This window comes from Phragmites australis, chromosome 9 (genome assembly GCF_958298935.1).
Source record: "Phragmites australis chromosome 9, lpPhrAust1.1, whole genome shotgun sequence".
Classification (NCBI taxonomy): Eukaryota; Viridiplantae; Streptophyta; class Magnoliopsida; order Poales; family Poaceae; genus Phragmites; species Phragmites australis.
The window spans coordinates 7,018,080-7,089,929 of NC_084929.1; the positions used below are offsets into that span (position 1 = coordinate 7,018,080).

At 41.9% G+C, this 71,850-nt stretch overlaps 3 protein-coding genes and 1 pseudogene across 10 annotated transcripts in view; 3 read left to right on the forward strand and 1 right to left on the reverse strand.

Annotated features, from left to right (window-relative positions):
- The first annotated feature begins 16,697 nt into the window (after positions 1–16,697).
- Positions 16,698–23,251, forward strand: LOC133928432 (uncharacterized; annotated as a pseudogene).
- Positions 23,252–24,285: 1,034 nt separating this feature from the next.
- Positions 24,286–41,814, forward strand: LOC133928568 (uncharacterized). 2 transcript variants are annotated; one of them, XM_062374969.1, is made up of 22 exons: positions 24,286–25,337; positions 26,429–26,544; positions 27,423–27,631; positions 33,027–33,146; positions 33,248–33,376; positions 33,460–33,585; positions 34,169–34,221; positions 34,327–34,429; positions 34,540–34,657; positions 35,607–35,813; positions 35,913–36,225; positions 36,936–37,029; positions 37,397–37,505; positions 37,944–38,215; positions 38,309–38,436; positions 38,623–38,861; positions 39,325–39,509; positions 39,589–39,872; positions 39,955–40,135; positions 40,241–40,483; positions 41,004–41,086; positions 41,191–41,814. In XM_062374969.1, exons 1-22 carry the CDS (start codon positions 24,481–24,483, stop codon positions 41,333–41,335), a joined length of 4,314 nt encoding a protein of 1,437 aa, XP_062230953.1. In that variant the 5' UTR covers positions 24,286–24,480; the 3' UTR covers positions 41,336–41,814. The 2 variants fall into 2 exon arrangements, with proteins under 2 accessions (XP_062230953.1, XP_062230954.1); XM_062374970.1 differs by having other exon boundaries at positions 34,330–34,429.
- A 5,887-nt stretch (positions 41,815–47,701) lies between these two features.
- Positions 47,702–51,420, forward strand: LOC133928569 (protein CHUP1, chloroplastic-like). 2 transcript variants are annotated; one of them, XM_062374972.1, is made up of 5 exons: positions 47,702–48,575; positions 48,750–48,899; positions 49,059–49,126; positions 49,442–50,218; positions 50,464–51,420. In XM_062374972.1, the coding sequence occupies exons 1-5, from the start codon at positions 48,512–48,514 to the stop codon at positions 51,295–51,297; spliced, it is 1,893 nt and encodes a 630-aa protein (XP_062230956.1). In that variant the 5' UTR covers positions 47,702–48,511; the 3' UTR covers positions 51,298–51,420. The 2 variants fall into 2 exon arrangements, with proteins under 2 accessions (XP_062230956.1, XP_062230955.1); XM_062374971.1 differs by having other exon boundaries at positions 47,710–48,575; positions 49,439–50,218.
- A 12,287-nt stretch (positions 51,421–63,707) lies between these two features.
- The window catches only part of LOC133928571 (pseudo histidine-containing phosphotransfer protein 2), an 8,614-nt gene continuing 471 nt past the window's right edge, over positions 63,708–71,850 (reverse strand). Inside the window, exons 2-9 of one of the 6 annotated variants that reach the window (XM_062374977.1) lie at positions 71,260–71,461; positions 66,448–71,109; positions 66,262–66,327; positions 64,764–64,894; positions 64,565–64,633; positions 64,312–64,383; positions 64,154–64,226; positions 63,711–64,050 (exon numbers count right to left, since the gene is read on the reverse strand). In XM_062374977.1, the coding sequence (XP_062230961.1) occupies positions 64,000–64,050; positions 64,154–64,226; positions 64,312–64,383; positions 64,565–64,633; positions 64,764–64,894; positions 66,262–66,321 (456 nt within the window). In that variant the 5' untranslated portion in view covers positions 66,322–66,327; positions 66,448–71,109; positions 71,260–71,461 and the 3' untranslated portion in view covers positions 63,711–63,999. Of the gene's footprint in view, positions 64,051–64,153; positions 64,227–64,311; positions 64,384–64,564; positions 64,634–64,763; positions 64,895–66,261; positions 71,110–71,259; positions 71,462–71,850 lie in introns of all 6 variants that reach the window. The other 5 variants (XM_062374975.1, XM_062374974.1, XM_062374979.1 and 2 more) reach the window with 5 other exon arrangements.

Consider the following 71,850-nt stretch of genomic DNA (forward strand, 5'->3'; position numbering starts at 1 on the left):
GATCGGCGTCAACCCGCTCGCTAGCTAGCTTCCGGGCACTAAAGATGACCTTTAGCACAACAAGCCTTTCGGTGGCGACCAGCGCTCGACCCGAGCTAGGGCTTGTGGCATCGTGGTTGTTAATCCTCGGGCACCTTCCCCTTGGCAGTGTGCGAGCGGTCAACTTTGGATCTCATCCCATCAATATGAGTGAGTGGGCTAAACAAACCTGGCTACAAGAAAACAAATCACATATCCTAATGTTCTAGCCCCCGACTGTATGGTCAGCGGATTAAACTGCCGACCAGGCGGTCAAGTTCTTGAAATGGAAATGCATACAATTTGGTGGGAGATCGCGTTTGTCCATGAAGTCCTGCAACACAGAAAGCTTGATTTCTTAGATTTGAAACACTTACAAGTCGATGTCCACGCTCATCCGAAAGGTCCTACATAATAGAAAAATAGGCTCGTCACGTAGCAGCCTTATACACAGAACAGGCATTTCATGGGTTGTGCAATTCGGGGCCGACCACCTTGGCTAACTTGACCCCGTTAGGCCAGGGAACTGTAGGTCACTTTGGAATACCCCTCTCTCCCCTGAAGGAGCCTATTATGACTTGTCTAGCCTTGGACTGAACCCAGGTCGAGGTCACCCATGACCAGTGCAATTCCCGCACCCAGTGGTCGCGGCAGCGTCTGAGGCCTTGTTGGGACCGGGCTGCTCGAGCCTCAGAGCATGTTCGCGGAACTCTTCGCTCAAGTTTTTATCGTCGTCCTCACTCGACCACTTGGTCAGGCCTGGATGGCAAGCCATTCGAGTCGACTAGCGTGCGATTCCCAACTGGCGAATCAAGTTCAGTTGTCCATATTTATGCGACTTAGACTGTCAAGCCGCACTACCAGTGCTCGTATGGATCGTTGTTGTGGTGGTGATCTCCCTAACTGGCTTGGTTTCAATCCATCTCGTGAATTTGTCGATTTCCACGAGTAGTAATTTAAAACCGCCTGGGGCTTTAGGGAACGGTCCCACAATGTCAAGCCCCCAGATAGCGAAAGGCCAAGGTAGTGGTACGGTTTGTAGTGCCTGGGCTAGTAGGTTGGTATTTTGGCCGTTGTACTGGCACAACTCGCATCATTTCACCTGGTCACAAGCATCCTATAGGGCAGTGAGGTTCGACCTCCACGTACGCCTCCGAGGATGTTAGGGAACGTTGTGCTCCCCCCATCCTGAGTGATGTATTTCAGTAAAGAGTTGTTGCTCCCTTCGTGGTAGAGGTGTTCCACTACCAAGGAGGATTCTCGCGGTCTGCCCGCGTGACCCTTTCTGCTGACACATCATCGTTAGGAGCTACTTGATTCTAAAGGTAGTCCAAGATCTGATCCATCTAGGTTGTACCCGAATCGAGAAGGGTGACCACATGATGGCCACCCGAGATCAACGGCACCGAGGTTGGCGTTTGTAGGGGATCGATGACATCCTAAAAGAGGGGTGAATTAGGACACTTAGAACTATTTTGGCTCCAAAAACAACACAAGATAAATCTATATCAATTTCTATCTAAATATGCTCTAGGTTTATCTAGTGTGTCTACTCTACCGATCAAAGCGCTTGCAACCTATCTAAGAAGGTAAATTGCAAGTAAGTAAAATGCAAAAATGTAAATAAGGTAGAGAGAGCAAACTCAGCACAAGGATTTTTTTCCGTGGTATCAATGGCATGAATGCCACCCCTAGTCCACGTTGGAGCTCCACAAAGGATATGCTCCCGGTTGACACACAGTCACGGCCTTTGAGCCACCAAGTTACAAAGACAAGGCCTCCACCCGGATGAGCCAGCAAGGCATGGTCTCACCACTAGCCTCTCTTCTGGTTCCTTGCCATCGTGACCACTTCGGAGCTTGAGCCACAAATGCAAGGGTCTCCACGTCCCCACACAATCGTCTTGCCACCTCTACACACCAAGTCAGAGGGTGAACAAGCTTGCCGGTGAATCACTAAGACTCCAAAGTGCCGGTGTACCAAGAGGTACACTGTTGGATCACTCCTTGATCCGCTCTCTAGGCAGCAATCACCTAACAACTCACTCTCTAGCCCTATAAGCACTAATCACTCACTAATCGTGTGCTTAATTGCCTTGGATGATCACTTTAAGTATTTTAGTGGCTTGGATATCTTCTCAGGTGTACATGAACTTCTCAGGACTCCAGCACCCTCAAATGACTGAGTAGAGGGGTATTTATAGCCTCAAACTCGTGCACTTGCCGTTAATCCAATGGCTCTGAAAAGTTGTTAACACTAGATGATCCAATGAGAACAATAGTACTAACACTGGATCATCTGGTGAGTACACTCTCACAAACTAGGTGTTGAAACCCCACTCAAGCCTCTATTAACATCGGATACTCCGGTGTATACTCCATCTTCATCACCGGACTTTTCAGTGAGTATACATTAGTCATCCGAGCCAACATCTTCTCTGTGTAAAGTTCTTTGGTATATTCTCCTGTGCACATCACTTCATCACTGGACCATCCAGTGCGTTATCCTCAGCCAGCCAAGCCAACGCAATCCTCTCTGGAAAATATGCTCCGGTGTACACATCTTCAGAGCACCGGACCTTCCGGTGAGGTCACTGCATTCTCCCCTTTGTCAACAATGCTCCAGTGCTTTCCTCCGGTGTGTCCAAATCAATCACCAGACTATACGGTGAGGCTTTCATGCCTTTGTCCCCCTTTGGCAGAGATGCTCTGTTGAGTGCAAATACCCAGAGCACCGGACCATCCGGTGTAGTCATTTCTCCTGGGACTTTTTACAATTCAACCAAACTTTATTCCGACTTCGGTGGATTCTTCATGTATTGTATCCATGATACCTAGTAACATATATTCTTGACAAACATGTTAGTCCCAATAACTATGTTGTCATTAATCACCAAAATCACAATTATGGCCTAATAGGGCCATTTTCGCTACAGCGTTGCCTCCAAAGGTGTTGCCTCTGGTGTTCAGTTTCCTGGCGAAGCATCCCTTCCATGTGGGCCCGAGACCATGGTGGGTGGTCGTATGAATCTTTTTTCAAAACAAATGCATAAATTAGCACTTAAACACCGCAACATCAAAAGTAAAAGGAGACATGGTCTTACGCCTGACAACACCGCATAGAAAGCGATAACAAAAATGACAGAGAATCACCTAGCGCTTGACTAGCGCAATGATGGGTGAGATCAAATTCGACACTAATTAGGCCTTAACTTCCAAATTAAACCGATGCATGTAACAGATCTACCAAAACTCTAATCTGACAACAGAATCGATCGATCCCAACTATCTACAAGTATCTAAGGACAACGAAGAAGTCACCTTTGGAGCAAGATCGCGAATCAATGGTGAAAACCGACTAACTCATGAAATCCCCTTCTCTTTTCTTCCTCCTCCTCCTCCTTCCCTTTCTTCTTCTTCTTCTTCTTTTTCCTCCTCTTCTTCTTCTTCTTCTTTCTTTTCCTCTTCTTTCTTTCCTTCTTTATTCTTCATGGCCAACCGACCCCTTCTCTCTACCTTAGGTCGCCCCTCCCCTAGCTCGACCCCTCGACCGACAGCCTTTATTGGTGACGCACAACCGACACTCGAGCGGCAGCAGCCAGGCTGACGCTGCAGTGGGCCGACGTGGTAGCTGGGCGCGGTGGTCGGATGGGCGGCTAGACGTGGCAGTGGGCTAGGGCTAGGGGCAAGCAGGCAAATGGGCGGTCGGGTGGGGATCAGGGTCGAAACCGATCACCCCACCTTATCCTCATTTTTATTTTTTATTTTTTATCCAACAATCTAGATTCATTGGGCTTTCCACGGACTCACTGAGTGACCAAATGTGACGTTAGGTAGCAAAATGGAATCGTCCCGACGAGATCTACACATCTGCAGTCTCTGATCGTCCATCCGAGCAACGGTTCAAAAGGTCAAATTTTGTACTCCTTGCGGACCCATGATCAACAATTGAATTTCGCATTTTTTTGGTACTACATTCTCCCCTCCTTAAAAGGATTCATCTCCGAATCTACCCGCTTTGAAACTATGATAAGAATGGACAACAAAGCATATATATGAGAAAAAACAATAACTAGCACTCACCAGCTTTGAAAAGCTCGGGGTACTTCTTTCGCATTTGATCCTCAAGTTCCCAGGTTGCCTCATGCTTAGACTAATTTGACCAAAGTTCCTTCACATACCTAATGGTCCTCATCATGACTTGCTCAGACAAGTCCAAGATACACACCGGACGACACTCCACAGTCAGATCTTGCTCCATAGTGATGAACTCTGGATCAATTTTAAACTTAGGGTCGTAGATATACTTTTGTAGCTTAGAGACATGTAACAAATTATGCACCCCCTTTCGATGAGTCTGGAAACTCCAGAAGAGAAGCCAAATTACCAACACGGGCCACAACAAGAGACGAGCTAATGTACCATGGGTTGAACTTCCTGACGGTACAAAAATGAACGATGCCCATGGTCGACGACACCCTGAGGAGAATGTGATCCCTAACAGCAAACTCCAGGTCACGACGCTTAACATCTACATAACTCTTCTATCGGATTTGCCAATAGATTCTTTCAAAACTTCTGCACCCTCTCTGTGGTCTGCTGAAGAAAGTCTGAACCAAGCAAAGGCCTTTCAACCACATCATCCCACCAAAGAGGAGAAACACACTTTCAGCCATACAAAGCCTTCAAGAAGCCATCTTGATACTCATCTGATAACTGTTGTTATAAGCAAATTCGGCCTAAGCTAGTTGGTCCTCCTAACTTCCCTTTTGGGACAGAATACATGCACGGAACATGTTCTCCAAGCTCTGAATAATCCACTCTAGCTGACCATCTGACGGAGGATGGAAAGTTGTGCTATGAGAGAGTTTTGTGCTCAAGGCATTAAGCTAACTCTGCTAAAACTGCACTCAAAGTCTCAATCCAAAACAATTGACTTCAGCACATTATGCAAACTCACCACTTCCCTAACAATGAGGAAACCACAACCTACACTGAACTGGTCATCTCCAGTGAAGAGAAAACATGGACTTCGCTAATCTGTCTATTGCAATAAAAAAGACATCTTCCCCTCGAGGCAAGCGAGACAAGACAACCATGTAGACTTATACGAAAAAGCTTTTAACTCCACTCCGAAACCTCCAACGGCTGCAATAGACAGGTAGGCCGTTTAAGCTCAACCTAAAGCTGCTTACTAAAACCACAAACTTCTACAAAGTTGGAAATAACTACATGTTATTTGCAAGCCAAATGTTTACATGTTTGGAGAGTCATCGTAGAGGGGATGAAGCAACGTGTCACAAACAAGGAGAGGCAATTCGATGCTTTAGCAAAGAGTATCCTTTTATCACCTCTAAGCATTGATGCATTTAATCAAGTTTATTCTATCACCAATGCTCATGATAGTTAGAATAGCCTCATTGAAATATATGAAGGCACAAAGGATGTGTGCAATGAGAAATATCATGTGCTAGTCTCTCAACTCAATAGCATTAAACAACTTTCCCATGAAAGTGTTAATGACATGTTCTCACATTTGAACATTCTTCTCAATGAGATTTATGCAACTCTCTCCGGTTTGCTCTAACATTTTTGCTTGAAGTCAACATGTGGTTGTAGCCTTTTTAAGATTGTTGATAAAGGGTGAAAAATTTAGTGATCAAAGCAAGATGGCATGCCTAGGAAAGGAACAAGTGAGGAAGAAAAATGGCTAGAGATGCCAAGATTGACAAAGGGGGCAAAATAAATGAGCTCTTGCATGGGTCAATCAAAAGAGATAGTGGTGATAGTGGGAGAATTGTCTCTATGGCGACCATAACAAAAGGGAAACAAAATGAAGCTGAGAACAAGGTATAATAAAGATGAAATCTTTCCCTTACAATTGCTATCATTGTTTGTTCTTACCAGCTATCCAAGCAGGTAGTTAAGGCCTTGTGCCATTTACATTTGATTTTTTGTTTTTAATTGATATATTTTAAGTATTTGCCTCTTCCATTGGTGTGTTGTCATCAATCACCAAAGATGGGGAGATTGTAGCAAACATGACCCTTTTACGGCATATATGTGATTTTAGTGATTAATGACAACATAGCTAATGGAACTAACATGTTTATCAAGTATATGCCTTAGTAGATCTCATGGATGTGATGTATGAAGAATTCACCACAGCTGGGATAAATATTGATTGAATTGAAGAAGTTCTAAGAAAAATGACCTCACCGAATGGTCTGGTGCTCTGGTTGTTATACATGTTGGAGTATTTTTCAGCTTAGAGAAGAAAAAGGAGAAGAGTACACCAGATGTTCTGGCACTTAGCAAGTGTGAGAAACCAAGTTGAAATATGCTTTAGTTTATGTGTAATGAGTGATTGATAAGGTTGTCGATTTGGTTTATCGTGTTTCGGATTGCTTGAGCTTGGTTCGCTTGAAATTCAGTTTTGTCCAGAATCTAGAAGTTCAATCCAAAATCTGGAACATCCAGTCCAATCAAAATCCGGAACTTCTAGTCCCAATCTAGAACTTCTGGATTAATGCAAACAGTTAAGACAGAGAAGGGTCATTCGGAGCTCAATCTGGAACTTCTGGATAAATAATGTTTTCAACTCTGATGCATAGTGTTTTCAGCTTTGAATTTCTTCTGTGCATTGTAACTTTTTGGAAAGTGCTTTGAATTGATATGAGGTTTCAATTGAGCATTTTGATTATGGTCTAACTAGAGTTAGAGTTAGAGACATGCGTTTGCTTGTCCCATGGTGGGCAGGTGACGGATGCAACTTGGTGGTCGACGACGGGTGATCGGGGCCAAGCGGGGTGCTTGGTGCTAGACGATTAAGGAGGTCAGACGAAGTTAAGGGTGATCCTAGCTGTACACATGGAGGTCAAGTGAAGCATGGAAGATGGATGGAGATGGCGTGTTGATAAAGTCAAGTGAAACGGATATCGATGCAAGTGACAAGGTGGTCCTAGGGATCAGGAGTGAAAGAGACTTGTCAGTGGTTAGGATTGTAAGACAGAGTACATGTGTCGATATTGAAGCGCTTGTTTAAGGTGTAAGTAAGCGGCGAGTCATGCTTTGAAAAGTGTGCTATGATTTCGTAGTTTAGCCTCAAAACCGTGGGAAGGATGGAAGTGCACGTGGCATCATCGTGAAGTTTGCATTGAGACAAAGCTAAGTCATGAAGGCGCCACGGTTTTCGATGGATGGAGGAGAAAATAGACCAAAATACCCTCGGTGGTAGGTAGGAGTGTACTACAAGAGAAGGGTAAGTTGAGAATAAGTTAGGACACTTAAGGGTCAAGAAACCTAGTCTATAAATAGAGGGGTAGGCCTATGTAGGAGAGGTGAACCAGTCACTTGAGCTTCTTGTGCCACACATATGAGAGCCTTCTGTTAGAGTTTTAGAGGAGATGGAGATGAGTGCTTAGCCTATATATTAGGTGTAAGCTTTTGCATGCAAAAACTTTGTAATATGCTTAAAATAGGATTGACCTCTATAAGAAATGAAATTAATATTTTTGCATGTGCTTTGAATTTCCCTCCTTCTAGTTTCCCTCTCTTGGTTCCCTTGTGTTTTTGCAAGTTTTTCATTTCCTATTGCAATTTTCATTTTCGTGCTTGAGCTGAAAGTTTTCATCTTGTTGGAGTTGATCTTCTCGCGTTAGAGGCATAAAATTCACTTACAAAACATACACAATTGAGTATTGAATTCTCTTGCCTCTAATCCATTGACTTGGAGACTGTCTTCACCCGATGTTCATCTTTTGATATTTGGGTGATTCTTCTCAAGTTCTAAGATTTATTTGGAGATGAGTCATGAATTGGTTTACTGTCGAACTTAGTGTTTGATTCCAACCATGAGACCCACCTTTTGTTGGATTTTACAAGTGTGGACTTTGAATTTTGAGCTGATGTTCTATCCAACCCAAAACTTCCGGATTGAAGTGCCACCTCGTGATAGAGAACCCCGACGCAAAAGTTCATCCGAAACTTCCAGAACCCAGATATTCCAGCTTTCACCTGGAAGTTCTGGTGAACAGTGTTTTGAGTACTAAATTCCCTTTTCTTGTTGGATCTTTCGGTGTCCTTTCAGTGTGCCTTTTTGTCAAGTTTCGCTGCGTTTTTGTTGCGCCTTGTTGTGGTTCTCTTATGAGGTGCGTTCGATGACAAAATAGGAAGAGACCATCTATTTTGAAAAGTAATTTATTAAGACACCTATTCACCCCCCCCCCCCTCTCTAATCGCCATTCTTGATCCTACAAAGTGTGCACATTAGAGCATTTTGTCTCAGAAGAGGTTCAGCAGTTCAACACACTGGATGGTCCGTGTTAAGGATAAGTGCACACTGGAGCATTTTCCAGGAGCAAGTTTTTCAATGCAAAATATTTATACACACCGGATGGTTCGGTGCTCAGAAGGAGTGTACACCAGAGGCTTCATCAGAGGATTTTCTAGAAGGTTTTCAGAGGTCTAAGAAGTTGTACATACCAGATGGTCCAGTGATCAGAGGGGTTATACACACTAGACAAATGAACATTGATAAGTGGCTCGGTCAGGCTCAAGTATACACACCGGATGGTCCGATGATGGAGTAGAAGGTTATACCGGAATATCCGGTGTTCACAAATGGATTTGAGTGTAGTTCCAACGTCTAGTTTGTACTTTTATACACACTGGATGGTCCAGTGTTGGTACTGTTGTTGACATCAGATCATCTGTTGTTCATAATTTGTTGGAGCCTTTGAAGCAAGGAATAGTTCATGGGGTTGAGGCTACAAATACCCCCCCCACTTGACCATTTGAGTGTGCTAGAGTCTAGGGAACCTTATAGACACTTGAGAAGACATCCAAGCTACCAAAGTGCTTAAGGTGATCATTCAAAGAAAATAATCACATGATTAGAAAATGATTACTACTAATAGGCCTAGAGAGAGTTGTTGTTAGATGTTGCTACCTAGAGAGAGAATGAATGAGTGATCCTAACTTGTACCAAATGGTACTCCGACAGCTTAGAGTCTTGGTGACTTGTTGGCACCTTGGGCCTTGGTAGCTCAAGCTTGTTGACCCTCCGACTTGGTGTGGAGCGGCGGCAAGACTTTTGTATGGGGACACGAAGACCCTTGTCTTGGTGGCTCACGCTCCAAAGTGAAGATGGTGGTAAGTGACCGGAAGAGAGACTTATGGTGAGATATTATCTTGGTGGCTTGGTGGCTCAACCTACTTGAGGCCTAGGTGGCTCAAGGGTGGTGATCGTGTGCCATCTGGGAGCTATAGCCTAGGTGACTACTCCAACATGAACTAGATGTGGCATTTATGTCATCGATACCATGGGATAAAAATTCCTTGTGCTAAGTTTGCTCTCTCTACCTTATTTACATTTCCTCATTTAGTTCTTGAAATCTATCCTTGCATGTTTACCTTCATAGAGTAGTTTGCTAGGATTAGCTATAGGTTGCAAACCTTTTGAATGATAGAGTAGACATACTAGATAAACCTAGAGCATATTTAGATAGAAATTGATATAGCTTTATCTTGTGAAGTTTTTGGAGCCATATAGTTTTAAGTTATACTAGTTCACCCCCTTTCTTTGGACATCACCGATCTTTTCACATGGCTTCTTCAAGCTAACATCGTATCCACAACACAACCTCCTCAAAAGTGGGAGGGAAATTGTTAATCGAACTGACAAGACAACCACTGCAAAAATCCCAAGCAGAGGTATGAAGGGATGCCTTCTGCAACCTCAAATCTGTAGTTCCAACTCAAGAATAAAAGCTTTACAAATCCAAAATAGAAAACACGCTCTGCAACCCTGACTCACAGTCAACAGTCTGAGCGCTGGTATACCACACTCCTCTTCGGGTCCTTAGAGAGCATACGGCCTACTGGACAACACCAAAACCACTGAGGCTTACCTCAACAGAGGCTATTCTCTTCCACAACACTCCCTTAAAGGGGGAGCACTCACTAGCTTCTGAACATAACTCTGAACTCACCGTGCGAACTCCAAGGTGAACTCCACCTTTTTAGCACTCTTCCTTCGAATCAGGGTTTGGATAAACCCAGCTATAAGCCATCCTTGTAGCACGCATTGACACCCAACATCCAAGCACCAAAAGAATCGCTTTACGCAATAGCAGGTACTTTATCTCGATAGGTACACACTTCTAGCACACAGCCTACCTTGACATCTCTTGGTTAAAACTCCATCTTAAAGAAAGGGTTGGAGCAGCCAACAGAGATCTGGTCCACTACTGAAAAAAAAAGACCTCAAGCTAGGAATTAGCCAAAAACTTTATCAACTCCATTCGCTCCATTAGAACCAACAAGGAAGAAAGCCTTAGCTCAGACCACGCACAAAAAACCACTCAAGGGAATGCCATAACAAGTTATTAGCTACACCTCCGGCTACTTGGCCAACAACTCTAGCTTGGCCTTGCCAGCACCAGCTTTCAGCATTTCAAAGGAATAACATTACAGAACATATATAGGACCACTGACGCCAACGTTAGATTCTTACTCCCAGAGACAATGAAACACTCTACTCAGGCTTTTCTGAGAACAACCGCTCAAACTACAACGTAGCCTTTATGACTACAAAAAGCAATCACACAAGAAATTGTATCGCTTCAAAACAAAAAAAGGACATGGAAGCACAAACCCTACGATTTAAATACTAGGTCTCAACAACGTCAGTGACTAGTATACAAACCTCAGCAAAACATCTCAAAGAACCTTTCGGAACCCCACTTGGGTCTAGACCACATTGCGTCGCCACAGTCGACAAAAGTCCAACTTAACTCCATAGGGAAAAACCCTACATAGTTCTAAGGTTTAGGTTGTAAACTCCATTACTCTGACTACTAGGATAAGGCACACATCGATTAATTTCTTTGACATCCTAATAATGATTAGTTAGGGTACACAGCATGGGGGCAAATCCATCCCGTACCCAAAATATTTGCTCGGTATGTGGATCGTTGGATCGCAAACCTAACACTTAGTCAACCTTACTTAGCAATATAGAAAATGCATCATGGGGGCCCTCCATTCAACCATCTACAGCGCCACACACCAGACATGCTATTGGTCCTCTGACGCTTATCGGGTCCTACAGGGCACACCAACAGCTTCAACCCCTCAACATCCTCACCACTCCAACAGAGACAACTATAACACCTTAACAACTTACCAACGACCTAACACCAAGATATACATATAAAGAAACAATTAAGTAACTTCAACACATAATTAAAGTAATAAACAAAGACAAGCAGTGATAAACAGGTCGCACACAATGAAATGCAACATATGTCCATCCTACATGTGCAAGTGTGTCAAGTTTAGCATTTAATTACCAAGAACGTAAAGCCTAGACTTTAATACTAATTGTAACACCCCGAGGACCACCACAAGTCTTGAGTGCTACTAAAACGAACCTACAAGAGCCACCAAACTTTAAAGAAAAATTTGGCACCCCCTATAAATTGAGGTGTAACTGACCAAATACCATAGATGGAGAAATAAACATATGTCACACTAACAGCATAAGCAACCTAGCAAATGAGGAATATGCCTCGATCAGGCATCCAAGACACCATGAGCCAAAATATACATAACAAGGTTAAGAGTTATCAACTGACAACATAACAAGTTTAATCAAATGATAAATGTGAACATGCAAACGACATACAACTACCCATCTCATAAGCTCGCCATCACCTCAAGGTACACCTGGAAAGATAGCAAGGGTGAGATTCAAAAATCTCAACAAGCAAATTGCTTTGACAAGCTATTAAGCTACAGTTGAGTAAAAATTTTACAGTTGATTAAAGATTCATCTTAACAAAGATAATAAGCTGTACATGTTAACAATATATGAAAAAAAACATAACTTAGCCTAACAATATCATAACAACCACATGCTATCATCCACTAGCTATGATTCACCATATTTGTACCATCCAAAATGGTATTACATATTTTCTCACAATATAAGAATGACATCGATACAATTGAATTAAAGACATCCACATGCATGCAAATGGATGCATATGACGTGCTCTTCCTCACAATATAAGAATGACATCAATGCACTTAAAGTAAAGACATCCACGTGCATGCAAATGGATGCATAGAGCATGCTCTTCCTCACCCTTACCCCTCCATGAGTAACGTACGACACTATACCAGTACGATCACGGCCATAAGACGACGATAAAATTTCCAATGCATGATATGCATATGCATGTCATACTTCATGCATCTTCAATAACATAAATTCCCAAGATATGTATAATACTTTAAGAATTTCATACTATGATAAAGAACAACTATAAAGTGATGTATCTCACTTTCTTCACTTCTTAATTCAAGATTCAAGCAAACTTCGGATAAATATTAAGGCAACAAACTCATGCATAATCAAAAGGCATAACTTTCAACACAAGTAGATACATCATGCTACGCATACGAGGAATACGAACAACTTCAAGAAAAAAGGCATATCTCACTTCCTTTACCTCATAATCTAGGGAAAATATCAAACCTTGAGAAGATGGAAAGTAAGTAACAAGCTTACATTTCATTTGATAAATTATTAGTGAGTGCAACAATTAAAAGATGAAGGTAACTAAATAACAAGTTAAAGCGTAGTCATCCGCTACATTCACTTGCATTCACCGGCAATGAAGGCGGAAACAAGTTGTGTCCCGAAGTGACACCACTTAAACAAGTGCATAAATTAGCAAAAAAATGATGCAACAATAAAAGCAAAAGTAGATACGCTCCTATACCCGAAAACCCCACATATAAGGCGATAACGAAAAAGACGGATAAGCATCTAGCGTTTGAGTAAAGCAACAATGGGTGAGATCCTCCTCTAGCTAGATCAAAGACCAAAGAACAAGACTGACAAACGAACTAATCCTTACCGGACAACAACACTGATTTAATGGAAACTCCTAAACCACTTAACCAAAAATACCAAGATCAACACCGATGGAAATATATCGACGAGGCCTACAACTTTCCTTTCAACCATATGATCGATTTCGACACTGATTAGGCCTCAACTTCAAAATTAAATCATTGCACGCAACTGATCAACCAAAACTCTAATCTGATGACGGAATCGACCAATCTCAACTATCTACAAGCAACTAAGGACTATAAAGAAATCACCTTTAGAGCGAGATCGCAAATCAACGGCAAAAACCGGCTAACTCGCAAAATCCCCTTCTCTTTTCTTCCTCACCCTCCTTCCCTTTCCTCTTCCTCCACCTCCCCCTCATTATTTCTTCTTTCTTCTTTCTTTTCCTCTTCTTTCTTTCTTTCCTTCTTTCCTCCTTTCCTCTTCATGGTCAGCCGACCCCTTCTCTCTGCCTTTGGTCGCCCCTCCCTAGCTCACCCCCAGCATGTGGCCTTCACCGGCAATCGCCAGTCTGTGCCCGAGCGGCAGCATCTGAGACGGCACGACGAGGCGAGCAGCCAGGGCAACACCACGTCACGCCACAGCGCCATCGGAGAAGAGGAGATGCCAGAGAGATCGAAGTCGAGATGGTGAAGTCTGAAGCTAAGGAGCATCGACGAGTCAGCAAGGCGATGCAAACCGATCTACCAAAAATGCATGGTAGCCTTGAAAAGACTATGCACTATATTATTCACCATCACTAAAATTACAACGATAGTTATTTCCTAGGCCTTTTGATGTTACTACTTACTACTCCAGGCGACCGAGCCTAGTCAGCAGCCAGGCAAGAACCACTTAATTGGACGCCTTTGCAAGAAGTGCCATCAGAATGTTAAGTTCTAGAGTACTCTGTGATCCATAAAAGATTTTTAATCGAGAACCGGACTCTCCTTTAGAACTAGAGACAAAATCGGGTTCGATGTCAAGGGCTGATTTTGAACAAAAGAATTGGTGAGGGATCTTACAGTATATAGGTAGTTCTAGGATTTTACGGAGGTGTTTCGATTGGAGGAATGGCACCATTATTCCTACATGAATTTTTAAAATTTTTCGATTGGATAAATTCTAACTTGGGCCCAAACCTCTTGTTATTTTTTCCTATGACAAGTTTGACTATCTCTTGTATGTTGCCTTCAAAATTTAATGTAATTTGCCTGTGAATAACCATCTGTACAACTTTTTTCCTCCTATTCCTATAATTTTGGCCAGTAATGTTGTTCACGTAGATGAAGAAGTGTTAACGTGGGCTACGATTTATGGCATAGAAAGGGCGTTTAGCTCGATAGCTTACGTTTCCACACCTCATTTTAGACACGAGACACAATTATGTCAGGTATTTGATTTCTTATCATAATTGTGCCTTACCAAAATTTCTTGTTTATTTGGTATATACATATACACACACATAAGAGATAGCCAAACTTATTTATTTGGTCATATATACATACATACATACATACATACATTCATATATACATACATACATACATACATACATATATATATATATATATATATATATTGTATCTATATTATGCAGGTATGCTTACTGTAGTTCATGTTTGCGCACACCTCACAAGTTGTAACTCATAGTGTTAGCTTCTCGTGTTGCAATTATATATTTATGGATATGAAGTTGTAACTGATCTACCTAACAAGTTGTAACTCACAGTGTTAGCTTCTCGTGTTGCAATTATGCACTTATAGACATGGAGTTGTAACTGATCTACCTAACAAGTTGTAACTTATAGTGTTTCAAGTTGTAACTGGGGGATATGCATAGTGCAAATAGCAATTGCGTATAGGCGCAGAATAGCCTCGCTGTATATATACACACACATATATACATATATACACACACGATGAGTCTAAAATACGTATATGCGCATAGCAGATTCACACTGTGCGCAAGCCGGGTGCACCACCTATGTTTCTCTTCCACCACTGCATGCACAAAACAAAGGTGACCACCAAATTAGCTTGTTCCACATCATCAACATCACATCCACCAGACAAGCTTACATGCAGAGAATCTTTTAGTGATCTTAATCTTTAAAATATCATATCTCCTGAATCATATGTCAGATTGCCGATCCGTTTGAAACATATTGTTGAAAAATGTGCTTAACAAAATGAGAGCAATAAGACTATTTTGATGAAGTTTTAGGATCGTAATGAAGTTACATCAATGTAAGTCACTCAGTTGCGCTTTTATGCTATACTGCAATTACAACTTATGTTGTAGTTCTGATTCAGAAACAGCTGAGTTATAACATGCTGAACAATATAGTTACAATATAGTAGACACCCTAGTTACGATAACATAGTTACAACATGGTAGACACTAGTTACGATAATATATTATCGAGTGAGTACTCATTATAATATGGTGAACCTTGTAGTTACAATATGGTAGATAATCTAATTACGATATGCATGATCGAGTGTGTACTAGTTATAATATAGTAGACACTCTAGTTGTAATATGTTGAACAATATAGTTATAACATTGTAGACAATCTAGTTATTATATGTATGATTAAGTGTGGACTAGTTATAATATAGTAGACACTCTAGTTACAATATGTTAAATAATATAATTACAATATTAATGATTGCAATATGGTTGTAATTAATTACAATTAGTCAGCCTGAACAGGTAAATTGCACTCTCGCTATGCATATAGTTGTAACCTATAATAGGCAGTTGCAATCTGTCTATGCTTATATGCTTATAGTTATAACCTCTCTATGCATATAGTTGTAACTGGTCGCAATCACTACCCACAAGGTGGGAACATGCTCGATCATCTAGTGGGCCCACAGGGTAAGTCGGTAGGAACAGGTGGGGCTGGCATGCGAGTTAGAGCCTAGTTGGTTGCTCAGTTAGGCGCACGTGGCCTGTGCGCATTCTGCAGGTATGCTGCCCGTATATATACACTTTTGGGTATATATACCCTTTCTAATGGGTGTTTAGAAAGTAATATATACATAGTAAAAAATAGCACATACGTATCAGAAAGTAACACATACATCTCAGAAAGTTTATACAGTAAAAAGTCTATATATATCTATCTCAGAAAGTAGTATATACTTTAAGTTGTAACATGATCGATTATAGATCTAGGTCGAAGTAGTTTTCCCCTCTCTCTCTATATATATTTGATTTTAAGCTATTGCTTAATTTCTAGCCTCACTTGTGATGTATCACACTTCTTTAGTGCTATACTTCACCAGTCATAAACACGAATTAGTTGCTATAAAATTTGACGAGTCATGCTTTAGCGAGTCATGGGGTCGTTACACTTTCGCCAAACTTTATCTAATTTATAATGTTTAGTTGCTATAAAATTTGATGAGTCATACTTTAGCCAGTCATGGCCTCATGGGGCCGTTACACTTTCGCCAAACTCTACCACACTTTTGCCTAACTTTACCTACCAGGCGGCACCTGCCCAAGGCTTTCCCCAAATTCCCCAATCGCAGCCTGCCTGCCTGCCTCACAGCCGCAGGCCACATCGCGCGCCCACCTCGCCGCCATTCCCACCGGCAGCCGCACTGCCTCCACCTTCCTCCTCTTCCCACTCCTCGCTGCCCCTCACGGACTCGAGCAGCCAGCCTCCTCCCTCCCACTTCAATCGCTGACTGCGCCATGGGGCTTTCCCGTTTCTTGGATCTCTGGGCGGCGGGCGCTAGACACGATGTCTGGAGGTCAAGATGGCTCCGAGGGCTCAGGTGATTGGAATTCGTGAAATCTTGCTCGTAGCATCGAAGGAATGTTGTTTTTTTAGAATCAGATGAGTGACCTGATTGCTTGGCTTAAGTTTGCACGGTTTGGTTGGTTCATGTGTTGTAGTTTCAGGAATCTTTGTAGTATGGTCTAGAGATTTTTGGTTAGCAACATCCTTCCTTAATACAAACTATGATTTTTGGTTATATGTTATTCGAACAATTTTCAAATTTGTATTCAGTCACTGGGATAATTAGGGGTGATTTTCTAATATCTTGTTGTTAGAGAGGCGTATGTATTGTTGTTGTTCCTTTTCTTTTTTGGGATTTCTTGTTAAGTGACAAGCTTTTCCAATCAGATGTAGTGAACTTTATGCATGTAAGGCTCTTTAATGTTGATTCTTTTGTTAGCTAATTTGGGAATAATTGGTTGTTGCATCGCATGTGTGAATTTTAAAATGTGAAATAATATAGGGTTGAACATTGGTTATGTTCATTGAATATTACTTACCTGTTCTTAGTTGTGCTCCTGTTTGTGTTCCGATAGTTATTGCTGTGTTCGCCATCGTAGGTGGTCTGCTTAACATAGTCAAGAACACATAATAAATAAGCAAGGTCTATGGCTTTGGATTTTAAATAAAATTGTATGTGGAGGCATTTTGCTTATAGGAGGAACAAAACATGCAAACCAAACTATGCTTGGGTGCAATAGTTCTTAACCTCTAAGGGCCATAGTAGACCAAAACGGATTACATATTCCTGAAGGTATGGAAAGCCAATCTTGTGAATGTAAGAGTGAGATAAGGAATAGCGTTCGCACTGCACCGACATCAAATTATTTTGACTTGTTGTAGGTTAGTACTAGTTAGCTTATGGAAGGTATGCAGTTAAGTACTTAAGTCTAGTATACTACCAAATATAGATGCTCCCGATACCATTTAAAGAAGTATGAAGGTGGGGGTTATCATGGTAGGCCATACAGGTGTACACCTCCAAGATTTGCCAATTTACCAAAGGTACTATCTTTCAGTGACAAGCGAGAGAGCATTTGAACTCTGCAAAATTGTTTCTCGATCCTTACTCACAGGCTTTTCCTTTCGCACAGGATCCCATGATGCAGAGTTGGATACCAATTAATTAGTCTAGATTTCATATTGTATGATGAAGATAATTGGTATAAGGATTTCCTAGGTTTTATTTGAGTAGTTACAGTCTTAGAGATCAGGTGAACAGTCAATTGATAGTGTAATGGATCAATAGGGATGACTCTGACTCATACAGGGGGTGGATCCAGAAAATCATGTAACTAGTGTCACCAAGCAGTAATCCTACTAAAATCATGGCATCATCTCATGTATAACAGCGATGTTACTTAGATATTTTCCCAAGACCATTAGTGTCACAGGACACCAATGCTTTTCACTGTGGATCCGCCCCTGAACTCATACATTTAGAGAGTTTCGTTGTTATGTATTACAATGCTGAGTGCAATTTTTATTATTGATCTAGCTATTAGCTGCAAGCACTTTGTGCATTACTTGTCATGACTTTGAATTATCGCTGCTACTTTCATCTATTCTAAACATAATCTTAAATATGATTGACCTCTGTTTATGACAAGATGACAACCTTGCTGGAAAATTACATCAGCATCTTTGTTGGACCCAGATATGGTGCTTCTAGAAGAAAGAGCCTCTAAGAAGTATTGACATCATCTAGAGAAATAGTTAAATTTGAATAGCATCGGTTGATGTGTAGCCTTAGTTCGATAGTGTAATCAGGTTTGGCAGTCAGGTCTTGTGGACCTTGTATATCCCTGTAGTTTTGGTCTTGTAGATGAGTAGATCTATTGTATAGGTACCACCAATTTACTGCATTAATATATACCTTCTTGAGAAGAAATCTTCTTACTTTCTGTCAACATACCTTCTTCGTGTAGATCACAACATGGACCTTGAAGAAGGCAATACCAATACTAGGGTCAAAAGGGCAAAAGCCACAAATTGGCCCAGAGTGATGTCAAAGTTTGTGCTTGATTGGTACCTCGAGAAGAAGAAGGGAATGCTGCCTAAGACCAAGTTCAAGAAGGTGCACCACATTTGATGCACATCTGCAGTAAATGCTAAATCCAAAACAACTTTCTCTGTTGACCAGGTCCATCGCCATTTTAGGCATTTCAAGGAGATTTGGATTATTGTGACCAAGTATGTCAATGAAAATGGGAGCAAGTTTAACAGAAACATAAAATGCTTATACTTCCTCCTTCCACTATGGCTAGTCTACCTGTAAGTATTATGTCATTAGAGTGGACAATTTTTTTGTTTGTATTGTTTTCCTACAGCGCAAATGAATATCTTTCTTGTAATAGTTAGCAGAGCGTGCTATTCTCGCTAAGCCCATTCTATTCTTTGACCATCTGGTAGATCTCTTCAATGATGACCAACTGGATGGTGCTGCCTGCATGAGAGACCCTGTGACGGTTGATGATTCTAATGAGGAGTTGGAAGCCCAGGAAGCATTAAACATTATGGCCACTTGTGCAGATACAGGGGACCAAGACGGGAAAGACTTCGACAAAATGGGGTTGGAGGGTGAAGATAACCATCATGAGGTGGCAGCAAGTAGCGACGGGGTGCCTTGTGAAGTGATGTCAGGTACTAGTGCACCATCTGAGCAGCCATGTGGATCCTTCGCCGAGAGCACAATGGCTGCTCTCAAGCCTAGCGCAAAGAAGTTGAAAATGATCAGCAAAACAAAATCAAATCCAAAGCTGCAGGCTCCAGTGCCACATGATGGCAGGAACAAGGATGTGTTGAACAATACCTTAGTCGGGATCCGTGATAGTGTTGCAAAACCAGTCCGTGCAGCAGCAACATCAGATCCGAATGCTCCTCTGTGGAACATGCTAAAAGAAATTCCATTGACACCTGCTGATAGGCTATCAGTTGGCAGGGGCGGATCCACCGCTAGGGCGAGCCTGGGCGGCCGCCCGAGCTCCCAGTGTGGTGTTGTCCTGGCCCGTGAGGCCCACTGGTCGAGTGGCTCAGGGCCACACAATTTGTAGCCCACAAATGCAAATGAATGCAACCCTAATCTCCCTGCTGTGGTGTTCCAGTTTGGCTGTTTGGGCGTGTGCGTGTTGCGGCGACGGGCAGGGCAGGCGGGGTGTCGGGCGGGCAGGCGGGGCGTGAGCGCGGCGACCGCGACGGGCGTCGGGCGTCAGGCGGGCAGGCGCGCCGCACGCGAAGGGCAAGTGTCGGGCGGCCGCGACTCGCGAGCGTGGCCGGCGGGTGGCGGCCGGGAGCGCGGCGGTCGGGAGCGCAGAGGTCGTGTGGGTGGCCGTGCGGACGGACCACCGCGGCAGGCATTGTGCAACAGTGCAGGGGCGGTCCGCGGATGGCAACACAGTGAGTTGAAATGGTGTACTGAAATTTTCATATTGAGCTATTTAGATTAATTGAGCCATGGAGGTGAATTCCATTTTGTATTTTTCTCCAATAACATCAGCATTTTTTTCGCAGAATATCAAGATATAAATAATGAAGAGATTTTTCAAACCAACATTTTTGAATACCCAAAGTACGAGGGAGAGTAGAGTTAGTGAAGACTGTGATGCAGAAAATAAAATAGTAGTTGTCACTCCTGCTCCTGCAACTTCTCGGATAGAATACAAAGGTATTAAAGAATTTAGGCAAGAGTTTATTATTGCCGATTCGGGACTTCGTATTCCAATAGATGAATCTGATCATGATATTAGAGATGAAGTTAGAAGAGCTTATGTGTTGAAGGGTCCGACTCAACCAATTGGACATACTTTCCCCAAAAAATAGTTTGGTAAAGATTTAAGGATTTTTTGTGCAGCATGGTTTACTAAATATGATTGGCTAGAATATAGTGTGGAGAAGGATGCAGCTTATTGTTTCTATTGCTATCTTTTTACATATGATCCCTCATAGTCTCATTTTGGGTATGATGTATTTTCAAAAGTAGGATTTAAAAATTAGAAGAATGCATATAAATCATTACCTGAACATGTTGGTGGCCCTAATAGTGCCCACAATAAAGCTAGAACAGCATGCGAAGATTTCAAAAAATAAAAGGCTAGTGTGTCCTATAAGGTGATGACTCATAGCAAGGAATCAGAAGCCAAATATGAAATCCGTTTGACTGCATCTTTAGATTGTGCAAGCTATCTCCTAATGCAAGGTCATGCATTCCGTGGACACGATGAATCTTCTTCTTCATCGAACAAGGGCAATTTTCTAGAGATGATTGATTGGTTAAAAAAAAATGAGGAAGTGAGAATTGCATTTGAGGAGTTGTGTCCTAAAAATATTCGTATGCTTGCACCATCAGTTCAAAAGGACCTTGCAAAGAGTTGTGCACAGGAGATAACCAAAGAGATAAAGAAAGAGATTGGTGATGGTTATTTCTCTATTCTTATCGATGAATCTCGTGATATATCAATCAAGGAGCAGATGGCCGTGATTGTGAGGTTAGTGATCTTATTTATTTGTTAAATTGTGATATTGTTGGGTGTGTGATATACTGATGTTGTATAATTGTTTGTGATGGTGCACAGGTTCGTGAATAAGGAAGGAAGGTTATGGAAAGATTTTTGGGTCTTAAGCATGTCACAGAAACAACATCAGATGTATTGAAAGGAGTTTTATTTGAGTTGCTTTCTACACACGGTTTGGACATTGCAAGAGTTCGAGGGTAGGGGTATGATGGAGCTTCGAATATGAGAGGTGAATTCAATGGTCTTCATAAACTCATTAGAGATGAGAACCCATATGTTTTCTATGTCCATTGTTTTGCACATCAATTGCAATTGGTAGTCGTTTCTGTCGTAGGTAGTTGCACATCTATTCATGAGTTCTTTGAATATGTTAATATGATTGTGACCACAACTAGTGCATCTTGCAAGAGGAAGGATTTATTATCTAGCAAGCACCGTGAAAACTTATTGGCCAAGTTAGATAGAGGTGATATTTTTTCTAGAAGAGGAAAACATCAAGAAACTAACTTGGCCAGACCCAGGGATACTAGATGGGGTTCTCATTACAAAACTTTAATCCGTATTGAATCCATGTGGGTTGCAGTGATAGAGGTGCTAGGGCTTATGCAGGAAGATGCCAGGAATCCAACATCAGCGGGTGGTTTGATGAGAATAATGGAGAGCTTTAACTTTGTGTTCATTATGAAGATGATGTTGAAATTTTTTCATATTACAAGTGAGTTATCTCTAATCTTGCAAAAAAAGGACCAAAATATTGTTGAGGCCATGTCAATACTGATTGATGTGAAAGCACGTTTGCTTAACTTGAGGAATCATGGTTGGGAGCCATTGTTTGCGGAAGTCAAAATATTTTGTAAACAGAATGAGATACCAATTCCAAATATGGATGAAATAGTACCAAGATGGGGTCAATCAAGACGAAGTAAGATCAGTGTCACTCAAGACCATTATTATCGTGTTGACACCTTTTATGTAGCTCTTGATGCTATAAACACAGAGATGACTCATCGCTTCAGTAAGCTATCTTCAGAGCTGCTTATATGTTTTTCTTGTCTTGATCCAAGAGATAGTTTCTCAAAGTTTGATGTGCACAAGATTGCTAGACTTACGGAGATATATGACATAGATTTCTTCATCAGCGATCGTGCAGTTATAAAAGATCAACTTGAAACATTCATTCTTCATGTTCAAAAAGCTGAAGATTTTATTGGTTGTCATGATCTTGCAAGTCTAGCAATGAAAATGGTAGAAACCCAAAGATATATTGTGTTTCCATTGGTGTACCATCTTATTGAGTTAGCATTGGTACTACCAGTTGCAACAACATCTGTTGAAAGAGTCTTCTCGGCCATGAACATCATCAAAACTGATTTGCGCAACAGGATATGCGATGATTGGCTCAATGACTTGATGTTGTGTTATATTGAGCGGGATTTATTCAGAAGACTAGATTCTAATGCCATTAAGAACCGGTTTCAAGACATGAAAACAAGGAAGATGAATTTGCCTAAGCCTTCTAGTTCTAGACATAATTAGTGGATGTGTTTCCGTAAGTTTCTATACTTAATTACTTCTATTGTCTTTGGTTACATTTGGTATATTTGCATAATTGTATATATGTTTACCTTCGGTTCTTTTTCATTTTGCAAGTTCATATAGTTTTATCGATTTATGTTGGGGATCTTTTCACCTCGCCTATCAATTGTCTTAATTAAGGTATTTTTTTAATTTCTTCTTAAAATTCACCCTACCTACTTTGCTTGTCTGGATCCGCCACTGTCAGTTGGAATAAATCTTTGTAAGCCAAAGTTTGAAGTGCATAGAAGCTTTTTCATGAACATGGGTAAGGAGTACCTCGAAGCGTGGGCCCGCAAGTTCTTGTCTGGTGAGGAACCTGGTCGTGGAACCTTATAGCTTGATAACTGAATCCAGATCGAGCTTCTTCATTGCAGCTGCATCATAGTGAGTGCATAGTCTATGCTGATGAACCATCCGTCCGTTCATAGGATCTTGTTATTGCTGCCCACTTATGTTCTACAATTGATGCACATCTTGTGCTTAGACATTACGTAAATATTAGTTTGATAGCTGTTATGTAACTTAATGTGTGGAAAAGTTAGTTAGCCTCTCAGGTTTGTAAGATATTCGAGGATTATTGTAGGTCTGATGCCTCAGGTTGTAAATGGTAACTGAAATGGTCTAATGTATTTGTGACATGTCTTTATTAAGATTTAGATCTGTTTTCGGAATTCATGTCATCTTTCTTCGAGTTACCTGAGGACTATAGATTTTAGAAGAACTATAAATAGAGTAGTATTTATGATCAGTCTGGTATCTGTATCCAACAATTTTTTTCATTCGAAAAACTAAAGACAACGTACAAAGTACCTAAAGAAATTAGAGGGAAGTAGTACACAATTATTACAATATATTGCAACATATTGTTGGAATCACTTTTTCACCTCACGTAGATATTGAATATGATTCACTAAAGTCATATAATCAAGGTATAACACCCAAAAACTTGCACACTACTAACCAAAGTAGCTCGGTGTTGGATGTATCAGGAAAAAGTTACCATTAAAATAAAAAAAGGAAAAATATTCTTAAGTAACAAAATAAATTGTGTCAGATAACAAAATCGTCAGATGCCAGCGGTTTTCCATGTAAAATAATGAGAGCACGATATGGACGGCATCGGTTTTCCCCGTAAGATAACAAGAGCAAGATGTGGACAGCATGACACCGCTAGAAGGAGACGTACATGCCGCATTAGGAAAAAGAGAAACAAACAAATTGCTAGCAATACCTATTAACAACCCATGGTTTCCTTTTCTCAAGATACATGCATTCCAGCCCATTACAGCTTTGATTGATGAAGATGATGCTTGCAAAATTGGTCGCTGTCTTCAGCTATCCATAAATAATAAATCGGAAACGCCTCTTCGGCTCTTCCCCTTCTTTCATCTGTCTCTGCTCTGATGGCCCCACCCCACCGAGGAAGCCCCCACCTATCCGAATCTCAAAGCACATCCGACGGTCCGCCTCCCGCCTCACCGCCCGCTGTCATTCCCATTCGCTAACCGAAGAGGGGAAAGCAAGCATACCCAGCGAAACGCAGAGGCCGAGCCATCACCAAACCCCAGCCCGGACCGCCCACCTCGCCGTCGCCGGCGATCGCCGCCGCCGCTGCCGCCGCCGCACTAATCCCTGCCTTATCACCAACCCGCGTCGCTCGGTCTCTGATGCTTCCCACCCCATGGACTCCCACATTTCCCTTCCCCGCCGCCGGCCTCCTCGTCCTCCTGGCACTCCTCGCCGTCGCATCGGGGGGCCCAGGCCCTAGCCTGGGGGGTTTCGATCGGGGGGAGCCGGGTGACGCGGAGGCGTACTCGATCCTGACGTTTCACGACTACACGCCGCCCCCGCCCCCTGCACTGCCGCCGCCGCCGGCCGCCCCGTCAGCGACCTGCGCTGGGGACCTTCGCGGCGTGGGCGACCTGGAAACCCGGTGCGTGGTACCGGCGTCCGTGCGGCTTGGGGGCGGTGGGGTGTACATCAGCGGGAACGGTAGCCTCGTGCTCCTCGACGGCGTCGCGGTCACCTGCGAGAGGCCAGGGTGCGTCGTCTCCGCCAATCTCTCTGGCGATATCATCTTCGGACGCGGGGCCCGCGTCGTAGCCGGATGGGTATCCCTTGCGGCGGCCAACATCACGCTCGGTGACGATGCCGTCGTCGACACAGCGGCTCTCGCAGGCGACCCACCGGACCAGACCAGCGGTGTACCCACCGGGACATACGGCGATGGCGGTGGCCACGGTGGTCGTGGCGCCAGCTGCTACGTTAAGGAGGGGCAGGTGCAGGAGGACTCGTGGGGTGGTGATACCTACTCATGGGTTGAACTCAAGACTCCGAATAGCTATGGGAGCAAAGGGGGATCGACTACTGTTGAGAAGGACTATGGTGGTGGGGGTGGTGGTGTCGTGTGGTTGTTTGCCGAGGAGATTCTGATGAATGGAACAGTTCTTGCCGATGGTGGAGATGGTGGCACCAAGGGCGGTGGTGGCTCTGGGGGAAGCATCTATCTGAAGGCTGCAACAATGTGAGTGTTTTTACAGTGGTTTTGTGGAAGTTAATTTAAAGACGAAAATGGCATTTCAATTGGGAAAATCAAGAGGAGTTTTGGTCATTTTGTATCAGGATTTGAGATAGTTTAATCAATCTGTATGGTTTGCATATGGCCTGTAGTGTGGTCATTTAGTATAAATGCACACAGGAAAAATGTTGGAGGTTTTTGGATGAGGAGTTAAGAAACGAAGTCTATGTTCCGCTTGCAGCACTTCATTTGTAAAAGTAATTTGCCTATGGGATATCATGTTTTCATACATGAAAACTCTCATGTCTGATATAGAAGATGTTGTTTGTAGTGGCACAATTAGAGGGTTATATATACGGATAATAAACTCGTTATTGATAAAACTTCAACCTGACTTGAACTCAACACACACTCAAAACGATAGATGTCAATTAGCGCTAAATATTAACTTCTGTGCTAAAATGGCAAACAAAAAGGAATGGTGGGAATAGCTACTATACTCTCATCAGCTGCATTGGTTAGTGTGCAGTAGTTAGTTGCACATACAACTATATAACTAAGTTTTGGCGAACATAACATGGTCATGATTAAGTTGATATTAGTCTTTTAAGTCATTTAGGAAATTGGAGGTAGCTTGACATGAATGAAACAATTGACACACTACAGAACAGTGAGCTAGTCTACTGACAGCCTAAGTTGCTAATAAATATTTGGCAGTAACTACATGCCTAATGTGATTGGATCAGGTCTAGCTTAGCAACAAAATTGTTTGACCTGCTTGGAATATGTAGAGGGAGAATGACTGTTTGAAGCATTCTAAGACTGATGGAGAATTATTTATGTTCATGCATGTTCTACTTGATCAATTATGGTCCTTTATCTACATTTCTTCCACATATTAAAGTTGCAATTTGACATTTGAGCTCATGATTATAGGGCCTGGATGTTTATAAATGCTGCTTTAGAATTCTTTGTTGGTTCTTCTTAGTGCATCGGGACATACTTTCCCTGTGGATTCTAGGAAAAAAAAGAATGGTTAAATTTGTTGGCTAAAGATCTTCATGGTCGTTTGGTCTCTGATATTTTCGTTGACCCAGGCGAGGATGTGGCAAAATAAGTGCTTGTGGAGGCAATGGTTTGGCTGGTGGAGGTGGAGGACGTGTTTCCATTGATGTTTTCAGTAGGCATGATGACACCCAAATCTTTGTTCATGGTAATTTTCTTGGTTTTGTTTGTGTCAGTGACTACACATTTTTAACAGGCTGCCAGCGTTTTAATCATTATATTGAAGTTTTTAATGCATTTCTCTGGTAGCTTTGGATTTTTTTTCTGATGTTAAAAGTTATTCTGGCTGAGTTCCAGTAAAGTTCCCAATAATGTTGCTTTGGTTTAGGACGGTGCTACTTTATTCAAGCCAGGAAAAGTCCTGTATTGATTTCACTTCATTCTAATATATGAACAATTTTGGATTTTTTTTTGCATTATTATTTCATGTAAGCATATTACTTCACAGTATCCTTAAAAAATCATAACTTGCCGAGTCTGCCCAGATTTACCCATAAAACAGCAAACATAATTTCTTTAAGCTATCAACTTCAGTTCTGGGTTGAACATCATGAATCTTGCTGGTTAGAACCATGTTGGTTTCTGCTAATAATCTGGTAGAAAGTGAACCTGGCTTCCTCTTGTATGATTTGTGAACCCTGTATGAGAATGTTAGAATATTGACCTACTCATTCTTCAGTTGTTTAACACTCTTAGTTTAGTATGTGAAGTGATCTGATGTATTTGGTTAGCAAATTATCTAGCTAGTCCAGAATTGATCTTTTTCCCATATTTTTTAAGTGAAACTTTATTGGAACTGAACTTTGCTGGAGATCTTAATTTTCTGTATCCAATTTTAATCTGTTCTGTCTACCTTATACAATCTTAGTTCCAGTCTGCGGTCTGCGATTCTATGACATCTTTCAGTTGATGATGAGGCGAAGCTATGAGTATCAGTAATTTGATATCACCCGTAATAGTTGGTAGATGTAGAGTACAGAGTCTATACTAGTTTTTGTGTTTAAAATTTGCCTTTTTCTTGTACAGGGGGGAAGAGTTCGGGATGTTTGGACAATGCAGGAGCAGCTGGGACCCTTTATGAAGAAGTACCTAAGAGTATTACTGTTAGCAATAATAACTTGAGCACACAAACTGATACAGTATTTCTAGATCCCCCGTTTGAGCCACTCTGGACAAATGTTTTTATCAGAAATCATGCCAAAGTTTCTCTTCCCTTGCGTTGGAGCCGTATACAGGTCCGAGTCTTAACTCTTAAAACATTGTTTTCATTGATAGTTTGCTGTAAGCACTTGTTTCTCTTATTCTTGTGGAGATGAAAGGACATAAAATATTTCTTCAAAGAAGGTCTTAGCTTTTGTTGTCTTTCTTATCCAACAAGGGGGAATACTGCTGTTCTGGGGCTTGTCTGTGCTTTCTGCAACTATTTAAGCAATAGAATATTACTCCCTCTAGTAACAGAAAACCGACGTTTGGACATGGACATGGTCCTCAAAAGGCAACTTTGACCATTGTTTTAATATTTCTTTACTAAAATATACTCCCTCCGATTGTAAATGTAAGTCGTTTTACACTTGTGCACAAGGATTAAGAAAGTAGATCAAATGACCTTATTACCTTTTATTTATTCTGCATTGGAAAAGATAACTCATTAATTTGTGAGAGTGGTAGCATTCATTAAACAAGGGCAAGAAGGAAACAAAAGAGAAAAAAATGCATAGAAGTTCGAGAATGACTTATATTTAGATGACAGTTGAGGAGGCTAAAACAACCTACATTTGCAATCAGAGGGAGTATGTTTAAAACCAAAGAAAATTAAGGTATTGTGAAAATATTTCTTGAGAGAATCTGTATAAACCATTTTCATTTTTAGAAATCTGAGTACATATAGGTATTGTAGGACAAACTTTTAACCGCACGCTCTCCAAAGCATCACTTTCTTTTGTGACTGAAGGGAGTACCTCTGAATGACTTTGTGACGCATCTAAAACAGGTAGATAGTGTTGGATTGGATCCTGCGGGAGGTGGGTTGGAAGAACACACGCCCGAGCACACATTGGACACGGGAGTTTTCTACCTGCTAATAGCTTCTAATGGACTTAGAACATCCAAAGCTTACTACAAGGAGGTGTACAACCCAATATATAGGCTACAAACTTACTGTTGCAAGTCGACAGCAAAAAAAAGATTAAACTAATTGACCTCTAACCAACACGCAAGGATTACACTAACATTACTCCCCTAAGCCTTATGTGTTTGCTTAAGTTTAATTTGAACCATTTCAATCCTAGCTCTAAGCTCCTGGATTCAAACTCGCCTTAATGCCTTTGTTAAGATGTCTGCGAGCTGGTTCTTGGTGCCAATGAAGTTTTGCACTGACACTCCTGTTATCCAAGCACTCCCTGATGAAGTGGTAGCGCACATCGATGTGCTTGATGCGCTCATGGAACACATGTTTTTACAGTGCTAGAGCTAATTTGTTGTCAACCTTGAGCTCGACAGTGTCGGCAGGCTTCCCCTTAAACTCGCCGAGCAATCGAGCCAGCCACACACCTTGTGTAGCTGCAGTGGTGGCAGCGGCATACTCTGCTTCACAGGACAACAGGGCCATCACCATTTGTTTGAGAATGCCAACTCATCAGGTTGTTGCCGTAGAAGAACAGAGCACCAGAAGGGCTCTTCCACGTGTCAATGTCGCCGACGAGGTCGCTGTCGCTGTAGCCGACTAGCCGTCCCTCCTTTGCTTTTCCGTAGCGGCAACCATAGTTGATCGTCCCGACAACATAGCGTAGGATCGTCTCCACGGTCGCCATAAGCTCTTGAGTTGGCCACTCCATGAAGCGGCTCATGAACCCGACGCTGAAGGCGAGATCTGGCCGCATGTGGACGACGTAGCGGAGGCTGCCAACAAGCCTCCTGTACTTCATCGTGTCCACTTCCGCCTCCATGCTCTCATGGCTGAGTTTGAGCCGTTCCTCCATCGAGGTGTGAGCGGGATTGCAATCTCTCATCCTCCACATCTCCAGGATTTGAGCAGCGTAGTGCGCTTGACATAACGTGATGCTATCACTGCCGCTGCTCTGTTGGACCTCGATCCCAAGGTAGAAAGAGAGCAAACCGAGGTCGCTCATCTTGAATTGAGTCTTCATCTCCGTCTTGAATCGATCGATCTCCCCTTTTGCCAATCTCGTGATGATCAGATCATCCACGTAGACCCTAAGGAGCAGTAGCGTGTTGCCAAGGCCGCACCGGTACGCGGCATGTTCGTGCGCGCTCTGCTAGAAGCTAAGAGCTTTCAGGGTGTTGTCGAGCTTCGCATTCCATGCACGCGGTGCTTGTCGCAGGCCGTAGAGCGCCTTCCGCAGCCGTAGGACCTTGTGCTCTTCTCCGGCGACGACGAAACCTGACTGCTGTGCAACATACACTTCCTCCTCCAATTCACCATTGAGAAAGGCCGATTTCACATCCATGTGATGGATCGGCCACTCCTCTTGGGCAGCTAGCGCCAGCAGCAGGCGCACGGACTCCAGACGGGCAACATATGCGAATACCTCATCAAAGTCCACGCCCGGCTATTGCACATAGCCCTTTGCGACAAGGTGGGCTTTGTGCTTGATCACAGCCCCGGTTTCGTCTTTCTTGAGCTTGAACACCCATTTGAGCCCGACTGGGTTGTGTTCACACGGCAGCTTTATCATCGTCCATGTCTCGTTCTCCTTGACGGACTTCATCACTTTTAGCATTGCTGCTCGCCAAGCCCCGTCATGTTCTGCCTCAACGAAGGAGCTCGGCTCTCCTACGCTCGCCAGGTGCAGCTCGGCGTCGTCCAGGATGCGGGTAGTGCATCTTGCTAGAGCTTCCCGCCGCCGAGCAGCTTGTCGACGATGCAGTAGCGTACTGGGTTGTCGTCGTGGTGTGCGTTGAGCCTGGTGCTGTCATTCGGCGGTGGCGTGACGAAGTCCGCCTTCCCAGTAGATTCGCTGATCGGCATTCTGGACGACGTATCAACAGCCGCTGGACTTGGTGTAGGTGGTTCCGCGGTGTTCCTCCTCTGGCTGAGGTGGGCTCGTCAGCCGCCGGGAGATGGACTTGACTTACCATGAACTCCACGGCGAAGTCGCTCGATGGAGCCATGCTCTCAGTTGCATCCGCCTCCCAGCTCCATCCGCATCCTCGTAGCCAATGAAGACACATGCGTGCTCCTGTCATCAAGCTTCCGCAGCTGCGATCGCGCCTCCTTGACGTACGCCAGACATCCGAAGTTGTGCAAGAAGTTTACCGCCGGCTTCTGGCCGTGCTACACCTTGAATGGCGTCATGCCATCTAGGCTCTTCGCCGGTGCACGATTGAGCAGGAAGATGGCGGTGCTCATCGCCTCTCCCCAAAACTCCACTGGCATGCCCTTCTGTTTCAGGAGTGCACGCACCGTTGCGACGATCGACTAATTGTGCATCTCCATCACGCTGTTCTACTGTGGGCTGTACGGCGTGGAGAAGTGTCGCTAAATGCCATGATCGACGGTGGCGCATGAATTCAATGGACGTGAATTCGCCGCCGTTGTCGGTGCGGAGGACGCGAAGCTTCCGATCGCTCTCCACCTCCGCCTCCGCTTGGATCGCCTTGATTTCCACCTCAACGTCACTCTTTGCAGCCAAGAGCATCAGCCACATATAGCGGCTGGTGTTGTCCACCATCAGCAGGAAAAAATGATGTCCACCTGGTGTCGCCGGAATGATGGGACCGCAAAGATCTTCATGGGCGAGGTTAAGGTGCTCTTTCGCCTGATACTTGGCCTACGACGGGAATGAAGCTCGACGGTGCTTGGTGGGGACGCACGTGTCACACAGCTGCTCGATGTGCTCTAGTTGCGCCAGGCCTCTCACCATCTCATGGCGCACCAGTTGTCGGAGTGTGTCAAAGCTTATGTGGTCGTAGCGCGTGTGCCACCGCCAGGCGTTCTCATCGTGGCGCGCCGCGAGACAGATGGGGCGGGCAACGTCGAGGCGCAGGATGTATAGCCGGTTGCGCCTGCTATGAACTTTGACAAGGTTGTAGCGTTGGCGGTCCTAGATTCGCAAGATGCTGTCCTCGATCAGCACCTTGGAACCGCCCTTGTCTAGCCGACCCACGCTATGATTACGCTCTTCAGTCGTGGGATGAAGTAGACGTCAGAGAGTGTCTTGTGCTCTCTGTTCTTCCCGACGAACAGGATGGTGCCATAACCGTGGATGTCGACCACCGAGCTATCTCCGAAACGGACGGAGCTCACCACACCTCAATCGAGCTTCGTAAAGACATCGTGGCAACCCATCATGTGGTTGGTGGTGCCGGTGTCGAAGTACCAGCCCTCCAGGTGGTTGCTGTCGTCGCTGCCACCAAGGTGGACTTACGCGCGCGGCTCACTGAGGTGGACATGACTTGGCGATGGCTCTTGCGCCATCGGGAGTGTAGACTCGTCTTCTTCCTCCTCACCTTGGGCTAAATAAACCTGCTCCTTCTTGGACGATCAGTAGTCCTTGGCCCAGTGGCCATAGCGGCCGCAATTACGCCTTTAGCCTCCCAGTCACTTCCTCTAGCGTGAGCATCAAGAGATCGAGAAGACTCTCAATGGACAAAGCAATCTGTGAAAAATTCTTCAATCGTTTCTCTAAGCGTGGCGAGGTCGGAGAGACACATCGCGAAATAGTCGATCATCTCCCCGTCACAGAACAAGATTGCCTCGAATTCCTTCTGTAGCTGTTTGCGCCGAGGCCTTGTGGACACGATTGTCGCCGACGCTCATCGATTTGATGGCGTCCTAGGCCCGCTTGGTACTCGTTTTGACAGCGAGCGTGCCGATCATCTCCTGGGGTACGACGCGGAGGATGGCCTCCAGCGCCATGCGGTCTTCCTGGAAGTCCGCATCGCCAAATTCCACTGCATCCTAGAGGCTGCGAGCTTGCAACATGACCTTCATGAGCACGCTCCAGTCGGCGTAGTTGCTCCGTGTGAGGATCGGGTATGACGCGCCGCCAACCTCCTTGACCACACGTTGGACGACTACATTGCGTCCACCGACGTCTCGGTGTCGTAATCATCACAACGTCGATGGGGAGTGGCGGCGATTGAAGTGCCGTCAGGGACTCAGAGCCGCACTACTCGTAGGAGCCGACATCGCCGGGATTGATCAACCCTGGCTCTAGTACCAATTGTTGGATTGGATCCTACGAGAGGTGGGTTGGAAGAACACACGCGGGTACACACTAGGCATAGGAGTTTTCTAGCTGCTAACAGCTTCTAATGGACTTAGAACATCCAAATCTTACTACAAGAAGGAGGTGTACAACCCAATATATAGGCTACAAAACCGACTTACTGCTTGCAACAGTACCGAGTTACTGCTTGCGACAGTAACCGCCATACCATTGCAAGCCGACAAAAAAAAAGAAGAAGATTAAACTAACCGACCTCTCACCATTACACTAACAGATAGTGCATGTTGTTGCCTTCTAGCTTGCTTTCTTTCTTTCTGCAATGAGTCATAAAATATTACTTGTTGTTAGCATGATATGAACTGGCAGAGATTTGTATTTTATTTCACTAAATGAGTCCCCATTCCACAGTAACCTTTTCTTAATTGTTTTCTAATTTCAGGCTCAAGGACAAATTAGTCTTCTATCTGGCGCTACTCTAACTTTTGGCCTGACACATTATCCATATTCAGAATTTGAACTGTTGGCTGAGGAACTTCTTATGAGTGATTCCACAATCAAGGTTCTTATTTGCTATTGCTTTCCTGTCAGTTGCTACACCTTTCAGCAATTTAGAATTTTATTTCTTTTATCTGCACTACTCCATTTTTAAATCAATTTCAGGTCTTTGGTGCTTTACGGATGTCTGTAAAGATGCTCCTTATGTGGAACTCGAGAATGACAATTGATGGTGGCAGAGAATCAGGAGTCGCAACTTCATTACTCGAAGGTAGCAATTTGATAGTTTTGAAGGTATGTTAATGACTGTAAGGTGTGCCCCATCATTTCCTGTCTGCCTTTACTTTCTGTGATATTTTTGTTCACATGCTTGTCAGGAAGCATCAGTGATACATTCTAATGCTAATCTTGGAATTCATGGGCAAGGCGTTCTGAATTTATCTGGTGGAGGAGATACAATAGAGGCACAGCGCCTTATTTTATCATTGTTTTACAACATACTGGTACATCAAATGCTTTACTGTTTTGTTTATCCACAATGCATCTGAAGTTATTTCTTTTGCATCTCGTATTGCATGCCCTCTTTGGCACAGAGGTTGGATGATGTTTATATCTTTGATGTTATCTGAAATAAAATTTGCATTATGAAGCTGTTGTTTGGGGACTTTTTTTTTGGACAACTGCTGTTTGGGGACTTGATAACTGGTTTGCCTGTTTTTTTCTTCTTTTTTTCCTTTTATGGCATTTACCCATTTTGTTTGTAGTCTGTAGTGTTCTTAAAGTTTGAAGTGCTCCTGAGAGAGTCATGTTGCTTTTCATAACCAAAGCAATCAATATTGTTAAGGGTCAAAGTGTCAAGGGTATTAGTGTAATCTCCTAGACTGTTTATACTTCAGAGTACAATCAAAGTATTTATTTCTTTCCTTAGATGGTATGTGCTGGTATATGCATGATATGGACCATATGGTTTCTGATATATTCAATTTGACCGGTCCATTTCATTAGTTCATTATTGCAGTTAGACGCTTTGATATTTCTTAGTTATTCGAAGAACATTATAGTAATTGATGATTTATTCTTTTTTAGGTTGGACCTGGAGCTGTTCTAAGGGGCCCTCTTATAAATGGAAGTAGTGATATGTAAATTACTACCACCTTCATATTTTGTTTTAAATACTTCTCTTTTTTGTTATTTTCCTCAGTGGTGGAAAGTTTCAAATGGTTAATGAGCTTTTCTGGCTACAGTAGGGCCCCAAAGCTGAACTGCGAAGATGAGAGTTGTCCTATGGAAATATTTCATCCACCTGAGGATTGCAACTTGAACTCTTCATTATCTTTTACTCTACAGGTGTACTATTAATTCTCTAAATTTTCCACATGCTGTGATGTTTTCTTTATTTATTTTGTTTCCTAGCCTTTTAATTCAATTTGTAATCCATGGTGGTTTTCGGCATGCAGATATGCCGTGTTGAAGATATTGATGTTTCTGGCCTTGTGCAAGGAACTGTCATTAATTTTAACAGAGCAAGAAGTGTGACTGTGCAGACATCTGGGACCATAAGTGCAACAGGATTAGGTAGTGTACCGTTGTTTTGTTTGTTTCATCTTGTGTTATCACTGAGTATCCACAATATCATATAACATATTTCTGCTATAGCCTATAGCTTGGAATGGTTCCATGAGAAGATTTTCAGTTGCTTGGTTATTGTCAATTATCATAATCTTCTTATTAAGTCTGTACTTCTGAACCACGTCTAAATCTGATGATACCTGTCTGTTCTCTACTTCTCTTCAAACTTTGTTATCATCTCCATATCTCAACGTTACATTAGGTGTTTGAAATGGCTACATTGGCTGTGATAAAGCTTTCTCTTTAGTTTTAAGATTTTAGGTGAGAGTAACCATTCATTAAATACTTCAAAATTAAAATCTCTCTGACTCTGTAGTGTATCTTCCATGATAGCTACCTATATATTCAGTGCTGTGTTGAATATTCTCTTGTGAGTGATAATCTTGATGTGTTTGTCCTGTTGAAAGTTGAAACCTGAGACTTGAAATGACACACTATGATGTTTGTAGCAACAAATAAATGTTATAGACTGTTCCAACTGGTGACTAAAAAGATTAGCGTTATTTGGTAGTAATGTCACAATTTCTTCTTATCTTTGTGTTTTAGTCATTTATACTACTACTTTATCTTGGTGTTTTAGTCATTTATACTACTACTTTAGTTCATGCTTATCTACTCCAATATAGAACTGACCTTGTTTTTTGTCTGTCTGATCTGAGATAAGCTGGTATAATTTTCTGTCTGCTGGCAACGAGGGAAATGGTTAAAATTAAACAATAGCTTTTACTTGAATAGATTGATCCAGATTAAACAATCACTTGTGTTTGAATTCGTACTGGTTAGATAATTTGATGCATATGCATACATGCACTGGTAGTTTAGAGCTTCTTATTTTCTATTCACATAACTTTTGCCAGCTACTCTAGAATTTAACAATTATTTCTTCTGTTTGCAGGCTGCCGAGGTGGAATTGGACGAGGAAAAATGTTAAGCAGTGGCCTTAGTGGTGGGGGCGGGCATGGTGGTAAGGGCGGGGAGGGCATTTACAGTGTCAGTCATGCAGAGGGGGGACCTGCATATGGTAATGCTGATTTGCCTTGTGAACTTGGCAGTGGCAGCGGTAATGACAGTGCATCCTCAACGGCCGGTGGTGGTATAATAGGTATCAAAGATGTTATATCTTTCACTGTTTTCCTTTGTTCAGTCATTGTAGCTCTTAACAGCACTGCCTCTTACTTCTGATTCATCTGCAAATTTCCAGTGATAGGTTCTTTGGAGCAATCTCTGCCAAACCTCTCACTTTCTGGCTCAATTGAGGCAAATGGTGGTAGTTTTACTGGTGTGATATCTCACGCCGCAAATGGAGGACCTGGTGGTGGTTCTGGTGGTACAATTCTTCTATTTGTGCGGACTTTACTCCTAAAGAAGGACTCTGTACTTTCTAGTGTTGGTGGCGTTGGAAGCAATGGCAGTGGTGGAGGTGGAGGTGGTCGAATTCACTTCCACTGGTCTGACATTCCTACTGGAGATGATTATGTTCCTTTTTCAACTGTTAAAGGATCAATACATGCAAGGTGTGTTCTGAATTCTGATGCTCTGTTTGCCCCTTTGCCTTTTGTTTTACTTGCTAGTTTTGAATTATGTTGGAGCCTGTGTTTGGTGTGCTTCACATCTGAATAATTATTTAGTTTTGAATTATGTTGGAGCCTGTGTTTTAATCTTACTGGTAGTTTTTTCTGTGTTGTGTGTGGTGTGTGTGCGTTTTGGTTGGGTGTCTTATTTTGTAACTTCTTTTTTCCTTCTTTAATGAAATGACTCGCAGTTCTCCTGCACGTTCGAGAAAAAAAAAATCTTACAGCGAACATTCGTGTTGGAATAGTTCAAGGACTTTTGGCTCGACTTTTTATATGTATGACATATTTATTACAGCCTTAGCAGTTATCACGGAATAATCAGACTGGGAGGGAACAAGAAGGCAGAATTACTATTTACTTTTACCTTGATTTTCTGAACTCCTTTTATTTGCAGCTACTAGTGTCAACTTATCATTTTGCTTGCTCCTGTAGTCCTGTACTGCCATTTTTCATTCCATTTCTCATTTTAGTATTTTCCCTTATGTCATTTCCGTTTTGCGCATTAGGGCTCTGTATGCTTTTGACTCTGTGCTGCCATTTTATTTTTTTCGACGATAAAATATGCCTTAAATGTCTAGAACCTTGTTTTTGGGGGGATAATGCCGAGGAGATTGCTAAACCACTAAGCTGGCCATGTGTTTCTGTTACAGAGGAGGAGTCAGTGAAGGCCAAGGTTTTCCTGGTGAGAATGGAACAGTCACTGGAAAGGATTGCCCAAAAGGTCTTTATGGAACATTTTGCAAGGTAATTTGTTGAGATGTCAGATGTGCTGTCTTACCTCCTTGTGCCTCATTGTCTAATTTGCTGCATATGTAAGATTGTTTCCCCATTTTAGCTTTCCTGTCTATTATGATTTCTTGAGACACATAATTCCTATCTGCTGGCAAACTTTTGTGCTTTGCAATTTTTTGATATAGATTTGAGGGACCACATCTTACTGGTGAGATTTTTGTTCCTTAGTAGTTTACTGTTTCTATATGTCACGATCACATAGCATAAACATACCCTTATCAACATTGTAGCATGCCATAGTCATACCTCCAGTTTTTGGTTTAAAACTATTACTACTTTAACTTACATTTGTTGCAACGGTTTCTGTGGCAAAATGCAGGAGTGTCCTTCAGGAACATACAAGAATATTACTGGATCCTCTAAGTCATTGTGTTCGCCATGCCCTCCAAATGAGCTGCCTCATCGTGCTGTATACATAAGCGTCCGAGGTAATTCTTCCTGTTTTTTCTGTGTGAAACATCCATCTAAATTGCAGGTTGAGTGAATTCAGTGACAGATCCAGAACTGTATGCTTTTGGTGTCTAACATACAAATACATATATCTGTGGATTCCTTCTAAATTTTTTAGTGTGTGATGGGACTTCTTCATAAATCCCTTTGTTTAATAGGTTTGTTTATACAGAAACCATTGTGTGGTGTCCCACAGGTTTCTGTGTTATGTTAGAAAATTATGGATTAGAGTTAGACCAGATTGCACTTGTATATATATTTTTGTTCTTTTATTTGGTCATGAAGTTCCACTTCTGTTTTCTTTTGGGTATTAATTTCCATTTTAATTTTTTTAGTTTCAGAACTTTTGTGTAACCTATTAAAGGTTTTTGTCTGTTTACCTGCATGTTCTAAGCTTAGCATAATGTTTTTGACAGGAGGTGTTGCTGAAACCCCATGCCCATACAAATGTGTGTCTGATAGATATCACATGCCTCACTGTTTTACTGCACTTGAAGAGTTGATATACACTTTTGGTGGACCCTGGTTCTTTGGCCTGCTTCTTTCAGGTCTTCTTGTTTTATTAGCTCTTGTTTTGAGTATTGCTCGGATGAAGTTTGTTGGCACTGATGAGTTGCCTGGGCCAGCACCAACTCAGCACAGCTCCCAAATTGATCACTCTTTTCCCTTCCTTGAGTCACTGAACGAGGTCGTGAAATCCATTGTGTTGTACTGATTCGATACCTTAATAAGCCGTGGTTGATAATTTTGTATATTACTGAAATTTCTTCTGATGTGGCAGGTACTGGAAACTAACAGGGCCGAAGAATCTCACTGTCATGTGCATAGAATGTATTTTATGGGCCCAAACACCTTCAGTGAACCTTGGCATCTCCCACACACCCCACCTGAGCAGATTTCAGAGATAGTGTATGTATGCCCGTCCTTACCGAGATTTTGCTTGATCAAATTCTACTTTTGGTTGTTTGTGTTATATCTTTTCCCATTCTTTACTGGTTTTCTTTTTTGTATCGAATTTTAGCTGGCCCTTGAGTGTCTGGTAGGAACTGTATACACAATTGACTCAGTTCTTGTTCTGCATCTTACTATTTTCAGGTACGAGGATGCATTTAGCAAATTTGTTGATGAGATAAATGCTCTTGCAGCCTATCAGTGGTGGGAGGGTTCAATCTATAGTATCCTGTGTATACTTTCATACCCCCTGGCATGGTCCTGGCAACAGTGGCGCAGGAGAAAGAAATTACAAAGACTTCGTGAATTTGTTCGATCCGAATATGATCATTCATGCTTACGGTCCTGCCGTTCACGAGCACTTTATGAAGGGCTGAAGGCATGTATTCAGGATCTCAGCTTTATTTTAAGCTCTTTATGTAATCGTTCTGTACTTTCCAACTGGTAAACGGCATCAGTGAACATGCAAGATAACCAGATGAATGATAACTGTGCTGTAAAAAGGATGCACTGATTGAGTCACAAGTATTTTCTGTGGCAGTGCATTACCTGCAACTGTAGTATAAAAAAAACTCGACCACGGGGAGAAGATGTCCCCCTGGTTTTGTCTTAATAGAGGGGAGTACCGAACCCTTTATGGAGGTACTCATGACCTGTGAGCACCCGGGTTCGAGTCCGGGCGGGTGGCCTCTCAACTGGAGGCTCTACCAACCGAGCTATCTCTCGGTTCTCACCTGCAACTGTAGTATGAGATAGATTGCACTTACAGTTTCCATTGCTATACAAGTGACTATCTCATCATATTATGGACAGATGATGATTTCTGGTTTTTCAATTTGTAGGTAGCTGCTACTCCAGATTTAATGCTGGGTTATTTAGATTTCTTCCTTGGCGGGGATGAGAAAAGGCCTGATCTTCCCCCTCGGCTTCATCAAAGGCTTCCAATGTCCCTGATCTTTGGAGGTGATGGAAGTTATATGGCTCCATTTTCACTTCATAGTGACAGAGTGGTTACAAGTCTTATGAGTCAGGTTGATTCTGAAACCTTTCAGACTGCTGAATCACTGAATTAAACCAATTATTCTTTTGCCTTATTAATCCCTTTTATAGGCTGTGCCATCGTCAATATGGCACCGTAATGTAGCTGGATTGAATGCCCAGTTGCGTTTGGTTCGTCGTGGAAATCTAAACACAACATTTCTTCCTGTGCTGAAATGGCTTGAAACTCATGCAAATCCTGCGTTGAACACATACCATGTTTGTGTTGACCTTGCATGGTTCCAAGCTACAGCATTAGGGTACTGCCAGTTTGGTCTTGTTATTAATGCTGTGGGGGGAGCGGTGGCTGCTGAAATTCAAGGTGGCTCTATAATTAAAACTGATCAACATTCACTGTGAGTCATTTCTTGCCTGAGCATTTGTAATCTTCCCCTCTCATCACCATTTGTCTCTAATTACTCCCGGTATATCATACAGAAACCAGAATACAAATGCTGAATCTCAACTGGGCCACTCAAGGAACAACAATGCCCTTATGCGTAAAAGGATAATTGGCACTATTCTCGATGTTGACAACTTGAGGATGCTCAAAGACAGGAGATATTTGCTTTACCCTCTCTCTCTTATCTTGCACAATACTAAACCAGTTGGACATCAGGTGACTTTGTCATTTGTACAGCTATCGTAACATAGCCATAGTGTGGTTATGTGGGATTTACTGCATCTTGCACTCATACTGGTTCGTTTGCTTTCTTAACTGCAGGATCTGGTTGGCTTAGTCATCTCAATATTGCTTCTTGCAGATTTCAGCTTGGTCTTGCTTACTTTCCTCCAACTGTATTCGTATTCTATGGTCGATGTTTTACTGGTTTTGTTCATTCTTCCTCTTGGGATACTGGCACCATTTCCTGCTGGGATAAATGCTCTTTTTAGTCATGGGCCACGGCGGTCAGCCGGCCTTGCTCGTGTGTATGCCTTGTGGAATATTACATCACTGGTTAATGTTGTAAGTACCTGCCCTAGCCTGTTTCTGTATTTTGTTATTACAAAGTCATCTGGATGTTTAGGTTCAGAATAAGGGAGAGTTTTGTAATTAAGATTGGTCAATATCATTTCATTCTGTCCAGGCAAAAAAATCATTGCTGTCTGCTAGAACTTTTATTGGTTTCTAGATTGGATATTGTCATTAAGAGTTCAGATAGGCACATCATAGCATGCATCCATAAGCGGAAGAAAGAGCATGAACACAGTGAACCTTGTTCCTACCCCAGTTTATCATGTAGAACTCAGCAATAGTGCCTTTTCTCTAGTGCTTTGTCAGGTGGAATGTGTGATCGTGTTGGTACTGTTTTGAAGGTTTCCTATTTTCCTCATTAAAACAGTAGTTGCATTGACAATGCATGGGTATGTTGTACCATTTTCACATTAAGGGTGCCTAATGACATTGTTCACAGTAGCTAAAGGACGGTATCATGTTTGACCGACACGGCTTAACACACAGCTTAACACGTGCTCATCACTCACAGGTCTTGGCTTTTGTATGTGGACTTCTGCATTACAAGTCATCAACCAAAAAACGTCCAAGCATGCAGCCGTGGAATTTGGGCGGGTAAGCATCTTTTCCCTCCCTGCTAAGAAGTGTTACGTGTCAACTGAACACAATTGGTCTACCATACCCTTTATCTAAGAACCTAACCTCGAAACTCTTGTCAGGGATGAAACCAGCTGGTGGCTATTCCCAACAGGACTTGTGCTATGTAAATGCATTCAAGCAAGGCTTGTTGATTGGCATGCATCTATGTTGGAGATCCAGGATCGCGCAGTTTATAGTAATGACCCAACAATATTTTGGCAGTAACGGCATTTTGGATCACTGGAGTGCTCATGAGTGCTTTATGCAACTCAAGTTTTTGGGAGTTGATAAAACAAAGGCTAGGGAGTAATTGCTTTCTTTGTCGGCAAGTCAGGGGAAGCAAGTACAAAGTAGAATGCTTACAGATGCTTATCTTACAGTCCATTGTTGACCTTGTGCAGTCAGCCAGTCAACTTTGTTTTCCTTGTACATAGGAAAAGGTTTAGTTTATCCATTCATTGTAGGACCTAGGATATAGACATCATAGAATTATAAATTACCTAAGCTAATCTCCAAGAGATAGTGAGAAATATGTTTTTTTTAGAACTTTTTTTGCACTTTTTGTGTAGATGTGCTGGAAAAGGGGTCAGGCATCAAATGAGTTTTTTTTTCCGCACTCATTTAGATTGTTCAAGACAAATATTAATGCGCTGATGTTTGTTCAAGCATCTAATTGCACACCTAAAAAACATCTAATTGCGATATGTTGATGTTGTGATCCTGCTTCACTGTCGGTACTAAGCATGCTGATGTGCAATGGAAAATTCAATTCCTGGCCAAGAGCCCATGATAGAGTACTGGGTGCCCCTAGGAAACCCAATCCCGATTCTATCAATCCAGGGCCTTAACAGGAATGCGATCCGCTTTCTAGTTTACAATTGCCTGAAAGAATTCTTATCTTTTAGTTATCCAAATTTGCACGGTATTTTGCCTGCAATTGTAGTACTATTATAACTTTAGGAAAATTTACTGATTTTTTCAGTTCTAGTTATTATTTGTAGAGTTCATCTAGGTTTAATTTATTTCTGTTTAGGCTAGTCTTTTTTTGTCTTTGTCATGTAGGAGCTAACGAAGTTTAATTTTTTTTTCTAGGTTTCAGATTATTTGTCTTAGGCAAAAAACGATTAAGCGGAAAAAATCACATGAGTCATTGAAAGTTCGTATTGTATTTGAAAAAAAAAGCTATTGAAAAATAGTAGAATTTTAATAACTTCAAGATTAGACAGAAGGTTGGCAAAAATGTCTTTTTGAAAATTGCTCCAGTTATATATTTTTACAATACTAAAATAAATCAATTTTGAACAAATGTCAACATCACTTTGGCTCTGATTGGCTTATTAGCTCGTAAATAAAATTGGTTCCAGACTATAAATAAGATTATGCCTAGTGGTAGATGAAAAGCTCGAAGCTCACGAACTGACTCGGCTCGTATTGGTTTTTGTATTTTGAACAAGTCAAACCAATATTTTAGTTCGTTTTGTTAACGAGCCAGCTCATGAGTCTAACGAGGTATACTCCACGTGAGTATGTGACCACACATCCACTTTGCATCGGGTCTTGGGGAGGCTATTTGTCGTAGCCGTAGTCGCCTCTAAGCTCCAACCCTTTACATCATGCCGCATGAGCCCTCGACATCGGCACCTCGCGCCATGCCGCTGCTTGGAGCCCTTGACATCGCACTGCCTAGAGCCATCGACGTCCACTTTGCATCGCGTCATGTTTGAGCTATTGTCAACTATTTTTTATAGTTTTTAGTTTATGTTTGTTCTATTGTTGAGTTTTTAATGTTAGTTTGTTTCAGATTAAGTCCTGCAGAAATACAGGCTGCACACGTGCATCGTTGTCACATCCCAAAATCCGTAATTGCGTGTTTAATATTAAACATGCATCAATAGCTTCATATTTGAATTTGGATCGCTTCCGATCGTCAGATTGAAATTTGAGCTGCGATTCTATGATCAGATGCTCCTAAGGATTTTAATCACGACATAAAAATTTCTCATATTTTGGAGCTCAATTGCACCTCAATTTGGATTAATGAAGTGAGAGAAAAGGAATTTGAGAGAGTTAAAAGAACTAGAAGCAAAATTAGAACTGATCACTTACATGTGGACCCTTTAGAGAGAAAAAGATCTCCCTCTCTTTCTCTAAGGCCAACGGCCTCTCTCTATCTCTCTTTCCCTCCCACACGTGCTCCACTCGCTCATCCAACCGGCCAACACAAGTGAGAGGCAAAAGTGAAGTTGTCCTCTCTCTCTCTCACTCTCTCTCAAGTTCTCCCCCTTTCCCCTTTGGTTTCCCGCCTAAAGAAGCGAAGCCGGGGTACGTGTGTGGTACCCATGCGACCACACGCTCGAGGGTTACTCATCCATCCAATTTGTTTTCGCCTCCCCGAAAGATTCAAGGCGGTTTTGATCTCTTTTGGTTTTTAGGTTGAAACTTTGGAGGTCCGGCTATTCTTCTCCGTCCCGAGCTTTCCGCTTCTTTCCGAAGGTCACCAAGCGGGGCAAAAGCACCTTGGATGAGTCTACTAGGCATCCATGGCGTGTGTTCGCATTTTGGTTGGATCATTTTTGAGTTGGAGTAATTTTTGGCGAAGTTGGAGCGTTCTTGAGGTTAGAAGAAAAGAGAGGATTTTAGATGAGATTTGATTTAGGAATTGAGTTGCTAGGTGGTAAAGTCAGTTCTAGACTCTCTAAATTCTCCCAAACGTATCCCTTTTGGGTTGGAGAAGATCGCAAATCGATTTGGCAAAGTTTTATCCTAAATAGGGGAAGTTCTGGAAAGTCCGAAACTTCCGGACAATTTTTTGTAGATTCCGAAGTGCGGAGTATCCGCAGTTACTATTCATCAGGCGAGCTGATGCTTGTAAAATTCATAATTAATTCATTCGAACTCCAAACAACGTGAGACCAGTTGTGTTAGCTTCATACGAGTATGAACTACGTGTTAAACGTGTTGGAACTCCATAAAATACTTTTGATAATTGATGAGTTAATTAAATGTGTTTCTACTTTTTAAAATCACCGATAATCAATACCATCTCCGAAAATTATGAAACCACTTGGACAATTCATGTTTTGCGCATTTTATGGCATGCATTGTTGCATTTCATCCATACTCATGGTATTGCACGCGTTATTCTTTTTTAGAGAACGTCGATCTAACGATCTCGACGAGCGAGGGCGGTTCGGAGGCACCCTACCTTTCTGATTCAGGGCAGCAAGACAAGCAACTAACATATTTCACTCATGTCAAATTTGGAAGTCTCAATTGATGAGTATGCTTATGTATGTATGCATGTGTCGGGTACCCTTGGGTAGAACCTATGCTGATTGCATCTTTCTACCTTGGTCAATTATTCAAGTAATTTCCTTGTAGCCTAAAGATGGTGTTATGTCTAGGTACAAGTACGATATACATGCTTAGCAATGCTTAGTTCTTTCGGTAGAAGTCGAACGACGGTGTTTTCTGTTGTTTGCGAGTATAGGGATTACTATTGATTACAAATACATGCTGATGGTGAGATGGTTGGTGAGTGGTGAGTATGAGATGACATGTGGGTGGTGTTAGGAGTGTCGTCTGCCTCGGAGGAAAGTCTTGGGGGCAGGTCATCGTTTAAGGCCGTCCGTCGGTACCATTAGCTTTAGCACTTATCTTACTCACCACATGCCGATTTAATGGTAAGACGAGCCGAATACCTTCGCAGCTGTGGCTTTGTGGGCGTGAACATCAACGGTGTGAGTGAGCGGGCTTGTAAGCGGTACTAGTTTGCTCCGGGAGTAGTTCTAGTGTCGCCGCGCTGAGCGATACATGCCACACACGGTTGGGACTGGTTGGGAAAGGTTGTCACGGGTACCCCCTTGTGTGCACTTTAGTAGATGGCACAAGCCGTATGGTCCTCGTGTCGTATGTGTCCAGGAGTATCCCCTGCAGGGTGTATAAACAGTTTGAACTGCCGCGCTCTCAGTCATGAGCATGCTATTGTTTTATCTGTATCGATCGTAGAGGTTCGTTGTAGATTTATGGTTCGGGTTTGTGGTGGTGGTATGGACATGGTGGCTATGTGGGAATGGTCAGAGTTGGTACTTGTTATACTTTTGATACACATGTTGTTTACATTTACTAATGTTCAGTTGGTGGTGCAGGGTAGTTTCATATATGTTGGTTAAGTTAGTTGCACACACATATGTCTAAGTTGCTTACCGCTTTAATTCACTTAACCGCATGTTTAATCCTTGCTACTAGCTAATGCATGATTCTTAGAGTTGAGCTATGTATACGTGCTCTATATTGTGTAAGACTTGCAAGTACCTTCGTACTCAGGGTGCTGCCTTAAGTTGATGCAGGTTCACAGGTCGGCGAGGAAGAGGCGGTGTTCGGCTACTTTATACTTGCCGATCAGGGTGGCGGGCAGGAGTAGCACACTCTACTCCGAACTCAGTGTCTTGGTATGGAGCCTAAGGGCATGTGGCTCCATATCCTTTTTTTTTATAGTTTTCTTCCGTTGCGTAGTGGTTGTTTCCTTTTGATGTAAATTGTGAAAACAACTACATGTTTAAAGACTTGTAATATAATATTTAATTACTCGCTCTTTCTTAAGCTTTGTTGTGATGCTATATGTTGGTAAGGTATGTGTTTCGATCCTAGGCACAAAACACGTGCCGGGACTACCAGAGCGGTATTTTGATTAATCATTGAAGTCGTGGTTAAGTAAATGATCGACTCAATAATTAATTAGAATATTATTTGGACGGTTCCTCACAATCGTCTAGCTTGCAGGCTACCGAGCTGGGTCGAGCCAGCTAGGTATCCCCTAATTATGCCTAATCAATGTATGGTAATTTTAACACAGTAGCTTGAGATCCACCCCTAATTACCACCCAAATAATAAAACATTAATCTCAAGAGTCTAGAAATTCCTATTTTTCCCTAAAAGAAAAGAAAATCCTATTTAGTTGGAAGAAAGCAAGTGATTAATCAATCTTCATGTTTGTCTTATAAAAAAACAAGTTCATTTTCTAACATAAATAAATTCTATGGCGTTTTAGAGCATGTACATTCATTAGTGCTAGAGAGAAGTCAAGGGAGAGTAAAATGAATTATCACCGGTCCTAAGGGATGTAGGTATATATTCTAAGGCACGAATACATGGCATAAGTGTCAATGGTTGATACCGGTGTTAACTTCACTTTAGTAATAAAATTAAATATTTTGAATTACCTTAGCACCTATAAAGAGGTGTTAAGGGATAATGTAGAAGCTGCTAAGAGAGAGATGATGTTAGATAAGTTCCCTTAGCACCCAGCAGAAGGGGTAATGGATTGTAGGTGCTCGCAACTTAGGATTTGTCAGGTTACGGTATAATGATAGGTAGGTATTACCTTTTTGTAGTTATTACTTATTAAAGAACAATAGCAAGTAACCATTTTCATTGTGGTGCCGTCCAATGTCTTTTCTTTTTGCTCCTTTTGGATCTTCTTTTTTGACATTTCAAACTCATATCTCTTCGACCGAGTGCTTGATAGATGATGCATTTGAACCGTCACATTTCCTGAGACATGATCGATCGTTGAAACGAAACACATAATGAACTCTATTATCCATTCTTCTCAAAATGTAATTGAATCTTCGCAAAAAAAAAAAAAGAGTAACCCTTTCAATGATCATAACATATTTGCAATCTTCAATATAATATAGCATTGATATACAATTCTAAGGTTGTAGCTTATCTTTTTGCCCCTTTTGGATTTTCATTTTTTGGCATTTGAAACTCATCTCTTCACGTTCTCAGAAAAAAAAACAAAACTCATCTCTCTTGGAACATGCAAGCGCTCGCTAGATGATCCATTTGAATGGTCATATTTCCCGTGAACTCCAGATGCAACTCTAATACTCTATCTTCACAAAAGAAAAAGGAGAAGGAGAACAAAACACATAATGAACTCCAGATGCAACTCTAATTCTCTATCTTCACAAAAGAAAAGGAAGGAGAAGGAGAACAAGCCTCTACATGATCATAACATCTTTGCAATTGTCACACATGATGTTACATTGATATAAAACTATACACTATCTTCTATTATTATAAACTATTCTCTCCAGTTATAAATAGATATCGTTTTGAACAAGATTTGATAAAACTTTAAAAACTTTGATTAACAATAGCTTTTAAAATATTTAGTTTGAAAACCTTAAAATCATATATGTCGATTAATATTAAAAAATATTTTTATAATATCACAAATTTAATAAATATATTTTAATAAAAAATAATAATCAAAACTATGTATTATAAATAGTGTCTTATCCAAACTAAATGTACCTATCACTGTAGCTCTCGTCGCTCGACGTGTCAAATATTCTGTCAGACACGTAAAGCATGCACCACCGTACCGGGTCTCTTTCCGCATCGGCAGCCACCGCCGGTCGCTGCAACGATCGCCCACTGCGTGGCCTCTCATCAGACGGAGCCACGAGAGATGCGTCGAACGGCCAGTCGGCCACCAGCCCACCACCCTTCGCGTTCCTCTCTCCGCCATCAGTTCCACCCTCCTCTCGAGTGCGTAATTGAAAGGCGAAATGGACGGGGAAATCTCGCCACTGAGCTGTGGAGGATTAGGAGGAGAATTTCGCTCTGCAGATAGGTGTTGCCGAGTAAAAACCGTTTGTCGAATCGGCAAGAAATGGACGGGAGAGGGAAAGGAGAGGCCCAGAACCCCGAACAAAGAAGGAAAGGTGGCTGGCCACAAGTGGATGACGCGTCTCTGCTGTCACTCTCGCTGAAGAAGCAGGACAAGAAATTTGCATATTCCGGCGCCTTTGGGACAAGAACAAGCCAAACGGAACAACCTGAGAGAGAGAGAGAGAGAGAGAGAGAGAGGCTAATTTTGTCCTGCTTGCTTCTTCTGCGCAGCTGTTTCGATCTCTCTCTTGGCCTTTTCTTGTTGGTTCTGAGCTGAATTCGGAGCATACCAGCCTAAATTAGCCAATCTGGAGATTCTCCCAGAACAAATTCCCAACCCAAGTTGAGGGGCAGGTTCGATTGTGAGCCTGGGGTGGGCTGCTCCTCCCGGTCTGTTCGATTCGACACCATGGAGATATAGCCGGCGAGTTGCAGGGGGGCGGAGCTCGCGTTTCCTGACGCGATTTCTGGCTTTCTGCAAAGTTTCACCACCCAAGGATAGATTCTTCGCCACAATCTTGCCGTTCGGTTGGAGCACAAATTTTTTTTTTTTTAGTTTGATCGCGGCTCCGGTGCTGGCGGCGCAGAAAGATGCTGTTTTATGTGACCCCGAAGGTGGGATTTTGATCGCCTTCTTGGCTGTCGATTGGTTTCCCTCGTTGCTGCTGTCTGCATGCGGAGGATTCAGATGTTCTTGGTAAGGTGGTAGTTGGGAAATGCCCAGGGCTGGAGACTGCAGCAGCAGCGGCGGCGGCGGCGGTGGCGGCGGAGGAGGTGGTGGTGGCGGAGGAGGCGGTGGCGGCGGAGGAGGTGGCGGCGGAGGAGGTGGTGGCGGCGGAGGAGGTGGCGGCGGAGGAGGTGGTGGCGGCGGCGGCGGCGGTGGCGGCGGAGGCGGCGGTGGCGGCGGAGGAGGTGGTGGAGGTGGTGGCGGCGGAGGAGGCGGTGGCGGCGGAGGAGGTGGGCCGAGCGGCGGGGTTGCCAAGGACTTGCCACTTCTTTTCCTCAGGGTGGGCGCCGCCGTCACGCTCTCCGTCGCTGGACTGTTCTTCTCGCGGCAGCGGCGGCCCCGGCAGCTTCTTCTGCCTCCTCCTCCTCCTCCCTCAGGTACCAACCATGAACTGATTTGTTCGAAGGTGCATCATGTTCTCAGAGACAAAAAATAAAAAGAAAAAAGAAAAAAGAAAAATTATGCATCAGTTGCCAATTATGCTTTGTGCTGTGTTGGATGAAATTTGGTGATGTTTTGTCCATGTTTGCCTGTAGAGTCGGACGATTCCCACAGCATGAAGGCCGGGAGAGGGCTCAAGGAGGAGCTGAGGATCCTCAAAAATGTAAGGATTTAGATTGTGCATGATCTAATTTCATGTTGTATTTGTAATTCACAATCGTGAAGATGTGATTGCCCTTTAAAATCTGTTAATGTTCATGCGTAGTATTCGTGGCCTATGAACTATATGATTGAAAGTTTGTATTTTCTCCCCTTTGAGCACTGCTGGTAGTTTGTCGTCCAGTTATTCCCTGACAAAATATAAATTACCTTTCAAATCGAGTGCCTGTTTTATGTTGCACATTATTCCTATTGAATTAAAAGAGTATGGAAAAATACCCCTATTGACACGTGGACATTGTTTTTGTTTGCCAAGGAGGACACCAGAGCAAAAATCATCAGTGGAAACTCTGTTCATACGACCACTACCACTACAACGACCACCACCACAGCCTTAGTGCCTTTGGCCCCCAAATGCAGAAGCCTTGCTGATGATGAAGGATACCTCCTTCCGGAGTTCAATGAGATGGTTCTCAAAGAATTTGGCCGTGACATAGGCAACATCTCAACCACACCTGCACCGAGAGTGAGAGAAGATGCATCTAATTACCATGAAATTCACAAGCTTAGGGATTTGGTGAGATCACTGCAAGAGAGAGAGAAGACCCTGGAGTTACAGCTCCTGGAGTGTTATGGTTTGCAGGAGCAAGATGCTACAGTGAAGGAGCTTGAGAATCAGCTGAAGATTAACAATGTTGAATCGAAGCTATACTCGTTGAAGATTGAATCTTTGCAGTCTGAAAATCAGAGGTTGGAAACACAGTTGTCGGAAAACTCAAAGATAATCTCTGAGCTTGAGGTGACAAGAGCAAAGTGCAAGCTGCTGAAGAAGAAGTTGGCATTGGATGCAGAACAGGCAAAGGAGAAAATCACTTCCCTTCAGAAAATGATGGATTCGTTGCAGCACAAAGAGATCAATGAGGGAAAAGATAATACTGAGGTTGAGAAAAAATTGAAGAGGCTTGAGGAGCTGGAAAACGAGGCAACAGAGCTTAGAGCTGTGAATTCAAGGCTGCAGCAGGAGAACACGCATCTTATTAGGCGATTGGAGGTTACACGCCTACCCCCTGTACCCAAGCCCAAAAATAGCATGGAGGTGATTCTTTACTGTTCTTGGACTGTATTGTAGCTGGCACTTACTAAACCAATTTTAATCATCAATTGGAGGTGTCATTCCTAAACAGGACATGGTGTTCTTGATATTTCATTTGCGAATGAGAATGAAATCGCATATTCTATCACAAAACAATTATTTGGATATGTGCTTAATTTGAAGTTCATTGTGTTCTTGATCTTTTGTTTTTTTTCTGTCAGGAATTGAATTGCTAAAAATGGTTGCAGGTAAAAGCATTGGAGGAGGCTGATCGGTTGAGGCAAGAAAACGAGAAGTTGGCTAAAGAGGTTGAACAGCTGCAGAGTGACAGGTTTGCAGATGTTGAAGAATTGGTTTATCTGAAATGGATAAATGCTTGCCTGCGATATGAGCTGAGAAACAAGGATGCTCCATCAGGGAAGACTGTTGCTCGAGATCTGAGCAAGACCCTGAGCCCCAAGTCTGAACTAAGGGCAAAGCAACTGATAATGGAATATGCCAATGCTGGTGCGGAGGAGAGTCATTGGGGCCATATTGAGTTTGGTTCAGAATGCTCTTCCTCACGGGCATCATCAGGTGAATCTGATGACATATCAGTTGATGTCGCTTCTATGACAAAGCAGAAAAACCCGAAGAAGAAAAAGTTCTTTTCTAAGCTTCGGAAACTGGTGCTGGGAAAAGGAAAGGAGAACCATGGTGTTTCTAATCTGGAGAGGAGAGTGTCTATTTCAAACTGTTCCTTCGACGACTTCACTGGAAGGGATTCGCATGATAGCTATTCTTCATTCATGGCAGAAACAAACATACCTGGTAGTCGACAACACGGTGATCACAGCTTTGGTATGGACATCACAAAATCTAGTCCTCTTAGCACAGAAGTTGGAGATGAAAGAAGAGATCATTCTGGGGTCAAGAGTGTATCGTTTAGAGAGGAAAGGTCCAGTGGATTTGGTCACAGTGCTCGCTTTGATAGCAGTGAGGCCATACCTGAGGATGCTGAGATCCATAAATTTGCCGATGCCCTAATTACATCGAGGTCAGGTTCCATGTCATCAAGAAGGTCATCGTCCTTCCGTCACTGACACACGAGTAGCTTAGGATTCATCTGCTGCCGGCTCATCAGCCTGGATGTATATTTGCACCAGTTCTTGATGGGAAAGTTATAGGAGATGTTACTGGAATAAAGTGCGCAAGACTTCATTCTTTGTGAAATGTACAATCACGTATAGTAGTGTAGTTCACTAACCTGTAAAGTTGTATCCCAACCCTTAAGATTCATTTGGGCTGGCTCGTAGGTTTTCAATGTGAACTTTCTATACTACAACAACAACAAAGCCTTTGTCTCAAGTAAGTTAGGGTAGGCTAGAGATGAAGCCTACTAGCTCCAACTTTCTATGGTCTCATAAAATGCCACAGTTCAGTGGCAAACATACAGCACAGTTTATTCTATTTCTTGGGCACATACAAGATGTTGAACTGCTCTTAGCATCTTATTAGTGTTTGCATTACATTATTCAGTTCATAATATCTTTTGATGTTATGATGGTCATGCTTCTGGGTGCTATGAACAGTTCAGGCAGCTAAATTCAGGTATAGATATATGGGTAATTGGAGATGGTAGAAAGATCCATCTTTGCGAAGATGTGTGGTTTGGATCCTACACAGTTCTAGGATCTGTATGGGGAAATCTGAAAAGGGAGTACATTCTGTGGTACACTTTCAGAATATGTTTCTCTGATCATCCGATTGTGTCTCTCATCTTTCACAGCATCCCCTGACATTACTTCGGCGGCCGCCCATCGCCGGAGGAGATTGGCCGGTCTACTTTCAAGTATACTAATAACATAGCAATGTTTAGGGTTTTTTTACAGTCACCGGCTACAATGAAATTGATAAAAGGAAACGAAAAACTTCTAACTCGAATTTGAGTGCCTACTTTTTACATACAATGCCACCATAATTTCTCCTCGGTTGGTCAAGTTCTTTATAAAGAAAAAAAAAACAGAAAAAGAAACACGGATCATTCTTCTTTTGTAGGGAAATGGCAGAAAGAAGCTCGCTCAGTTCACTGTGCATGTGCAAATAATTATTCCCAGTTCCATTACCTGCTTTCTTGATAATATTAGAGCTGACATTTACAAACTTATTAGTACATCAGAAAGGAACAAGACAGAAAAAAGATAATTACTTGGCACATGTTGAAATCTGAAAGATGTGCACACTACTTTAGAATGGGTTATCACATATGGGTTTTGTTTTCGGTTATACAAAAGTGTTAGTGTTATCAAACTTATCACAGACAAGTAACACTCTGTCTGTAATATAACTACACACAGACAACTCTGATTAACAACTATGTCTATAATATGGTTGCACAAATATCAATTTTGTAAGTGTCGTAGACGGATTTTCTTTAGTAACCATTTGTGTGTATATAGTGTCACAGACGGTTTTATTCACTGTATCTGACTCTTAGATGGTTTCAGATGGAGATTTTAGAAATTGTATGTGACTGTCTGATGGTTTCAGACGGAGTTTGTAAGAAACCGTCTATATGACAAACTGCCTTTCAGGTCAAATTTCACAGACGTGTTACTTTAAGAACAATATATGTCTATGTATTTCAGACATATTTCTGTAAAAATCATCTATATGTCCCTAACCCCCTGAGCACCAATTTTGCTCCCAAGATGCCATATGGACATACTACAATTTCAGAACAGTATGAAATATGTATATAGACAATTAATACCACATAGACATATGACAATCATAGTGCACAAAAACGGAACTCATTATCAGAATTACATAATGTAACAACACAAGACCACATGTATAGAACTCATTATCAAAGTTACACAATAGCATACACATCAGATACAATTTTTGTCCATACACATCACATAGTCCAAACTCATACATTCATCACCAATCTGAATGAAACTCTCCTTTCTTGGCTATTACTTGAGAAACTAAGAAAAAGACGAGACGTCCTCGGATTTCACTAAGTCTTGAACTTGGCTGTTGAGTTGTTGGCAGTTTTAAAGTTTGTCGTTAGGGAAAAATATAAGTAATGAGCATGTGTAAGTAAAGATTGAACTAAAAGTGGTGATTTACCAACCTTTGGCAAAATGTTCCTAATTGCAATGGAAAGCATCTGTGTCAACATATAAAAATACAGGCTCATAATAGACTCTCTGACAGTGACTAGCAAAATGTTCCTAATTGTAATAGAAAGCATCTATGTCAATATCACATGGCAAGGGACTTCATTGTATTCATCATTCCCGTCGGTATTTGTGGACCACCTCTCCAAATTTTCAAAAATATCATCACCTCGGTTCATGAAGTCATCAACAATATCTTAGACGTCCCTGTTAAGAATAATTTCATACACATCACACTCAGGAACTCCTTCTTCATGCATATTGTCATTAGGGTCATTCACACATTCTTCTCCATACTTGGTCCAACATGTATAGTTTCGTGTGAATCCATGAATAATCAAGTGTGCATATATATTATGTGCCTTTGAAAATTTTCTCTCATTTCTGTAATCAATGTATGGAAAAGACATAAAATTCTCTTTCTTGTTCAACATATCCGCATCGGCAACACGTATGAATCCAGATATGCTATTAAGGAGCTCATCACAAGTACGATTCTCTAGGTACATGCAACTTCGGTAGGCCATCTGTGATTTCCAAAATATAATAGTTATTGAATATTCAATCTAGAGAATTGTTTTAAGTGCAAATTTTAGAGGCAATGGTCTTGACCTAGAAAAAAACAACAAATGAATATATGTAGAATCTTGAACAGAAGCTTAAATATTTTGAAGCTATGGTTCTACGAATCTACCAATTTGGAGATAAATAAGATAAATACTAACCTCTAGGAATTCCAACACAGGAAGCTCGCGCTGCAGAGGAAGCTCCAAACAAATCACCCCATAGAGGAAGTTCGTGCTGTAGAGTTGAACAAAAGCTCAAATATTTTGACGCAATGGTTATGTGAATCTAGCTACCAATTTGGAGTTAAAGAAGGTAAATACTAACCTCTAGGTATTCAAAAGAGGAAGCTCGCACTGTAGAGACAACTCTAAAGAAATTGCCTCGTAGAGAAAGCTCAGCTCGCTGTCTGACACTCGCACGTGCCTCTGTCTAAAACAACTCATGCCAAAGGGCCCTGTCTTAAGACCAATAATTGAGGGACACATACGGTTATTAGAATGAACCGTCTATATGTTCACCTTCGCGAAAACGGTCTGTAAGGACATACAGTTTATCATTTTCATCCGTATGTGTCTACCAGAGAGACATAGACTGATTTTAGAAGAAACCGCATGTGCCATTGTTATAGACAGGTATTCTTAAAAACTGTTTGTGTCTATCAGAGAGACATAGATGGTTTTGTAAAAGCCGTTTGTAGCTCTTGGCACACCCAGATAACAGTCATGTTACAGACAAGTCTGTCTTATCAACCGTCTGTGGCTATTTTGTTAATGAAGGTCCTAAAAAACCGTATGTAACACTTCGTCTGTTTTCACTGTTTCTATGATAGTGGCAAGATTAAAAAAATAAATAATGCTAACTTCAATGAGGCCACCCCCAGATATTGATGGAAATTGGGCAATGCAATGGCCAAGTAACCACTTGATGCATCAAGTTCAAATATAAGTTCTACATACTCTTTCTCAAAAAGATTTTTGAAACAAGAGTGCATCATGCTTCTTAATTTAATGTTATTATTGTTGTAGAGTAATATGAATTCACGAAACAAAAGTGATACACAAAAAAAGTGAGTTTTCACTAGGTTAATAGATTTCCTTTGTCACTTGAAGGCTGCAATGATATAGCACTCAAGAGAAGAACAAGATACAAAAATATCTAGTATGGCAAAACCCATATATATGAAACAAGGGAAACTGATTCATGCATGCCTAAACCGAGAATAACTTGAAGGGAGAAGAGAAGCGCCGCACATTAGTAGCACCCTCCTTGGGCATAGACTCCGGATTGGATGCCGTATCATTGGCTGTAGAAAGCGGGCTACCACGCTCTCTCAGTGGCCACCCTCCACATCAACCTTGGGCTGCCACTCGTCGCTCATGAGCCATTTGCTACCGAGAAGCTAGTGGCTATTGGGCGACCACAGCCTTGTGGCCCATAACCCAAGCGCCAATGAGCCAATGAGCCATGGCCCAACGGGTGCAGAGGGAGCTACGGTCAAGGTCAGCGCATCTTTCACGCATATTCTTCATGATCTACAAGTGACAGCATGTGTAGCGGCAACGGCAACAGCTCCCATGTCTCCTCCTTAGGCGGTGGACCCTTTAACCGGTGGCCTGACAACTCTTGCGCTCTTCAGAGCACCTCAGCAGGCATTGCTCCCCTCTATGCAGGCCACCTCACTAGTGGCCCCCATGCCTGTGGCTAGACACAAGTGGACATGCCACACCTATGACTCATCCCAGGCACGCAGGAGCGAGCGCCTATCAAAGAAGCGTCAAATTCTAGTGGCCTAGCACGCAAATGCAACTCTACCACAAGCTGGGACTTCTTGACGACTCCAAGACTTTGGAGGAAGCTATGCATGACTATGTCACCCTGTATGAAGGCCCTCTACCAGAGTCGATGATCGGTGCTCTAACTAAGCTTTTCAAGCTTACCAGTACAGAAGATATCCTCCAAGATGTTGTTGCAAAGATCCTGGATGAGGATGCCCCCAACCTTCTGGACGACCTGTCCTCCACAGTGACCCTGCTCTTCTGATGAGCGGTGTTCTCCTGCCACCTCCATGTGGGTCTCTTTCGTGACCATGTTGATGTACTACCCATTATTTTGTATGCGCATGCAAGGCACCATTGGTAGGGCTCAGCAACTCCAATCCCTACCAGCCCTTGTGATGCTTGAACTGCATGATATGTATTGCTTCATGTTCCAACTCCTAGGCTACTATGCTAGGCTTAGACTGCGCAGGCCTAATTAGTTGTCACTGCTTGTTCCATCTCTATGGTTGCGAAGGAGCATTAATGTCAAGTATCTTTATCACCTCCCTGCTTTCTCATGCCCTTTTTTCAAGGCTACCACCATTCTATAAATGATTGGCCCGGATGTCTCCATCCTCTCCTGGAACATTCATGGTTTAGGATCTTCATACCATCGTGACCTTGTGCCTCAATTCCTCAAAATCAATCGATGTCATATTGTCTGCCTCCAAGAAACCCAGCTTCACGACATTTATGACGAAATCGTGTGTTACATGGGTTGTAACTACCTAACGCGTTACGTGCACCACCCCGCTTCAAGTGCCCCCTGGCCAAGGGGGGGATTCTTCTCCTTTGGGACAAGAATTTTGTGGACGTTCAAAACATCTCCATGGGATCCTTTCACATTACTGCCATCATCACTACTAAGTTATGACAGACCGCCTTCTTACTTACATCAGTCTATGGCCCTACAAGGCGTTCCCATAAAGAACCATTTCTTCAAGAGCTTAGGCAGCCCCTCCCGTCACTAGGGACTAGATGGCTTGTCATGGGAGACTCCAGTATTATATACAAGGTGATAGACAAAAATAATAATAAACTGCAGCTACAGCACATGAGGCTCTTCAGGTGTGCGATACTTCTGCCATCTTTGGGATATCCATTTACAAAACTGGAAGTTCACTTGGTCGAACAACCGGCGAAAGCCCACTTTTGTCAGGCTAGACAAGTTCCTTTGCAACCCTGAGTGGGATGGTACCTTCATCTCACACGGCATACAAGCACTCTCCTCTTCCCACTCAGATCATTGTCCCTTGCTGCTCTCCAACCAAAGCAGGCTTAAATGGCCTCGGTCTTTTAAGTTTGAAAACTTCTGGACCTGTATGCCAGGATTCATTGACACGGTGGCTTCGGCTTGTGCGACTGACTTAGGCCACCATGACCCTTACCACATCCTCAATCAGAAGCTTCGCAACACGACTACTCGCCTAGTCAACTAGAGCAAATCGTTTCTTTTAGGTGTCAAGCTTCAATTAATCATGGCGCTCGAGGTCATTCTCTGCCTTGACTCTGCTCTAGAGTCCAGGGAGCTAACCAGTCAGGAAGTCATGTTTAGGGCATAGCTAAAAATAAGAGTCATATCCCTTGCCACTATCGAGCACGTCAGGAAGAGGCAGGCTTCCAAGATTGCCTTCCTCAAAGAAGGCGATGCCAATACGAGATATTTTCATAATACGGTGAGCGCATGGAGAAGGTGCAACCAAATCTTAAGATTGCACATGGCTAATGGCTGGGTGACCTCATACGCGGACAAATCCTTCATGATCCAACAACATTGTTTGCCAGGTTATAGCAAGACCACCGCCTAGGGAAACCGACATAAACTTGGAGCTTCTGGGTCTTCAACAGCACAATCTATCCTCCCTTGATCGCTCTCCGTCAAAGGAGGAGATTCTCTCTGCCATCAAGCTAACATCGCGGAACAAGGCTCCAGGTCCAGATGACTTTACCAGACACTTCATTGTCGTTTCTTGGCACCTCATCAAATTGGATATCGTCGAGGCTGTCAAGGCTTTTTTTGATCTTCACATGTTCTGCCTTCGCCTCCTGAACCCAACGAACATCGTCTTCCTTCCAAAGAAATCTAATGCTAAAGTGATCACTAATTTCAAGCCAATCAATCTTATTCACTCGGTTGCCAAGCTGGTCTCCAAAATCCTAGCACTTAGGCTCGTGCCTCTCCTGGAATCAATGGTCTCCAATTGACAGAGTGCCTTCATCAGATGATGCTACATCTATGACAATTTCATGATGGCTCGAAGTGTGACCAAGGCCTTGCATAGGAGCAACACTCCTGCTCTCCTCTTCAAGCTGGACATCTCAAAAGCGTTCGACTCAGTGCGTTGGGATTACCTCCTCGACCTACTCTCCAACTTGGGGTTCACACAAAAATGGAGAGACCTCATCTCAATCCTTCTTGCATCGTCCATGTAGAGAGTTGTTCTCAATGGGATCCCTGGAAAACCAATTACTCACAGAAAGGGTCTAAGGAAAGGGGACCCTTTGTCTCCCATGATTTTCACTCTCACTCTAGCCATCAACCCTCTTCAGCGATTGCTAACCTTGGCCACTCAAAGTGGGCTCCTCAACAGGTTGGGCGGGGGCTTCGACACTAATAGAACGAGGGTGTCTATGTACGCTGATGACACTCCTTCAGCAAGGCTACGTGACTAGAGACCAACTTCTCCAAGACATCGGTTACTCTTATTCAATGTGTGGACGTTGATCTGCAAGTGGTCCTCTCGGACTTGCCGATGGTACTCTCCAAGTTCTCAATCACCTACCTCGAGCTTCTGCTTACCACAGGATGGTTGAAAGCAATTGATGAAAAAAACTTGGCACCCTCGGGCCATTTGGCCCTTGTGAAAGCTGTAATGACCTCCCAACCCATTCACTTCATGTTGTCCATCAAAACCCTTGTGTCAATCTTGCTGTAAATCGACAAAGCCAGGAGACAATTCCTTCGGATGGGATGCAAACCAATTACGAGTGGCAAATCTAAGGTTGGTTGGAGGAGGGTTTGCATGCCAAAAAGGCTAGGTGGCTTTGGCGTCATTCATCTCGTGCTCTTTGGTTGTGCACTCAGACAAAGATGGCTCTAGCAAGAATGGACAGTGTCCCAGAAAGTTTGGGTAGGTTCACAAGTTCTGTGTGACAACACAGATTGACAGCTCTTCATGGCTGCCACTTCGATCCACATTGGAAGTGGCGACAAGATGTTCTTGTGGCATTCGTCTCGGGCTAAGGGCATTAGACCAAAAGATTGAGCTCTACTAATTTTTGCAATCTCTAGCGCAAAGCAGTGCTCTCTTCAGGAGGCAATTCTTCAAAGATCATGGATTGTTGATATGGCCACACTTAACATGTTTCGCGAGACCACATTGCGTAATTCATTTAGCTTTGGGGCGCCACCAGAGATGCAATCCTCCATCCAAATGTCCCGGACTCCATAACATGGAAATGCTGCAGCCATGGGTCCTACTCTGCTAGGTCGGCTTATGCCATGATGTTCAACAGCTCCATTGGCACAAACTTCATTTAGTTGATTTGGAAGGTATGAGCACCGCCGAAATACAAATTCTTTGCCTAGTTGGCCATCCAGAATAAGTTTTGGACTGCGGATGGCCTAACTCGCAGAAGCTGGACATGCAACCCCATTTACCCCCTTTGTAAGCAATCCAATGAAAACTGCCTTCACCTTGTCGCGGAATGCTCCTTCTCCAGAAAAAATTTGTGAAACCATGGTGCATATGACTGAGAGAACCAGGAGCTTCGGCAGTAATGGTTAGCGAGCTATTGTGAGATCAATTTTTTAGTTGGAATAGACAGGCACTGGAAAACAATTTTGTACATCCGGATGTGCAAGCAATTCAGCGAATACTATATGGCTTGTATATATTCAGTTAGATCCGCTTATCGCTTGCTGGTCCAAAGAACTGATGGATAAAGATGAAGTTGGCTCTTCAGTGCGAGATGAGGATCCTTTTTGGTGGAAACTTTGGAAGATCCAAGTAGTGAACAATTTCATGCCGGTGCGAGACGTCATATTGATCAAATCTCATTCTGTGCGGACTGTGGAGCTAAGCAAGAAACTGTATACCACGCCATTATCGCTGCTTCTGGTCAGCAATGGCCGATCTGATGGGAGTCAAGATGCCGGAGCTTCATCCGACTACTTGGGCCAACGATTTACTAGACCATAGGTGCTGCAACCTTCAAGATGCATGCATCGGTCATTCTTTGCGGCATGTGGTCTTTATGGAATGCGAGAAGGAATGGAGAGTCCCCTATCAGAATTCCTCGAGCATGTAGATGGGCAAAAGATACAACAATTGATCTGATTGCTGCAGTGAAGGAGCAGGCAGGGCCAACCAAGGTTATTCAACCTTAAACTTGATGTTTTCTTAAACTTAATGTTGATAGGGCCTCCAAGAGTGGAAAGCTATATATCGGCGCTGTTGTTAGGGATGAATCAGGAGCCTTCAAGGCAGCCATGTTCAATACCAAATGCATTCGTTGCTTTCTGAGGCCAGAGATGGTGTTAAGTTCATTGTCAGAGCCTGGTGACGCTCTAGTCACAAGGAGCTTAGCAATTTTGCCTGCTTTGGAGGAAATTCAAGAGCTTAGCACGGGCTTTTCTTCTTCTCGTTTTGGGTATATGAGGCGAGACTCTAACCTTGCTGCTCATCTGTGTGCAAAGCAAGCGTCCTTTTTGTTTCCGGGTTGTGTCTGGTTGCATGCAGTATGATTGTACTCATGCTGATTAATGAAGTATAAAGCTCTTAGTCTCAAAAGAAAAAAATCCTTCCAGTAAACAAACTAGGTAACCAACCATGTACCATGCTAACTAGCAGCAACCCCGTGACGTTCAAGCTGCTGCATTAGAAACATAAATATTGTATTTTAGCCCAGCATACCTCTGTATTTGGTGTATCTAAAATGGTAGATGGTTCGAGATATGAAATGGAATCATATGCATATATCCCAAGCACAGACTAAGAATGCAATGCCGCATTCAAATGTAATACTTACTTGTCAAACACAAATATCCTTATTTCTGAAAACTCATATAGGTACCTCGTACATGGAGCAAAGACAAAATGCATATCATTGAGATTTAAATCTCCAAAACAGAATAACCTCAAGAAATACCAAGGCAAAAGGTCAACATGGCCAAAGAAATCAGCGATGAAGCCATTTCTCTTCGCTTAATGTAAACATAAATCTTTTTTAATTTCCTCTGTTGATGAGGTCTTCCTGAACAGGAAGAACATTTGTCAACCTACTAATAGCTAGATTCAAATATGCTCAGTTCACTGTGCATGTGTATAGTTAGCAATGTTACCTTTTCAGTTAGAAGGTAGGAGATAGGGTTGGATTCAATTTAATAGTTAGTTGGATTAGGATTGAGACTCTTTAGTCGACCGGCTATATATAGGTAGCAATAGTTGTGTATTATCGCAAGTAAGAAAATAATCAAAGTAAAGACTAGAGCCTGATAATTAGTGTGATCTAGTTATCCCAGTTACCATTCCTCAATATTTCGTATCACGAGTCATGTTCCTGCACTTGTCTTCCACGATGTTGCATCACGCCATCACTGCTCTCCTGCTGCACCACACTGCCGTCGTTCCATTTTACCCTGAAGAAATAGCTGCTCTACCCATGTTGTCCGCCACTGCAGCTCCACCACCACTATTGTGCGTTGTCGCTGCTCACACAGACAACCTTCACTCTTCATCATGGGTGATGACGTCTACACCATAGAACTTCTTGGCAAGATGATGGAGAATTTTTTGACGAAAATTGAAGCAATCGAGGCTCGTTGGGATGAATGGGAGAAAAAATTTAGCACCTCAGGTTTGGCTTCTTCCACCACCTTAGGTCCTTTCAACTCACCAATATTCCTCGCTTTCATAAGCTTACCTTCCCCCATGTCAATAGAGAGGAAGATCACTTGCCTTAGTTGAACCGTTGTGAGCAATTCTTTCATGGGCAATGGACACTGAAGAATGACAAGGTATGACTAGTTTCTTATCATATGACTAGTGATACTCAGTAATTGTATATGCAGTTTGAACAGGATCATGGCATAGTAAAGTGATCTGTTTTTTAGCATTATGTCAACATGCGCTTTCATCCTCCAATTCACAGCAACCCTTTGGGTAAGTTGGCCACTCGATCTCAGAAAGATGGATTCAATGTATGAATATCAAAAGAAGTTTTTGGCCCTTCTTTCTCGAGTTACTCCATCTCTCGTGCCTAAGCAACAAGTCAACTTATTCACCGTGGGACTTAGAAAACCTCTTAGCACTGATGTTGAGCTTCAGAATCCATCCGATCTTGAGGAAGCCATGAATTTGGCACGTGCATATGAACAACGCCTTTACGAAGAATCTGAAAGCCCTTCTTTTCAAGGCTATTCTCGCCCAACAGCAACACCTACTACACCACAAGCAACAAGAGCAACAACAAACGTAGCAACAGTTAGCTTGCGGTTATCTCTAGTAGGCCATCATGAAGGTCAGCAAGGTCGTCAATCGTCTCCAATTTCTACAATTCCTTCTTCCACCTCCACTGGTGGACAACACATATGTCGTCTAACTACGTATGAGATGGCTAATCATCGCGCAAAATGGTTATGCTTCAATTGTCCTAAGCCATTTTCTAAAGATCACCTACGTCAATGTTTAATGAAGGGAATTTATTTTTCTAGAATTAGAAGAAGATACGGTTGCATACCAATACAACGATAATAGCTGGTTCTTAGATGCAAGAAATTCAGCTCGAGGATGAGCTGTTTATGGCAAGGAGGGAAATGATATAGGCACATTAGAGCATGAGATCAAGTTAGGACATATGTTACTTTTTCAATTAGGATATAAGTTTGTTAATTTAGGATTTAATTTGTTTAGAGATAGAATCAGCTGGGAGATAGAGTTAGATTTGGTTTAATAGTTAGTTGGATTAGGATTGTGACTCTTTAATTGGTCGACTATATATAGTTAGTAATAGTTGTGTATTAGGGTAAGCAAGAAAATAATTAAAGTAAAGATCAGAGCCTAATAATCAGAGCGATCTAGTTATCCTAGTTACCATTTCTCAATCTCTACTATACAAACACAAGTTGGTTCCTGCGACACCTCTTCTCCCTACTCTCCTCCCATCTAATAAAAACTCCTAAAATTCGAATAATTTACCCATCTTTGCCATTCGTTAGTCCTCCAGCATCCCCGTCTTGTTACCGGCTACGGATATGAGACCCATTTTACTAATAAAAATAAATAAATAAATTAGGAGAAAAATTATCGGATAATCTTCTCCTTTTTCGAATCTTATTTGAAATTCAACTATGATATTGCTCCCAACGTATTCATTCAGTGACGCTCCTATAACGCATCCACATCTTCATACATTGATTTTATGCTTGATGTTACCACATTTAATATTTATATTTTTATTGCAACATACAAGTACTTAGCTAATAATGTGTAAATAACTGTTCCCAGTTCTATTACCTGCTTCTCGGTAACATTAGAGCTGACATTTACGAACTTAGAAGTTGCATCAGAAAAAGGAACAAGCCAAACAAACAATTCCTTGATTTACTTATTTGCATGTGTTGGAAGGTCATAACCCGAAAGATGTATTTGAAAATGATTGGCTGTTGGCGACTACGTGAACCAACCAAATCATTTCCCGAGTTAAGCGCAAGATTAAAAATAATGCTCACTGCGATGAAATCACTCCAGATATTGGTGTAAATTGGGCAGTGCAATGGCCAAGCAACTACTTGATGCATCCAGTTCAAATATGAGTTATATGAGTTCTCCATGCTCCTACTCAAAAGAATTTTGAAACAGGGATGTATCATGCTACTTAGTTTTACGGTGGTTATTAGCGGGCAACATAAATTCATGAAATAGAAGCGCATCATTTTTCTTATAGAAACAAAAATGAGTTTCTGCTAGGTTAAGACTTTCTTTGCCACTTGAAGGCTGCAATGATATAAGATTCTAGGAGAAAAAGAGAGAGTACAGTATCTAGTATGGCAAAACCCATATATATTTGTATCATCACATCTTTATTACAGTTCATCAAAGACACTACCATAGCCAACCAAGGGAAAAGGGCGTCAGTCATACAGCAAAACTTCAGGATCATAAGACTTCCAAGGAAGCAGAGATAGTCCACCCCCTTGTTTCCCTGGAAACTGCATTCCATACTATTCTTCTTACTTCCTTGAGTTCACCGCACGTTCTCGAGGACCAGCTTGCCTCATCAACTGTCGCATCAGCAGGCAGTAAATAGGAAAGAACAGTTCATTGTCCATGTGCGATTAGAGTAAGCAGCAAGAGGGTCATGACAGACAGGGGTATTGCATGTACCTGAAAATAAGTCTCCAGCTTCTTCTTCAGAGTGGCATGCTCCCTCTTCATCTTCTGGAGTGACCTGCGGCATCTGGGTGAAACATGGAATAGTAAAACAATTGAGCGCAGTGCATCCTGATGAGATGCAGATATAGAGGGAGAGCCATGAAGCATACCCTTCCAGACTCTTGTCATTGCAGTGTGCTTTAAACACTGAGCACTCATTCTTCATCCTTATTGCACCAATGCTGCACCAAACAAAAGGCTACCTTTAGTGAATTTGAACTGTTCCTATTTTACTAATAATGTTTTGTTTCAGTAAGCACTCTTAAAGCTTGTCCGAAATAGGTTACGAGGAGATTCTGCACTGATGAGACACGCAAAAGATTATTCACACATGGTTTCTGGGGATATTCACCGGTTCAATACCTTGTTCCACTGCCTTTGAGCTGGTGCACCAGAGAATCCAGCTGGTAGAAATCCTGAGGATACTTCTCACTGCATCGCATGAAATTGCACAGTGAATGCACTAAATAGGATTCCTACTAGTACATGTTATATTAAAAATCATGGGTATGCATAAAACCTAGTTCGACATTCATGGTACGAGTTCAGACATATTACTTACAGTGTTTGTTCTATGTTTGTCAGCAATCTTGATGAATCATTGAAGAACAAAACCACAACTTCCTCAACAAAATTAGGGCTTGATTCATCCTGCAGTTCTTCCAGCTGATTAAACTGTTCATCAAGGTAACCCTGAAGGAATAGCACGAGGTAGATTAAGAGGCAAAACAAAAAAGAATAAAATTCATGGTAAAAGTAAGTCTGCTCTTAAGGGTGGCTCTCCCATTTCAGTAGACAAATGTGACCAAAATATGTAAGAAGAACGTAAATGTCCTGAAACTTCTCTTTCTGTTTGTCTCAAACAACACGCTGTGTATTTATGAAATATATAAGATGTGAGGACTGTTCAAGAATTTTTGAAATATTTATCATGTCCCAAACGGTATAACTGGTAACCCCTAAGGCTATCTCTAGCAGATACTCTAAAAATTCGTCTCTTATAACACTATTACAGTATCCTCTATTTTTTCCATCTCTAGCAACTACCCTATTTCCTACCTTCTATTATTTTCCATCTCTCCCCGGACGCACTGTGCTACGGCCACCTCCCTCCTCCCGCAAAAATACGGTCCCTCTCTCCTCTCTCGCTTCCATGTAGCAACCGAAATGGTTGCTGCTGGAGATCGACGCAGGACAAGTGGATCGGCAAAAGGACGGCACAGTACTAGAGCACAGTGATGCCGATCGGCTTTGCCTCTCCCGCTGGAGATGGCCTAAGGGTGGATAACCCTCGTTTTGAATCAACCACAAAAGATTATCCTTTGTGCTACCTAGATCAAGACGAAGCATGTTAGTTCCAGCAAGTGGTTTTAGGCGTCAACCCAGCTAGGTATAAAGGGCACTCTAATATTTGCCTAAGAGATACTAACGTGTCATCAAGATGATCCTAACCTATGATGACTCTATAAAGTTTCAAAAACACCCACTTTTTGTATATTCTCAAAGGAATAGGAAACAAGAAATAAATAGAGTTGCTGGCTATTTGCATGGTCAACTACGTCTTTCCTCATTTATCTAATAAAACTCATTATCATAATGCACGTGTATCTTGTTAGATATATGGTTATCTTTTCTTGCCTTGTGCTATTCATAGCATATCTGATGTAGGTGTAGCAGAAAAGTTGTAAAACTTTTAGATTGGAAGATAGGTGCCATGTGGTCATTGTCCCATTATACCTGACTAATATCTACCTAAATGAATTATGTGATTCCAAGCGAATCCAAATTTTGAAATATAAGTGAATAATCCACCTGATGATCAGATAAAACACAGTGTATATGTTCCACTTATGTGACAACTGATATATCGTTTTTCTTCCAGCAGACCACATCGACTAGGGATTTCTCAGAAACAAATTATTGCTCATATGTTACTATCCTATCAAAACTCTCCAGGCATGATTTATTTTGGAGGATATGAAAAAAAAGATCTTAGAAGTGAGATACAGTAACTTGTTACAATCCCAGGTTTCCGATGAACGAAGGAGAAGAGACAAAACCTGATCAAAGAGACTTTTCTTCATGCAGATGATCTGGCGACGCAAGTTTGAGTACTCCATGTTTGGCTACTCAGATATCAGTGCAAAACAGGTAGAGAGAAATGAGATAGGCGCAATGAGGCATGAAAACAAAAGAGGGTGTATATATAGAGGGAAACATTATAACATGCAAAATCTTTATTCTACACTGATAATGCTGTCCTGTGAATAAAGAATAGCAAAGGGACAAAGAACTTTTCTTTTTTCATGAAACTGCAGAAATAACTCAAGTACAAATGCTGCAAGTTGCTCTATGTAGGTGTCTATTTCATAAGGTTCTGTGGTTCAGACCATAGACAGCAAGAGAGTCTAAGCATATGATGACACTGCACAACAGAAATTTGTAGAACTGTAGCATCTTCGAACTTGTTCCTGAAGAAGGTAACTTACAAATAAATAAATAGAGTTTCCCAGACATTAGATAACTAATTAGAAACACATAAAACTCTACTGTTATCTGTACCATTTATTATACATAATGAAGCTATTTCTATTATTCAGAGAGTCGGGACTCAGTCAATCTCACTACTACACTATGAAGACCATCAAAGTTTGTTAGTGAATGATGACTATTTAATGTATGGAGGACATATTCACTAAATCTAGAAATTCTAACTTTCAAGATATCTTATACTCAAAATGAGTTTCTGGAAGAACATTAGTCCCTTTGAAATGACATCAACCGTTGAAATTCCCTGTGAGTACTTAACATAAAGAAATTTTCCTTTTGTTTTTACAAAAGTACATACTACTGGAGTACTAACTCTAGGCAACTGCCTCCAGAAAAATTAGACAGTTACATTGCATTCAAGATTGAGGCTGCATGCCATGTTATGCAGATAATGACGTTGCAGACTCAATGAGCACCTCTACAATAAGTCAGAACCAAGTCATCACCAAAGGAATGAAGACAATAGGTGGCTCTTAGCAAATATAAGATTAACATTCTTACCATATAAGTACAGAATGAAAGGTGTACAAACAAAAAGGTTGTTCTCCTTAAAACAACCTTTGTTTAACATAGGACAACAGTATCCTTTTCAAGGAATAATTTCAGTATCGTGGACATCATAATTTGTAATACAGGAGTATGCAGCAAAAATATTGCAGTACCCCCTCAAGAAATAGCTAGAACATTTCAATGTTATGAATGGACTGGTACTAGCAGAACACAAAGAGATACTTGGCAGTACATGAATGGACTGGTACTAGCAGAACACAAAGAGATACTTGGCAGTACAAGAAAGGACTGTCTGAATCAGAAAATGATTGGACAAACTTTTTTAAAAGTCACTAGCTGACTGTTATAAGTCACTTGACTAAAATAGAGGAACAGTGGAGACCCAAACATGGCATAGAACCATCATATTAAAACAAAGAAAAAGTACAGCAACTACAATATTGTACAAAACTTCAAAATTCTGACACATCATGCATGTAATATGTACAAATATCAATATTGATGTTCAGTTAGTTTGAGCTATCCTCTTCATGTATTATAAAAACATTTAGAGGCACCTAAGATACAAGAAAAAGATACTACATCAATAGATCATAAAAGGTGGATAGCTCAGACAGATCTGCCATCTGATGGACCAAAGGAGCTCAACTATCTGCTGCTTCTCTCTACATCTCACAGATCCTGAAATATTATCAAAAAAAGGCTAACAACAAAGATTTGGTGTGATACATAACCATCAAATGGCTGAAGCAGGAATCCTACTAAAACGGAAGAAGATAAATAGTGGCATCAGCATGCTTTCACACTGAAACCAAATGAACTGGATGATAAAAAGGAAGATGCATGGTGGGCATGAAATTCTCACTTTATTCCGCAAAAGGATGGATAACCCTTTCTAGTAGCTACTCCCATGGTTTTTCAGTTTTATTATGTATTTTATTTTGTTTGGTCCCATCCACTACTTTCGATAAATGCTGAAAAGGAAGAGGAATAAAATGCATAATTGGAGCAGTGATAACGACCTCTTGGTATCCCTGCTGGATAGTGATAAGAGAATCTGAACCTGGAACAGAATATTAAAATGACAGGTATTGGTTTAAATGGCTAGTGTCAGTAAAGTTCTTATCTTGGCGAATCATGACAAGAAGATGCATAACAAACATTAGCCGCAGAGCACAAATCTGATCACAAAGTGAGTTGTGGCATAACCCACACGTCACTACCTTGACAGTTGCAAGAATTGTTGCACTGTTTTTCTACATGTGCACCTTGCAATGCATATTCCGAAACACATATATCAGCAATCGCATAAAAAATGAAACAAGGTGAGATAGCATTCATGAGAAGCTAGACACTAAGCAAAGCCTTTCCATGTAAAGTGAGAATTGATGCAGGATCAGATTTCATATTTATATACGGCAGGATTGGATCCTGCACCATAGAACTAGGTCAAACTGACAATATAAGAAATCAAAGCAGGAGTTCATACATAGGAATTGAAATTTGTTAAAATTCATCTGCGTATGGCAGCGTACAACGCTGAAAAAAATACACACAAGATTTTGGATCCCAACGACCCATTGCTCACAAAAAATAGTAACCACTAGGCCAGGATTGGAGTAAAGTTAGATGACTCTCATAAAAAAATCATAACCCATTACTACGTTTGACAGGATCCAACCTACTGGATGACATGTTAGTATGGTCACTATGGTGCTTCTAAGATTTTATCAAAAGCAAACATGTAACATCAATTCTTGCAAGTCCATAACCATGTTGTCAATTCATGTACTCAAAACAGTGGCAGTAATGCTGCTGATCTATGGAAACTAAGCCATGTGCCTTTCAGTAAATCAAATCATTTGAGAGCTAAGATAAATATTTTATTAAAATTTGTCATGATCTAGACTCTAGTTGTGTAGGGGACTGTTTAGTTAGTGGCCTGAGCAAAATGCCACATAAAAATGCATGATTCAGAGAAGCCAGAAATTTTGATGTCTTTTGCCTGACCACACATGCCTGAAGTCATGTTGTTCGGTTGGACATTGTTCATTACCACCCAATATAATACTTGGTCCTGACCATCCTATATTGGTAACAACACTGAAAACAAATGTTGTACAAGGGACAAGTCATGCTTACTTAAAAAAATTCTCCATGCAAGATTCAGTTTAAATGCCATCGGAGACAGGCATAGGATTTAAATTCTACAGCATTATTTAACAACTTCAATTAGAATGTGCAAGTGGTGGAGCATAAACAAAAGAAACAGTATTGTCTCCTATTAAAGAGTTAGTTAAGCTGATACTGGTTTTTCCCTTTTCTCTACTGCCTTCAATTCTGCAATATATAATAGTAACATCCCAGTTAACAAAACCCAAGTGAGGAAGAGGAACAAATTAGGAGAAGAAAAAACTGTAGCCACGAGGATAGGTTTTAAAAAGTATTGCATACTGTAGATAGCACTCTATTTCTAATCATACAAATATCAACATCTCATGAAATTGTGAAAGTTATACGTGGAAAACAGTTATCTTAAAGTTTCATTTGCCCATAGATATGGCTGTTTTAGTGTCTTAGAACATCAATCTGATCAAATATTAAAAGATGATGTCAGGGGAAAAAAATATTGGTAGATCACCATTGCTTCTTACCATAAGCTAAGAGACCAATGGCAAATGCCTGTATCATTCTATTCATAATATGATGTTTGAGGAACCATAAACAGCATATGTTTCTACACAGTAGTGTAAAGCTTAATTTGCCATTGTGGTGGCATTTAATCTGAAGTTTCATCATTTCAAATACACTAACAAATAAATAAGCACTTTTTGTAGACAAGACAGAATTTTTAAAAAAATTGCAAATGATTATCCTAAATAACAAGATTCCACAGGATAGCAATGCCAAGTTGTCCGTTAGTGGCCAGATTCTAAATGTAACTTTGTAATTAGCAGAAGGTAAGATGCAAATGTGTACTGTTCCAAATATTAAAGATTATATAGGCATTTACCTATAATAGTCTAATATCATTTTTCTGACACACAGAAGTTATATGAGATAGGGCAGAAAGACGCTCGTGCACATGCTACAGGTAACACATATTGTGCGACTGTTGGCATGTAAAAGATATTGTGGTTGACACATATGCCCCTTACTGTCCATGACAACAAAACCAGGTAACACGACTAACTGCTCACAGGATTACATGGAAGTCACGGGATGCACTAAATATCCAAAAACAGACTTGAGCCGGCAGTATGCTTATTCCATGGTCCTTCACATTGCATGAAATATGAATTGCACTACAGTATTCGTTCCTGGGGTCAGGCCTAGTCACTGCTGGGATGACATGAAATGCCGATTGCATTGTACTGGACGCCCCAAGAAGCTCGAAAGGAGAGAGGGCAGATGGTTCCTTTGAGCCTGCACTGTCCTCACCAGTACAGAGCTTGGGCGCATTAACATCATCGCCTTCCTTAAACGCCTCCTTTGCAATCAAAGGAGTGGGCTTTAGAGTTCAGATTTTCATTGTGGATGATTATTTCCTATTTGCAGCATTTTATTGGCAAAGACTTAGTGGAACAGGCACATATACAGGATAGAAATTAGGCACTCCCAGAACAGTCGGGCTGCTGAAGAATATATCTGTATTCATCTCCAATGAGAGGCACCTCAATTAAGGCTTCCTAAATTCAGATTCTTCATGTGTCCCTAGATGCAAACTCAATGGCTCTTTAGTGAATCAGCTTCCCAGTTCCGCGAGATGTAAGGTCCACAATTGATTTAAACCTATGGGTCACCATGGGCATAAGGCGCTCCTTAATAACCGGTAACCAGATCATCTCCTGCAAGTTACAGAAGAAAGCAGTTGAAGAAAGAACATAAATCACTTTACAAGCCATTGAAACAAAACCCATCACTAATCATGAGGGCGATAAATGCAAGCATGAATATTGTACCAGGAAACATGAAAAGTAAGATTAACTGGGACTTACATCTTGATTAGTTTTCTCTGCCTGGTAGAGAATTTCTGACAATGCCAAACAACCTGAGCTGGGGTCTTTGGCACCAAAAGGTTGCTTGATACCCATATGACATAAAGATTTGAAGCTTCCAAGTTTCAGATTTTCAGTAATGAATTTTGAGTGTTTTTAGAGAGCCAAAATCTTCAAAATGGGTTTAACTCAATTGTTGTTCCTGCACTTAGGTGGTACATAAGTGTGAGATAGTTTTATTTGCACATTGTATACCGAAACTAACATAGTTCGCTGATTTGAGCCCAGAAATAAAACCATTAGTCTACACGTTAATAATAATGAATAGATTCGCTCTACTGATCAGGTCTAGAATTTTAGTGGAAGCACTGGTACTGAATTTAAAGTAACTACTGAACTTTCTTAGTTATTACGAAGTCTTTTAAAGTCAATCAGAGCTTGGGAGTAAGTCATGCAACATCACTCATAGTTCCCCAGTTATGAACGGCATTTGTTCAAGAAAAGCCTAGGACATGGAATGCACTTGAACATCTCGGCAAACCCAACGAAACCAAGCAAACAAACCAGATTAACGCAAGCCAAGGGATGAGA

What these genes read in the sequence shown, in the direction of transcription:
- LOC133928568 (XM_062374969.1), top strand. Translation starts at nt 24,481, where the DNA reads ATGCTTCCCACCCCATGGACTCCCACATTTCCCTTCCCCGCCGCCGGC. An exon ending in CATTATCTTTTACTCTACAG is followed by an intron (nt 34,430 to 34,539) that starts GTGTACTATTAA and finishes TTCGGCATGCAG; the next exon opens with ATATGCCGTGTTGAAGATAT. An exon ending in GGCCGGTGGTGGTATAATAG is followed by an intron (nt 35,814 to 35,912) that starts GTATCAAAGATG and finishes GCAAATTTCCAG; the next exon opens with TGATAGGTTCTTTGGAGCAA.
- LOC133928569 (XM_062374971.1), top strand. Translation starts at nt 48,512, where the DNA reads ATGCCCAGGGCTGGAGACTGCAGCAGCAGCGGCGGCGGCGGCGGTGGC. An exon ending in TGGCGGCGGAGGAGGTGGTG is followed by an intron (nt 48,576 to 48,749) that starts GTGGCGGAGGAG and finishes GTGGCGGCGGAG; the next exon opens with GAGGTGGGCCGAGCGGCGGG. An exon ending in AGCTGAGGATCCTCAAAAAT is followed by an intron (nt 49,127 to 49,438) that starts GTAAGGATTTAG and finishes TTGTTTGCCAAG; the next exon opens with GAGGACACCAGAGCAAAAAT.